This window comes from Quercus robur, chromosome 12, assembly GCF_932294415.1.
Source record: "Quercus robur chromosome 12, dhQueRobu3.1, whole genome shotgun sequence".
NCBI classification, from domain to species: Eukaryota; Viridiplantae; Streptophyta; class Magnoliopsida; order Fagales; family Fagaceae; genus Quercus; species Quercus robur.
In genome coordinates this window covers 27200816-27272904 of record NC_065545.1, presented here as the reverse complement: position 1 = coordinate 27272904, position 72089 = coordinate 27200816, and the positions used below count along the sequence as shown (strand labels likewise).

The window sequence follows — 72089 nt, the reverse complement described above, 5'->3', positions numbered from 1 at the left end:
TTGGCATGCCTGAAACAATTTGTTACGGACCGGACCAATCTTTGCATCATCTCTGACCGATATTCAGGGATAAAAGCCTGCTTTAATGACATAAGTATGACTTGGTTGTAGCCTCCCCAGGCCTATCACTAGTACTGCCTCTGCCATGTAGCTAGCAATGTTAACACAAAATGGAAAATTCTGGAGTTGAAGAACTTGGTATGGAGGGCAACAAGTGCGAATCAAGTCAGGAAGTTTGAAGCCACACTAGAATTAATTCGCAATGTCAAACCGGCTGCACACAGGTACCTCGAAGTTGAAAACAAAAAAAAATGGACACTTGCACACGACGGAGGACTTCGATACGAAGCAATGACAACTAACCTATCGGAGTGCCTTAATGGAGTACTAAAAGGTGCACGCAGCTTGCTAATAACGACAATGGTGAGGTTCACCTTTTTCAAGGTGAACTCATACTTTGACGCTCGTCATAATCTCACTCTAGATCAATTGGAAGTAGGTCAAGAATGATGCAAGTATGCCATGGACAAGTTCGAAAAAAATCAAGCGCAGGCAAAGGACCATATGGTGACACGGATGTGCGCACAAGCGCGGTTATATTAGGTTGACACACTGAGAAATCCTCTAAGTAATAGGGGCGGACAACACACGCATAAGGTTGATCTTCGGGGTATGACATGCACATGCGGGAAATGGGAAGCGTACAAGATCCCATGTTCACACGTAATAGTAATTTGTGCTAAGTATAAGCACGATGCGCAACAGTTTATTGATCCTTGGTATAGCGTGAGTCATAGGTACCACAGCTACGAACCAGTATTCCAACCGTTCAAAGACAGATTTGCATGGCCGGATCCGGAAGAAACTAGACTAGTGATGCGCAATCCGCGATTGATCCGGAACAAAGGTTGGCCAACGTCCACATGAATCCGCAATGAGATGGACGAGAATAATGATAGGGAGTTGCTGAGCTCCCTCTGGATCAAGAATGGACCCAAGTCAAGATGCGGGTTGTGTCGCCAAGAGGGGCACAACCATAGAACATGTCCTACTCGAAATGCGGAATCAACGAGCGGTAGAGATGCATCATAGGTAAAGCTTCCATTTCTCCTACAACTTTTTTCATATAAATCGTTACGTGACTGTTAACAACTCAATAGTAGTAAATTGTTCTCTATTACCATAGTAAGTATTTGGACTAGTCATGAAAGTAACATTTGTGTTCATACTTTTAATATAAATGAGTCCCTTGTTCGTATTTAAATATGATGCTCACTCTTCTATCGTGAAATGAGGTTGTTCAATTGTTTTGTTACGTGACTATTAACAACTCAATAGTAGTAAATTGTTCTCTATTGCCATAGTAAGTATTTGGACTAGTCATGAAAGCAACATTGGTGTTCATACTTTTAATATAAATGAGTCCCTTATTGGTATTTAAATATGATGCTCACTCTTCTATCGTGAAATGAGGTTGTTCAATTGTTTTGTCACATTATTCGTCGTAAGTCATGAATCTAAACGTTGTTGTGGCTATTTTTCTTATTAATAACTTATATAGGTCCAGTGTACATAACATATTTGAACTGTTTAGAGTAGGTATGGCAGCCAAGGTGGATGGGTGATAACAGACGTACGTTACGCAGCTAAGATGATCCCTATCGCCTGAGGAAGCACTCAAACGACACTAGTTGAACGGGCACATAACGAGAAGACGGTCTGGGATTGGTCATTTGTTGCTTGGAAGTTGATACTAAGTTCAGTACTTATGTGGTCATGCACTTTGTTAGTGGCATTAATGTTATGTACTAGATGGGGTTTCACTAAGCTGGTCAAGCGAACAATTAATTTACACTTCAATAAATTGTAGTTATTACAAGCAATGTGTTATGTTTAGTATGATTTTCTGTTTATTCAACTTGGTGGCATTCATATTTATAGCAAGGGCAATCTCAAAAGCAACAAGTGTATCGGGTATGACATGCACAACTGCTACATGAACATTGTAATAAACATAACATACCTAGTGTATTGATAAAACTGAGCTGCAGCTGACAACAAAAGAAACAAGCATAGATCATGTTCGATGTGGAAGGGTATTGCACATAACTCGATTTCACCGAAATCGAGTTACATTTCACATAACTCGATACCACTAATTTCGAGTAATATGCAGACGTTTCTCAAATACCACGACAAGACAGTACTCACTCTCCGAGGAAGCGAGTTACTCATATAAAAATCGACATCAGCAAAGTCAAGTATTAACAAAAAATGCATTAGTCCAGAGGAACTTATTTGTAAAAACCGATTGGTATTCGATTGGTGTTGGATTGGTCTCCTTTATAAAACTTGGTTTTATAGTTAGTGAGTATTATAATACTTGATTATCTTAAAATCGAGTAATGTGGATTCTTCTTATTGCAATTGGTCAGTGCTTTTTCTATTATTGGATTGTTGCACTCAACTCCCCATAGAAGCAGTAGTCGATTGCACTCAATTCCTCAGCCTCAAAAGCGACTTCCCGGGGTCCAGACATCAATCCTCAACTGTAGTAAGACTCTTTTACCCTTGCTTCCCATTCAAATTAACTGAAAATTCTGCATTAATCTCCCTCTAAAAGCTGAAATCTCGAACTATGCAAGTGTGGGGATTTTCATGATTTTGGGTGTTGTGATCTGAAATGGTTCATGGGTTTTTACGTATGCATGTTGTTCATACAATTTGTACCCTTTAATTACATAAACATAGTTGATTTGTAAAAGCCCATTGAATTTAGGGTTCATGTGTTCATATGGAATTTGGGGATTTTCATGGGTGTGGGTGTTGACGTGAAATATGTAATGGGTTTTTTTGTATGGATGTTGTACACACGTTTTCTACTGATATATTGCAAAGAACGCATAATTTGTGAAAAAGAACTCACATTAGGGTTCATGTCTTCATATTGGGAATTTGGGGATTTTGATGAATAGGAGTAGTTTTGATCTGAACTGGTTCATGGGTTGTTGTGTATGCATGTTGGCGACACGTTCTCTATCGTTTATATTCAAATTATACTAGCCTCTGGTTATGCATGTTAGTTCATTCACAAATCTTGTTCTTCATGGAATTTGGGGTTTTGTTGAATTGGGTATAATTGCCTGAAATTGACCACTGTGGTAAGTTGGATGGATTGGTAGTCACTGGTTTTACACCCGCTGCACAATGTGCACTATGGGTTCACATGTTTTTCAAATAACTTGACTGTATGGCTAAATGTTCATGTATATACAGAAAATTGATCATTTCAATGCATTAATTGATGCCCCAATTGTATCCATGCATCATATAGTCTTTTTGTCATGCATATGTACATTGTGTTTATGTGTCTCCAACGCAGTTCTTAATATTGGTTTTCTGTTGTGCTTTCGTTCCGTCTCTATAGATCCTACTTATGGCTCCTAAGAAGTCTAAAACCATTAAAACCAAAGCCAAAAGAGTGTCTACCTCCTCATCTAAGCCTGCAACTATGTTTGATCAAATAATGTTTCAAACGGTTACAAACGAGCAAAGGTTTCAAAACGTAATTCAGCATAGGAATATTTGGCCAAAATGACAAATCAATTTAGATGAATTACCTCTTTCTGTTTATCAGAATCTACAGTCTAGGAACTGGTTGTCTCTATGTAAAGATTTACAACCCCCTCCAACTGCCCTGATTAAAGAGTTCTATTCCAATCTCCATATTCGTTCTGATGATAAATTGGGTACTTGGATTCGAGGTCAAAGTTTTGTCATAACTAAGAATGATGTATCCAATGCTCTTAATGTACCTCGTGTCATTAGACCTACTTATCCATACTCGGAGCGTCCTCCTATATCTGATGTTATGACTCTTCTTTGTGGGAGATCAATGACATGAGGATTTGGCCGAAGAATTAACTCGAGTGAGTTAACCGAGCTTAATTATATCTTCTTTAGGATAGCTTGTCACAACATCTTCCCCATCTCCCATGTCCACACTATTCCTATAGAGAGGTGTTTCTTTTTGTACACCTTCGTCATTGATGCCTCCATGGTCTATTCTTCCCAGTTTTCATCTATAGGGTTCTGAACTTTTTAGGGTTAGAAAACTTTCCTTCCCTAGAGTTGATCCACATCATAGCCCCTATAGGAGCCACCTTTCTCAAACAGCGGAGTGCACAAAAGAAGAATGTTGGACCGAGTGTTGGTTCATCAAAAAGACCACGAGTACAGTCCACCGCTGGAGACGTTCATGCTGAGGAAAGTCATGTTGATCCTACAATTGTTGTTGCTGACGATGGTGATGATGGGGTACATGCTGACAGCGCAGCTGCAGAGCCCACCGTTCCTCCTCCTCTGTCTCTTCGTGCTATGATGGAGACATTTATGATGACTCAAGTGGCTCATGGACAGCTTTTAGATGGGCTTATTGCTGAGGTTGCTACATTGAGAGTGGATTTTTCAGAGTATAGGAGGGCTTTTCCACCTCCTCCACCCTTTGACTCTTGATGATTGCCTTTGGCAATACATAACAGATAGGGGAAGTAGGGATTGTAGCATAGGGGGGAGAGTAGTTTTTGTAGCTTTCATAGATTATATGAAAGTTTTTTAATGTGATTCTCAAGTATATGTATATTATTAGATGTACTCTTCAAGGTCCACAAACATGGTTTTAATTTTATGATAATATGAGCATATTCACAATGTGTGATGACTTTTATATTGAATGATCCTTTTCTTTCTTTTTTTCCTTCAACAAGAATGTTGATAAGGTAACCTCACTGATAACATATGCGTATTTGAAGAAAAACTACAGTCATTGAAATGATAACAGAAAGGAACCTACCTCATCAAATGCATTATCGATTAGTTCTGCAATGGCTATACCAAAAAAATAAAAAGAGATCATAAAAGTAGATTAAATAGATACTAACCTCTGAGCACGCGCGTACGCATAGGCTGTTCTATTTTGTGGGTAAGGATTAATTTAAAGCATTGATTATAATTTGGGATTACTACATTTTCCAATAAAAAAATTTTAAAAAAAAGTACAGCGTTGTCATGGACAATTATTTCACCGCAAATAATACTCATCATACCACTAGGTTATTTTTTTTGTGATTAGAAAATGTAGTAATCCCAAATTACAATAAATGCTCTAAATTAACCCTTACCCAAAAAATAGAAGAGCCTCTGAGCACGCGCGTGCTCAAAGGCTAGTTTATAGTTAAAATTAGATTAAATTTGCCGTACTCATACACGTTTATACTTTTGGATGAACATTATATAGATTTATTTTAATAATTAATACCTATGTTTCCTGTTTCCTGTCACTGATTATCCATTTGTTTTGTGTTTCCACTTCTCCATCCATATCCTTATATTTAGGCACTAACATATCTGATTGTCCAAGAAAATAAAAGGCTAAATTGTAGGGAAATTTAAAAAGGCTAAATTGTAGGGAAATTTAAAAAGATTAAGGTGGGGAATTGGTGTGACTCTTCCTTATTTAAAAGTTTATCAAAATAAGAAAATCTACACGTTCAAAAAAATTCCACTTACTACACATCCATAACAAAAGTGAAAAAGAGTTGAAATTTCAAATATAATTATTTCACGGTGAAGGAATCAATAATGGTTAGCCAGTTGCTACACATCCATAACAAAAGTTAAAAAGAGATTAAATTTCAAAGATATCAATTACCCTTATAACTGAGAAAATGTACGTAACATTGTTTATGGAGCAATAAAGTAATGCTCGATAAAAGAGAAAATGTAAATTGAATTTCACATAGAATTATACAAATGATAAATATAATTTATGTTACAAAAGAAGTATGTTTACATGGAAATACTTGTTTACAAAAGAAGCCTATTTAAAAAAAGAAGTTTGTTTAAAAAAGACCGTAAATTACATGGAAATACTTGTTTACATAATACCCTCTAAATAAGAGTAGTGCAAATTACATTAGGAAAAAAGTAGCGTAAATTACCACTTCAAGCAACCTAAGGGGCTGTTTGGATTGGCAATTTCCATAACTCAATTATCAATTTCCGTAACTCATAACTCAAAAATGGTGGGACCCATAGCAAAAAGGTTGTTTGGCAAACGATAACTCTGTTTCCATCACTCAATTCTCTGATTTTTGAGTTATGAGTTATGGAAACTGAAAACACATTTTGGCTGTTTTCAGTTTCCATGACTCATAACTCAATGGCAATATTGTAATTAAACACACATAGGGGACCCACAGCCGCAACTTTTGACCACCTTTTGACTTTTTTTTTTCTTTTCCTGGGTTGGCTGTTTGGTTCTTTTTTTTTTTTCTTTTCTTTTCTTTTCTTTTCCTGGGTTGGCTGTTCGGTCAGGGTTTCTTCTTCTTCTTTTTTTTTTCTTTTTTTTTCACTGGTTCGGTCTGTTTTGTTTTTTTTTTTTTTTTTTTTTTTCTCCTGGGTTGGCTGTTCGGTTTGGGTTTCTTCTTCTTTTTTTTTTCTTTTTCTTCACTGGTTTGGTCTGTTCTATTCTATTTTTGTTTTACTAGGTTCGGTGAGTCTGGGTACTGAAGAAAAAAAATAAAAAACTGTACTAGTGATAGGTATGGGACCCACAAATAGTGTGAAAAATATTGATTGATGGGAAGTGAGTGATGGTGCCAAACAGCCTTGGTATTTAGAGTGATGAGTTATGAGTGATGAGTGATGAGTGATGAGTGACAGAAATTGAGTGACCAAAAAATGGTGGCCAAACAGCCTCTAATTCCCTTAAAACCTAACACCAAATTGGCCAATCATGCACACATTCACTCCAGCCTGCAATGCCTCCATAAATTCCTTTAGATCTGGTCATAGAGTGTTTTCTTATTGTTTTTTGTTTTTTTAAATTAAATCAAGTTTTTGTTGGACCGTGTGCCTTACCGATCCATCCAATGACCAATTAGTGAAGGATGAGGGGACACAAATCTTTTATAGCATTTGATCGCAGACCAAGCCCATTGGTATTGGAGCGAATTGTGAAAATCCCTCATAATCTCTCCCTCACAATGCGGCTCTAACGACTCGAACCTATGACCAGGCTCTGATACCACTTGTCAGACTGTGTGCCTTACCGATCCATCCAATGACCAATTGGTGAAGGATAAGGGGGCACAAATCTTTTATAGCATTCGATCGCAGACCAAGCCCATTGGTATTGGAGCGAATTGTGAAAATCCCTCACAGTTTTGAAATAAATTATCTATAATGAAAAATTTTCTAGAAACTCTTTTATGGTAAAGGTTTTAGAATATATACTAATATTAACTCTTCTTAAGCAATTTGATACAAAAATAGATAGAGTTAAACAGAAAAAGTTTTGGTCCATGGAAAGACGAAAATCAAAATCTTTTTCTTTCATGGGACAAATAATTATTTTTGCAAATAATTGGAGAATAAGATTCTTAGATTCTTAAAAATAAAATAAAAAAGATTCCATTGTAAGGTACCCAAATAATTGAAGCTCTACTTAGATTCTTACTTAATTTAAGTATGTGATTGAAACAAATAAGAAACAGAAAGATAGACAAAAACAAAGTCGAAGAGGTATTGCCACAAGAATTAATTTTTTTAAGAAAGCCGGCTAATCAGAGGGCTGACCTGGTTTTGTTTGTGAAACCATGAATAGAAGTATGAAACTCATTTATCTTTGGTAAGGGAGAAGAAGATAAAAGTGTTATTAACAAAATTTGGGAACATTTATGAACAGGTAATTGGTACCTTACAATAGAGAGGGGTTAATGGACAGAGTCTTATTGGGGATTTTAATGCTAGCAGGCTAGAGAAAAAAAAACAGTCAACTATTTATTTATTTAAGCGACTTAGGTAGTTGGGTTTACTGATGGAGTAATGGAAAACAAACTGGATTTCGGGTGTTTTTTCAAACATTCATATGCATGCATTTTAATTTGGATGTTGATACATATAGTTTTAAAAGGCATGTGCACAAAAAAATAAAAAAATAAAAATAAAAAAAAAAAAAAAAAAAAATTTAAAGGAAAAAAATAAGTTCTATTCCATTCATTACCTATAGGGGCAGCAACTTCGGTGGGGCTTATCACATGGATCAACTGCTCATTGCGAAGATCATTTGCTGAATTTACCATTATTAGTAGTGCAAAGATAAATTCCAAACAGCCATTGCACATTATTAGTATAACAAAAGGCTAACCTGATATAGTATTGGATTCATGTGAAGTGCTCCCGAAGGTAGTATTCACACTATTTGGAATAAAATAAGATGCCACCTCTTCTACCATCACATCCACAGCAACATCTAATAAGCTGTCATCTATAACTTCTTTGTCACATCTTTGGAGGATTTCATCATTCAATTGAGACAGCACTAGCGTATTTTCCACATTACCAAGATGAAAATCACATCCAATAATAGGAGCCTTCACTAATTGTTTTTTGATAATTCCCACTGTTTTCCCCGATTTCAATCTCTTAGTAGCACCATTTTTATCATGACATTCAAAGATACAGATACCAGAACCAAACTTCTCTAGGTACCTCAAATAGATTTCCATTGATGGTTTTACGTTGAAGGGCAAAGGTACCAGGACCATACGAAATAGGAACATCAAATAGGTTGCTAGGATCCACTTCACTTCTACAACACATCCCTACTTGAATTCGGATAGCTCTTTTTTTTTATTTAAAATGAAATGCCTTTTTGACCATCTAGCTCGTGCTTCATCCATAACTATCTCAAATAATATACTTCTATATAATACTAAAAGCTGAAGCGTAGCAATTAATATTGCTACGCTCACATTGAGCCAGATCAACAGCCATGTCATTTCCATCATATTTTCTGAATTTATCCTACAATTTTAAAATAGTTTTTATCAACTTTAAAATACTAATAAATCTATAATTCCCAGCCCTATCTCTATCATAAAGATCCTAGTTACATATTTAATTCCACCATAAAGCACAAATCCAAAGCCATTTCAATCAAAACCTTTGTGAAACCTTTTGTTTTCTTCCGTTCCTTTTGTTGCAAGCACATCACCTTTTTTTTTTTTAAATCTTTTGTCAACTAAACATTTTTTCTTTTTCTTTTTTGATAAAGTTTGCTAAACGTTTGGCACAGGATATATATTAAAAAAAAACTGCCAGAGAAAGAGATAAACGAACATATATCTGCTAGAGAAAGAGATATAATCGAAAAATGTTTAAGTTTCACTGTCTGTTAAACGTTTTTATTTTTATTTTTATTTTTTTTAAGTCTGCTAAACATTTGGCACAAGATATATATTAAAAAAACTGCCAGATAAATAGAGAAATGAACATTTTTTTTTTTTGAGAAATAATTACAACTTTTTCAATCTCCAACCCAGGCTTGATAGCAAAACATTTTTCTCGATAATTTTCAACTAATCTCTCATCCTATTGTCTTCAAGTAATCGCTTATCCTATTGTCTTCATATAGGTTTGCTGGCAATTTAGGGATTAGTTGAAATCAGGGAAACAACCTAAATGATCAATTCTACCTGATTTTTTTTTTTTTTTTTAGTTTCTGGGTTTTGTTCCTTTGCTTTCATGAGTTTTAGTTTCAGTTTCATGTTCTTTTTCTTTTTCTTTTTCTTTTTTTTAAATTTTCTGGTTTACTATTTGGGTTATTAGAGAAGAAGAGAGAGAAGGCAGTGGAGCAAACATAGGCCAAGAAGGGATAAGATTTTTCAAATCCACACTGATTACAAGGTTGCCCATGACTCATTCCCCAACAGGTATTTCCCAAAAATAAAAAAAAAAATTTGCTTGTATTTTCACGCTATGAGAAGTCCTTGCTTTTACAAATACAGGTACATGATGTTTAGTGCTTCCTCTTAAGCTATCACCATTCACCATATATAAATCACATAGGATATCACCATTCACCAACTAAACACTTCTCTTAAGCTGTGTCAAATCCACATGTTAAGGGCTTGAGCGAGTTTGGTTGATAGTTGATACCATGATGTTATATTAATCTACAACAAATTTGAAACAATAACCTTGATTTTGACGCTGAGAAGAAATGCAAGCCTTTTGTTGTAAAATTAGCCTCTGTCACATTCTAGAGTTGGTAATGATAAATACCTATAAGCCATTACTTTTAGTTGCAGAGAAATTATGAATCTATCAACTATCAAACTATTTGACTAAGGCTAATAACATTTGATCTAATAATGGATTTTTCTTTGCATGTTTCCCTCATTAGGCACATCTCATAGGCCTGTTTAGTTGCCCATGAATCAAAACCATTCATATTTTGTATGATACTACATTCAAAAATTGTCACTATATTGGATAGAATGACTTATTTGTGCAAATTCATGAAATGCCACTCCAAATTTTTTCATTGAAATAAGTTATATGGTTTCAGGTTTGGGCTATATTTTATGCTGGATCATTTGTTGTTTGAAATAAGTTAACGGTTTTGTGTTTTACTATAATGTGGATTTTAGCAAAAGATGTTTATTTTATTTTTCAAAAAATTGGTTTGAATTCAAAATGGCTTGAGAGTGAGGTTATGATTAGTTCAAAAACCCTTTTATGATTGTCCTGCCCTGTATGCATATAAGAATGCAAGGTAGTGTGTGTATTTTTCTCATTGAGAATAATTAATTTCATTAAATGTCTTTCTTATATTTGGAGGGTATTTTTTTTATTTTATTTGTAGGTTTGGAGAATTGACGGGTTTTTACTTGAGTTCTTCTGTGATGTAGAAAGTACGTTTTTTGATGTGTCATAGTATGCATTCTTTGGCAAAGATGTTGTTGAGTTGGGGGCTTGCCATTCTTCATCGCTTGGAGTTTTTAAAATGGTTAGTGATGTTATTACTTTAATTTTAGGAGTTTCCCTCTTACCTATTTTCTTTATTTGGCCCTTTGTTTTACTAATCTACTTAAATTTTGTTCTTTTAATTCAAGGTTTTCTGAGCTAGGTTTGATCTTATTGAAATAAATATATATATATATATATATATATATATATATATTCTGAGCAAGGTATGCTTCTTTAGTTTTAGATATTAATTTTTGTGTGTCAATGTATTTTAATTACTGTTTTATTTGTATATTTAGCTACTATAGTTTCTTTTTTCTTTTTCTTTTTTTGGGTTTCTTCATTGCATGTTATATAATTTATTTGGAGTTTGATATTAGAATTCATGTTTATTTTATGAAATTTTAACTTTATGTTAGATTTTTTTTTTTTTTTTTTTTTGGAGCCTAATTAATTTAGTTTTGCATATAATTCTAAACATAAAAGCCAATTAGGACTAGATGTAGTGCATAATTGAACATAAGTGTAGAATTTAGAGGTTGGGCTTGGTGCAATGATAATTACCTTCCACAAAACAAGTCACTATGGTAGTTGGAAATACTATAGTATGGCCCATCTTTTTTTGGTTTCAAGCCGTCACAAATCACATAAACTTGCAAAATAATTTCGATTCCATTCTTTTTTGGCAAAATCTTTTTGTTGAGAACAATATACTCCTATGAAACTAAAGCTCCAATTGTTTCCAATTGATGATGGCACTCAGAAAAGGGCGAGATTAAAAAAAATTTATTTTTTTGATAAGTGAGATTTAAAATAAATAAAAACCTTATGAGGGTAGTATGAGATTTTAGTAGCATAATAGTTTTCAATACATAAAATTAAATTTATTTCTTTCCATATGTTCCACTTTTCACAGCATAATTAAGCATAATCCTTACATGAAGCTTTTTTTTTTTTTTTTTTTTTGGTGTATATTGTTAATTTTTAATTGTCTTGGTTATTTGTAGTTCTTTTGGGCACTAATATATATTTGTCTCAATTTTGTGATACTTTGACGAGCATTTTCTTTCGTTGTTGCTTTTAATTTTTTTTTATAGGTTTGGGAAGAATTTTAGACTTGCATTTTCTTTTTCTTTTACTTTTTTTTTTTTTTCTGATAGAAGCAATTGCCTCTTCGTAGTAAAAAAATTTCAGCTAAGGTTTTGGTTTTTCTTTCATCAAGTCAGAGCAACCATGGTAACTCTTGCTGCTACTATTGGCTTGCAAGAAGTAATGGGAGGACATGCACTATTATAGCAGTGATTTATTTAGAGAGTTTAGTTTGATTTGCATTTTGGTTATTAAAATGTTCCCTCAAACATCACTATGTTAGCTTTTGAAGTTACTATTGCTATATAATTTTTTTTTTTTCTTTCAATTGCCTATTGTAGTAATTGTGGAAATTCTTATTAGATGAATAAAAGTATTCGGGGTGCACAATGATTTGCTATACAAGATCTGATGATTAGTAAGTATTTGGTTCCAAGAATACTAAAGCCAAGAGTGTGAAGTAGTTGCAGATTTTTTTTGGGGCTGTTTGCTTTTGTGCCCAAATGTCAATTGGGCATGAGTTTTTTATGGGATGTTATGCATCTAAGTATGCATCAAAAATGTGTTTGGCGTGGTAGTAGTATGAAATTGAGACAACTGATAATGAAATTGAAAATTGGGAAATGATTTGATTGTGCTTTAGAAGCAAGTTAAATCTAGACTGGCTCTTCAATTAAAGGATCATATAGAATAATTGTTCAACTTTTTCTTTCAATTTTTATTTATTTATTTTTTTTTTTTTGTGTTGAAAAATGTGATACAAACGTCAACTGGTGTAAAATTTCATTTTGGTAAACTTTGTTGACCATAACCCCTCTCTAATTGGCCATTGAAACAAAAGTGCGTAAATATTAACCTTAAACACATTCAATCCAGAGAAACTCCACTCTTAAGAACTTTTCACGGTTGGTTTTACACATACTCTTTTAGACCCAAACACACTATACCATTAAAAAAAAGTTTAAAATGATATTGAACTATAGATTTACAACTCAAAATGATGTTATACGTCTTTTCTTCTTTTTAATTTTATTTTAATTTTAATTTTCAATAGAATGTAATCTGCTACACAATGATTACTCTTTATAGAATAAAAGAAATATTAAATCTATTTTTCAATAGCATTCCCGTGCATCGCACAGGTTAGCGACTAGTGTTCCATAATTATCGAACCACTAACACAACATTACTGCTAACCACTCACCATATTTGTTAATTACTTGAAAATTTATTAGCTGGGAAAATACAAAGTTCTGGTAGTTTGTGAATACCATAAAAACAAAAATGTTCAAAGCTCTAACGAAAAGCATATTAACAAGAAGTCATATAATTTAGCGGGTGTAATAACAACATTATCAGTAAAAAAGTAGCTAACCTTTTTCAAGAGAGTAACCTATTATTGTACTCGATTATCAAGGTTAAATACTAACCATACTTTTGTAATCACAACATAAATAGAAGAAAAAAACTGACATTTGTTAACAAAATAAGCAGGTACTATGGAAAACCACAACTAACTACTTGTCATATTTTTAAATGACTTGCAAATAGATTGACGGGATAATAGGGTGTTTTGGTACAATTGTGACTACCGAATAATTGACCAATAATAATAACAACATAAACAATAAAAAAGAGCTGACCTTTGGTAAGGAAATAAGTAGTTAAAAAGCCTCAGTTCGCTGGCAACAAAGTTTCCCAATTTTATGACAATCTCCCGTGGGGGAAAAAAGCACACCAAATAAGGACATAAACTGTAAAAACATAGATGAACTTTGTTAAGACAATAAGCTATTTACAGACCCTTTATCATATAAGTTACCGACAAATTTTTATGCTAAAACAAAATATACTATTACACAATCAGGGGAAGAAGAAGAAGTAGAACCAAATGTGTTTCGAAATTCGATTTTTAAAGCATGGGGAGACAGCCTTGTTTGTGCAATATAAATAAGTTTTTTGAAATATATCACGGAAATATTAATGCATTATCAGAACTCTCAAATTCAATCCAAACAATTCCCTAGTTTCCTTGCAACTTGTTCTAAAACAAAAAATCAATATGCAACATAAATCATAGGAAAGAAAAAAATATATATAATTAAAGAATAAAAATTCTTCACAAAAAGGAAGGAAAGCATAGGCAGATGAAAGAAAGAAGTAATCAACCCTTAGGAAGCATAAACCATCACCATTAAAAGTGTGAGTTTCCTTGTAACTTGTTATGAAACGGAAAATAAACATGCAACATCAATCATAGGAAAACAATAAAATTATATTATTAAACAATAAAAGTTTTTGACAAAAAGGATCAAAAGTATATGCAGATGAAAGAAAGGAGTAATCAAACCTTAGGAATGGTTGGAATTCGTTTTGCAGAGCATAAACCAGGACCATTAAACTTGTAAAGAAAAGTAAAATCGGAATAGATGGAGAACCTCTTCCTATATAAGATACATAAATTCCCAAAGACATGCATCATTAATACCGAGAGATTCTTTTGAAATTCCATAGCATTCATTGAAGAAGAGAGGAGTTGTATGTTAAGGTGCCTGAATCGGTGTGGTAACTAGGAACATGCACCGTTAGCTGAGTAGGAGAGAAACGATTTTGGGTTTTGATTATTGTAGAAGGGGATGTGAACTTGAAAATACACGGGTGTGGGAAAAAAAGAAAAAAGAAAAAGAAAAGAGGAGCACAGCTAACTTTCACCTAACTTCTATATGATAGTGAGCATAATTACAACTAATCCCAGTTAAATTTAGATAGATGGAGGAAAATTAGACACCAATTTCATATTTAAATTGGTGTGGTCCCCACATGAAGCTAGACACATGACCTTGGGAACATTTATGACCCTGTTCATGTAGTGTTTTTCCAGCCTGTATTGACATGACAAGCCCTAATAACTTTGGATTGTAATGCTTGGATCATGAAATGAGGTTATAAATGCACCACAATAATGATCTTCTTTCTACCCTACTAACTTCATAGATTGACTAAGCTATGAGTCGCAACGCCTCAACGTCAAATCGTAAAAAGAGAAACAAGTTTGGATCTACTTCAACATGTGGATCATCACAAGTTCTAGCAAATCAACAACTACAGACATACACAAACCACTATGGAGGGAAATGGGTTGGAAAGAAGAGAGATTTCATTAATATGCCAATATACATGTACAAGAGTCTTGGAAGCGTTGGGCACATCATGGTCGGCAAACCTATAAAACTAAGTACAAATACCACTGCAATAGAGTTCACCGTAGCAGAACCACCATGGTCAACCCTATACGAGAAGAGGTGCGAGATGGAGGTGTATTGTCGATGGCACAGGTTACAAGTTCCTAAGGCACACTCAGCCGAGTTACCTAAAGATGAACCTGCCAACATACTTGTTCATCTTGAACAAGAGAACAATCAAATGCAAAGGCGACTAGACCGTTTTCACACAATCGAAAAAGCTAGGAAGCATCTAAAGGGGAAGGCGCAAGAGCAAGCCATGAAATCTATTAATGAAATTATTGCGTTAAATGATGAAAGAGATATTTCAGACTTCTCAGATACAAGCAATGATGATTTCCAAAAATTTCTACCTACAAACATTAGACGTTGTTGTTAATGTCTACACATTCTGTGCAATACAAAATGTTGTTGTTAATGTCTGACAAATGATGATTATATACGTTCAACTTTTGCAAATCTAAAGATTAACTATTCATTAGTTTTGGCTAAGTTTATATGAAATCAGTTTCTCATTTTTTTCCCTGTTGTTCTTTGTTGCTACATATGAAAATTTAATATGAAAATTTCATAGATTCAATACACACAAACTCAATCAAACCACACACACCAACCGCCAGAGTAGAGTGGGCCCCAACTGAGACCATCATCGTCGAGGTGTAGACACTCACATTTGTTCAAGATAATACTCTCTTCCACCATGTGTGACATAAAACTGGTAATGTATTACATTGCTATGTCAGTATGTTGCAATGTTTTCAACGAATTGGCTAAGTGTATATGAAATCACTTGCTCATTCTTTCCCTGTTGTTCTTTGTTGCTACATAAGATTCTTTTTTTTCTGTTTCTGACAATGTCCTTTGCTTTGTAATGTAGGAAAAGTCTTACATATGTTGATGTTTCCAATATTCTGTCTGTGTAATTTGAAATGTTACCCACATAACTCTCATCACCCAACTTAGATTTATTGCACATTACTTATAGGAAAATTTAATAAATTCAATACATACAGACTCATCCAAACCACACATACCAACCACACATATGATTCAATAATACAAATAATTCATATATATGATACTGTGAGTCGCTGTATCATATACTCGTATCCATGTATCTTAGTTCTGCTAGTGTAATACTTTATATAGATACATTACATACAAACGCATCCAAACCAGACTAACCACTCATTCTTTCTTCCTCTGTATGTACAAGAAATTTTTTTCGTAACAAACTAGTCTCTAACTTCATGTTTTGTAGGCAAATCATCTGAGGGATATGTTTATCTCATCTTTATCTAAATCTATTATTTCTACCTGATGATCTTCCAATTTACAGTTCTTCTAGGTGGATATTGAATCTTAGTGGTAGTCTTATCAAGTATAAGAACATGGAAGCTTGAATTTCCTTCATATCTGAAGACTCAAAAATAACCATAACAGATATAATGGTATTCAATGAAATTCTGCCAACCATTACAAAACCAAATGTTGTTATCAGCTTTCTTCAATCCCACTTGCCAAATACCACCATAGGGAGCAGTGAGTGTAGTTACAGTGGATAGCTCAGATATGCACAGATATGCATCCTTTTGCAATGCACCGTTTTCAAGGATGCAGAGCATTCCTGAAAAGTGTATGATACATTTAACCAGCTCGACATTGTCTCGTCAAGTCATGTCAGATGAAGCACAAGAGTGCTAAATAGTCTTCACGTGAACCCTATCCAGTCATATCACTTACACGCACGTCAATACACAGATATGCATCCTTTTGCAATGCACCGTTTTCAAGGATGCAGACCATCCCTAAAAATTTTATGATAAATTTAACACAGCTCGGCACTGTCTCGTCAAGTTATGTCAGATGAAGCACAGGAATGCTGAATAGTCTTCATGTGAATAAATGGGCTACCTCAGCACTGTTGAACCCTAACCACAAGTACCCATCCACACTCATGTGAAAACATAGAGCATCCCTTCAAAGTTTATGCATCAATTTTGGGGGTGAGCTGTCCATTATTGCTACATTGATGTTTGCAGTGCTGTATATGCTGCTCAACAGCTTCGCACTATTGAATCCTGTCCAGTCATATCACCCACACGTCAATACACAAATATGCATCTTTTTGCAATGCACTGTTTTCAAGGATGCAAAGCATCCCTGAAAATTTTATGGTATATTTAACACAGCTCAACACTATCTCGTCAAGTCATGTCAGATGAAGCACAAGAATGCTGAATAGTCTTCACGTGAATAAATACACAACCTCCTTTATAGTACACATCACCAGCTCGCTGCTATAGCATAAGCTATAGCCATATCAAATAGCTGTCTCAGTGAACCACATGCACCAACAGGCGCCACTGTACAAGCAAGTCATGTTCGCAGTTTTGCATGTGCTTCTCAACACCTCACTGAACAATACACTGTCAAGTCATATCATCTTTATTCACGTAAATACTTACCCTTACATATGGTCACATCCACATGAATACTTGCCCTTACAAAACTCCTATATAAAGTCTCATTTACATTTACCCTTGTAAAACATCTACACATACCGAAGTCCCATTTACATTTACATCTACCCTTGCAAAACATCTACACATACTGATCTGAAGTCACATCTTCCAATGTCAATGCGCAATTGGATGCTACCCTGTTTTCCAGATAACTATAGGAGGGAGAGAGATTCCGATGAGAGGGAATACTATGCTGGACTTCAGCGGGAGTGGGACTTTCGCGTAAATGAGTCCAACGCTCTACATGATGATCTCATGCGACTCAGAGCGCCTCTTGTCGACCATAGCTCGCTCACACTGCCACGGCGAAACTTGCACCAATATGAGCGTGCTGTGACAAAAAAAAAAAAAAAAAAAAAAAAAAAAAAAAAAAAAAAGAACAATCTAATGATACTCCATAAGTCTAGGTATCACATGCTACAACTGGTGAAAGAGCTGGCCGCTGCAACGAACAGGCAACTCACTCCGATGGAACGTAACAATGTCCTTAACTACGAGGACTACCTGTCAGAGTGAATGCCTATGTGGTATGTGTGTTATGTTTAGGGTTAAGTTAATAAAGTTAGTAGCGTTAGTGTTCAATATGCAATGCATGCATATGGGTACCATCGTGTAAGTTATTTTAAGTTTTCTATGTTATGTTGTAGGTGCTTATTGAAAAACATCATGTGTGGGAATATTTAACTTTTATGGGTTATGTGGGAATAATCTAGATTACGAATAACGTGCATGCTCCTCACAATCAATAATAAAGTTTACATAGTACAAATGCAATAACAGTGATACACATACATTTAAAACATAGTTAAGCAAAATAGTTCTCCAACAAAGTCTAATTACACCACGACATGATTACTCTTCATCTGACATCTCCATATCTAACTGATAAATGGGATCAGTAAGAAGTGATTGCATGAATTGTGCGTGCTCATACCACCCTCCCTCCACTGACTCTCGAATCTCGACTTAGGTCCAATATCGATTAAGACGTATTTTCATTCGATTATTTTCTTCTCTTATGTAGTTCAATACTTTACGAAGTTCGTCGATCGTGTTTCTGGGCATCTGCGATGCGAGTTGCCAATACACTAACAACTTAAAACCAACCAACTCATCATAAAACATTTGTTGTTCACGAAATAACCAAGCCCACTTCTGTCTCATGGTATTGTGAACATAAGCACTATTTCGCAGATTCGAATTGATTGGATAACTGAACTCATCTTCCAATACCCAGCAACGACCCATAGCAGTGAACACATCATGAGGCCTATAGAGTTGTAGGTTGCCAATGAAAGCTCAAAATGTGTGAAAATACAAGAGCTTGTTTAGACCCCCAATTCAAATTACAGCTTGATTGATTTTACACTAACTTAATACTAAGTGCGGAATAGTGTAAACGCAAGCAAGAGAGCTACTCTAATTCATATTTAACGCAACACAGCAGTAAAATGAAATGAACAAGAGTATGGAAGAGAGATGCAAACACAGATAACACCGAGATGTGTTATCGAAGAGGAAACCGAAGAACTTGACGAAAATCCTCTCCGTCGCCCTCCAAGCAGTAATTGATCCACTAGACAATCATTTGGGATACATGGGTAAGCAAGAGACCCTCCAAGCCTAATCTACCCTCTGTACCTAAGCCCTCCAAGCTCCTACTCCAACAAGACTTCTCGGAACCGTGTTTTGTCTAGCTCTCCTGATCCCGCAATCAACCCGATTGCATCCGCTAAGCCTCACCGGCTTCTTTTGGCAATTCCCCAAAGCTTCCTAAACTCCAAAACGCTTTCTATACTCTGAATAGGTGTGGGTTGTGTTTGGGTACAAATCTCCTCTCAAGGTATGATAATGGGAGAGGGATGGAGAAGAGGCTACAATGATTTCTCACTAAGGATAAGAAGCTTTCTCTCAAAAAGATGGGTGTGTGTGTTGTAGAAAACCTATCTAGGGTTTTTCTCTCTGAATAACCTCATTTACATTTGTGGGTTATGAGGGTATATATAGTATGGGTGAAGGGTAAGGAAGTCACATATAAAAATCCTCCAAGTAGAATGTTTCGCGACTGTCTTGCGGGAAGGCCTTACTCGCGAGAAAACGACAGCCTAGAACGACTCTTCAGCTTCCAATCATGTGCTCCTCACATGCTTTTTCGCGACTTAGCTTCTCGCGAGTTTCTCGCGAAATTCACTGATTCTTCATTTAAGCTAGAGTCTTCACCAACTTAATACTAAACCCAATACAATAAAATCCCACAAAATACAATGAACAAAATTAGAGCAATTACAACACTTTTTGTCATGGAATAAAGCCAACATAAAACATAGTTGTAAATCACAACTTTACAGCCAGAACCAGACATTGACGCTGAATACAATAACATCAAATTATCAAGTTAACAGTGTGCATCAACTGTTGGTAAGTAATGTAATGCTGCATAAGATGGTACACGACAAAGATATTCATAAATTTGTGTACTATGACGTGCTAAAAATGAAATACTAACACTCACATTTGACCATAAACATTAGACGTTGTTGTTAATGTCTACACGTTGTGTGTAATACAAAATGTTGTTTTTAATTTCTGACCAGTGATGAGCATGTACATTCAAGTTTTGCAAATCTAAAAATTAACTGTAAATTAGTTTTAGCAAATCTAAATATTTTCATTTTCTGTTAATGAAATTTACACCAGCAAAGACCCAATATAACTCAATATATACACATAACACTCATCACCGTTTCTATAGATTATTGTACATTTCTTGTGGCACCAAACAACACCAAACAACTAATATAACCCTAATCTACTCACATAACACTCATTCAAGAAAATACCAAAGCACAAGTAATACAACCTATTAAATGAAAATTCTTCTCTAACAAAAACATACATTATAGTTGATAAACTTTTATAATATCTACAACTACTTTTACCTACACAATAAAATTCTCTATGTATTTCAAAAAAGAAAATGAGTTTCTCACCTGATAATGCTAGAGAGCTAACACCAACTTCTGATAGAAAATTCTAAAAATGAGGAGAAGCTGATCTGAAAATGATGAGGAGAATTGCATTAGAAGCTGATCTGTGGAGGGGGGGGGGGGGAGTAAATAGTAGAACAACTCGACTATACCAGAGCCAAGTAAACTTAATAACTCGATTTCACGTTCAACGGGTTTGGCTTCACATGCAAATAAGTGATTTGAAATCCCGTCAGAGCATAGCAGCGCAACTCGATTATGCCAGAGCCGAGTAACATTAATAACTCGATTTTCTATCCATCGGGTTTAGCTTCACATGATAATAAGAGATTTGAAATCCCATCAGTAACTCGGTTTCCCCATTGCCAAGTTACAAATAGTAACGCGCGAATATTTTATTGCCCAAAAGCCAAGCTGTATTGCTAGTGTGGCAGGAACCTGCATATAACTTGGCATTAGCATAACCGAGTACTTTAAGTAACTCGATTTTAGTGTCATCGAGTATCGAAATAGGGGCACGCACCTATATAATTTGCAAATAGGGGCATATTGCCAAATAGGGGCAAAAGGCTAGATTCTCCAAGCCTAAGAATCTCTTTTTGTCTAATCTAAATTTTATTTAGAATTAAAATATTTTTATATGAGTATTTTGGCCAGTGGTGAGACTATTTAAAAAATCCATTGAATATGATGATGGAAACGAAGAAGGAATTAGATCTATTTCCCTATGCTGGTGTTGCGTTAATTGTAAGTGCTGCACTGGTTTACCAAATTGAGTTTTGGTGAATAGCAAAAAAAATTATGGTGTAAGCCGGTAGTGTGATAAATTACAGAGGTAAGAGCATCACCAGTGGGAATGCCAAATGGGAAATGTAAGGATTATTTAGTATTAGGAGCCACAAATCACCCAGCATTTGGACTTGTAAACGTTCGGAATTTTTTTTTACAATTGTGCTACAATAGCATCTTATTAATAAGATGCTACTATAGCACAATTGTATTTCTACAAATTATTTTTTAATTGTCTCTCTCATACTTTTTATAAAAATCTCTGACCAACTTTCTCTCTCCTCTCTCTCTCATTATTTCTTTTCTTTTCTCTATCTTCCTTCTCTCTCTCATTCTACTCTCCTCTCATCAAACTCAAAACCCCATAGCCATCACACCATGGCCTGACCCACTGTCACCGGCCATGGCAAGCCACCACCCAATCATTATTTCTCTTCTCTCTCTCATTACAGATCAGTGTGATGGCATGGAGATCGGCGTTTAGGGTTTGGCACAGAGATCGGTGTTTAGGTGTGGGGTGGAGATTGGCATTGGGTGTGGTGATCGACGTTGGGTGTGATGATCGGCATTGGGCGTGGGATGTGGAGATCGCCATTGAGCATGGAGATCGGCATTGGGCGTTGGATGTGGAGATCGCCGTTGGGCATGGGTTTCTGGTGTTTGGGTCGGATTTGGGTGGTGACGGTGGCATGGGTTTGGACGACGGTGGCGATGGTCGAATTCGGATTTGGGCATAGGTTTCTGGCGTTTAGGTGGGATTTGGGCGTGGGTTTCCAGCATTTGGTTAAGTTTCTGTTGATTTGGGTGATTTTTTGTTATGATTTACTTCTTGTGATTTTGCTGAGTATGGGTTTGCTAGAGGTTGAGGCCGGTGATAGAGGCTGAGGGAGAAAGAGAGGCCGATGCTAGTGGTTGATGGAGAAAGAGAGGAAAAGGAAGAGAAAAAGAGAAATAGTATAAAAAAAAAAAAAAAAAGATTAAAAAAGAATATTTAAATCAAATGGGAAAAAATAGAGTTTTGGGATGTTGGGTGTATTGTAAAATGGTATGGTATAATTAATAAAGTAACTTTTTGGGATGGTAAAATGGGATAGGATGGCATTTCAGGTTGTGGATGCTCTAAAATATATGTGTCAAATAGTTTTTTTTGTAAAAGCATGTCAGGAGCTTGATTCTGGTTTGATATAGTGTTTTTCTTAGTTTTGTCCTCATGCCAAAAGAGAACTAGGGTCGGCGGCACTGGCAGGAAAGAAAAAATATATATATACATTTATATATATATGTGTATATAATAAATGGAATTACTACCTTGAGAAAGCAACGCCAGCTCATTTTCTCTATTGTTGTTATTATTATTATTATTATTATTATATTTGTTTATTTAGTTGGTTGAGGCGTAAAGGGGAAGTTAGTAGCTCTGGCATAAGTGATTAAATATATATATATATATATATCAACTCACGAATGTAATAATGGGTGATGTACTTTTGGCCCTTTATGCCTATAGGTATGGTGTAACTATAGACTTGATTCCTAGGAACTATTAGTGGCAGAAAATAAAGAGAGCAAAAATATTGTAAATTACGTGGGATTTTGGTGTGAGTGGATAGTGGGCAATTATTGGTTATTTTAAATAGTCTATTTTCTGGCCGAATATCGTTATAAGTTTTTTTGAATTATTTGATTATTGAATATAGTGCTTGAAAATTATCTAGGTAATATCTAAGGATTTAGAGGAAGTGTTAGGGAAAAGTTTCTTTTGGAATAGCTTTTGGAGGTAAGTAACTTTATCCTAATTGGTTTTATTGTGCGTATTTTAACTACTGAAAATTGTTTACAGGTGTTACAATTTTATTTCTATTGTACTACTGATTTCAAGTAAAGAATTATCACAAATATATCTTATTACTGAATATATGATGTATCTTATTTAATTGTTTTTAGCTATACTAATTCAAAGTAAAGAATAAGGAATTTTCACAAATACATATGAGCATTGAATATAAGAATTATTTTATTTAATCGTTTTTTTTTTTTTTTAGCTATATTGATTTAAAGTAAAGAATATAGAAATATATATGTATGTATGTATGTATTTGAGTAAGATATATTTTTGGTAGAAACTATGATTTCTTATGTATGATTATGAATAATCTGACTATGAATTTACTTTGATACCCAGCCAATGGGGGTTATTCATTGGTATTCTGATACCTAGTCAATGGGGGTTATTCATTGGTACTCTGATATCCAGTCAATGGGGGTTATTCATTAGTACTCTGATACCCAGCCAATGGGGATTATTCATTAGTATTTTGATACCCAAACCAATGAGGGTTATTCACTGGTACTCTGATACCCAAGCCAATGGGGGTTATTCATTGGTACTCTGATACCCAGTCACGGGGATATAGTTTGACCATAGTCATAAGCTTATTAAGAATATGAATCACGTTTGAACCTTGAACTATTTTGAGTCCTTAAAACTACATAGGTGATTTTGAAAATGCTTGAGTATTTGAACTATTTTGAGTCATTAAAACTACTTATGTATTTTTAGAACCCATTGTAAGTTATAGTTTTTGATATATGAAAAACTGACTACTTTCTAAACCATCTATGATATATTTGTAAGATTCAAGTATGTGATCTATTTGCAACTTATTATTTTAAGACTATGAAACTTCTTTAGTAATTTTTGAAAACCCATAGCATATTATAACTTCTGAAGGCTCATATTACATCTTATTACTTTACAGATCTATTGCTTGATAGAACTTATTAGGATTTTGGTTACTTATTAAGTTGTTAACTCACCCATTTTTCCCCTCCAATTTCAGATTATGAAGAATAACAAGTTTTAGGAGTTTTGATGTTGTGTTGTGAATGGGAAAAGAAGCTTAGTAATTTTGGGATTGAATGGTCTTCAAATAGTTTTATATTTATTGGCCAATTGGCATTATGTACATAAGGTTTGGATTTTTGTTCCTATTAAATTATTGGAGATCTATTTATAAGGAAATTGTTTAGGTATTTTGGATTTAATTAATTTAATTTTGAGAATAAATTTTAGTTGCTAAGAAGGCCTTGCACACTTGTAAGGGGCTTACTTTAAAAGCGTGCGGTGGTTGTCATGTGCCTATCTTTATAGTTGAGTTCGGGACGTGACAGGTATGTTCTACTAAAATTTCACATTGGGTTGTGATGGAAGTGGGAAAGCTCAAAATTTCACATTGGGTTGTGATGGAAGTGGGAAAGCTCTCGCCGTAGGAGGACTAGGAAATCTGACTTGGTTTTTTGTTAGTGTAAACTGTAAAGTTCACCAAACTCTAGGTGTTTATCCTTTTCTTTTTTTTTGGTACAAATGCTTTTTTTGGGGTACAAATGCTAGTAGCTAATTAAGTTAACTTAAAGTAGTGTTTTTGTTTTCCGTAAAAACTGAATTTGAAGCCTACTTATGAGTTACTGTTGCGTTGCCCCGGGCAAAACCTTTCTTTAATTAATCAATCAATATTAATATTACATTTAGAATCTCACTTGAGCTTGATAGTAAGTAAACAAAGTAGTTTACCACATTGCTCAATTATCCATCCTACATTTAACTCTCTTTTTCTTTTATTTTGTTCAGTGTTGGTGTATTCTAATATTAAAAATGATAAATAAATTGTAAGATTTCTTTTAACCATGCCATTTATTTGGATATTATTAGGGTTTGTCAAATAAATACTTGAGTTTCAATTTGTTAAATAGAGAGTGAGGGGCTTGTATTTTAACTCCCAATCTTTAATTTTACAAACTCATTATGGGGAGGGGTGGGGTTTCGCCCGGCCCAAGGAGTGGGGATGGGACAAGAAAATTTTTTCCGTTATGCAGGACAGGAATGGGGTAAGACAAAACTATACGAAGTGGGACGAAAACTCCATCCTTCGATCTTGCCTTATTGCCATCCCTACCTCTGACTGGTTGTGCAAGCACTTGATTTGTCCTTTAGAATTGAGAGAACGAAGAGATAAAGATTTGGTTATATTATTTACGCTTTTATATGCTAACCTGCCTTACCGGTGGCTAGTATCTTACCAAAATTGAATAAACAGTCAGATTAAAAACCATTAGATTTGATGGTCAGGATTTGTGTGGATACCGAAGAAAAAAAAGAAAAAAAAACTTATAACTTTTACTCAACTTTGCCACTCCTAACTCTCATCTTTTCCTTCATAGCTCCACTTCATTGCCACCGAGTAACAACCTACGCCGTTGAACGCTCCACACGGTAGTTAGTATCACCAGCAGCTTGGGTCTGCTACCATTGGTGTATCCACGCGTCCCTAGCTCCCATCCATTATTCACACACACACGAATCCCAGTCAACAGAGGAATGGTCTCATGGATCCCTCTCTTCTTTGATCTTATCCCTCTCTTCTCTGATATGATATCTCTCCTCACTGTCTTCGATGTGAAGCTGGGTTGATGTCTGACATTTTTAATTTTTAAAACCCATATCTGCCCACAACTCTCGTGTGATTGTGTCTGAATTGTGAAGTGGTCTTATTTCTTTTTCTTTTTCTTTTATTCCTTGTTTCATTTGTTTTTGTCATTCACTTTTGTTAGATGGGAAACAAATCTGAGTTCATTCATTATTGAAGCTAGCGATTTTAGTTTCTATAAAGTTCTATTGTTTTCATTTAAACAAAAGAATTGATAAGCACTTAAAAAATAAAAATAAAAACCTATATCTGTGGCTCTTTCTAAATGGATGGGAAAAACTTTATTTGTGAGACTTCTTAAGTTGATGGAAAAAAAACTATTTGTGAGACTTCTTATTTAGTCAAACTTTACGTCTATTATTATTCGTAAGTTGTCATCTTTATTAATATTTTTTCAAATTGCAATTTTTGAAAAGAAAAGATCTCACATCTTATGCTATCTAATTAATTTTTGGATATTAGAAACATAAGCAAGTGTCAACGAAGATACAAAATTCTTGGCTATAAATCCATATTATTAATACTCCTATAACTATGCGAAGTTATATTATTTGTATTATATAGCTATAATTGGTTTGTGTAATACTAAACATTTATATATTATTTCATGAATTTTCTTAACATGTAAAATGACGTTTCGTTATGGTTATTTTACTTTCTAAAATGATTTTTGACAGACTGTTTTCAATAGTCTTACAATGAATAAATCTTGAAAGGCCATATGAAATTAATATATATCAGACGAAGAATTAGTGCAAAATTCTGGTCCTTAACATGATTTTTATACTTATATGCTGACGGCAATATCGTTAATAATGGTTCTTATTATCTGTTAATTGCTTCACTGTTATGAACTGTTGGTTTTTTCTTTTTCTTTAATTATTCTTCTTTTTTCTTTTTTCTTTTTTTTTTTCTTTTTTTTTTTTTTCAGTTTTATTTAATAACCAACTGTTGTTGTTCATTACATTGGTGATATAGGTATCATTTGTTAATATCACCGCACCCCTTTGGTGTAATGGTTATTCCACAAGTATAAGTAAGATAAGGGCTGGAGTTCAAGTCTCCAGGAGGGAACTTCGCACACATATACACTTAGATTATACTAAAGTAGAATTTCTGTCTTGTATATATATATATATATATATAAAGTATATGTACACACAAAATTCGTAAAGATAAATCACACGATCATGAAATAGTGTAACAAATTATCAACTTGTATTGATTTGTATATATGTGAGTACAATCCTCTGTATGAATCTTCACAATGAAAGAATACAATAAATACCTCTAATTCGATCTCCAAGAAAACTTTACGATCCAAATGAGCTATGAAACTTGATCTTGAATCGTGTTTTGATGTCTCCAAGTTGAATATACTTGATTTGATGTGAGGGCCGTTAACTTGACCTTGAACTAGATTAAAGGCGAATCCCCACTTTGATTTGAAGAAGTGGGAATAGACCTTGATGAATAATGAAATTCTTGTGAACTTTAGAGATGACTCTCTATTTTAGCAGAGTGTCAGTAGGATTCTCTCTAAGCATCTGTCCCCTTTCTCATATGAGAAACCTTTATTTATAGGCAACTCAATAGTATTTAATTTGGGAATTTTCTCTTAACATTTATTGAGAATTAATTATGAATTAATTTGGTCTTTCATTTAATAAGAACTTTCCATATAGGTCTTTTCTTCTGACGTTGCCATATAGCTTTCTTCATTTGATGTTGTCACGTGGCTTGATTTCATTCACCAACATCCACATCATCAATTTGAGATTAATTTTTTGTTTTAATTTAAAATTAATTTGATCACAAATATTTTATCATGAACAATCAGACGGTTATAAATACATCATAAAATTTTGATATCTACAGCATCATTTGTCAATAGGAAATGTCAATATCAGTCATCCAAAAACTCAATTACAAAACAACCCTTACATGAATATCTAATTCTATATAAATGATTTGTATTAATGTACCACATTAATCCATGCACGTTCAAAAGAGCCAAGATTAGCAAATCATCTACTCAACGCTGCGAGAGTATCTAATAATTCCTAATTGATTAACCGCATAATCCACAAGTCTCAAACTCTTACCTATGAATACTGATGATTGGCATATGACCAAGATATAGTAACTAACTTAATTAAGTTCCATATAAATAGAGGAAGGTTGTTACATTTTATCCTTAATTCTATCTAGACAATGTCTGAAGGACCTGGTCAGACTATTTTACATCTCCTATTGTATTAGAGCACTAAAATCTGTATGCTCCAAAAGGAATGGACCTGTTATCACCTGTACTCCATATGGAACCTTTGCCGCACATTGTTCCATTTCATTTTGGACCTTTGATATCTACCTTTGACATTCGCAAGAAAAGGTCGTTAGCGATGATCTGGATGTGCGAATTCGTTTCAATCTCAAAAACTGAATTGAGATTAGAACTCCTATGATTTCTTGCTGAATGGCCATCTTTGCAAATATTTATTTAACATAAACAGATCAAAGTTCTGTTGTTAGTTTTGTATACTGCACAACAAAAAAGATGGCATTCAGTGGGACTCTGCAGAAATGCAAGGCTTGCGACAAGACTGTTCATGTCATAGAATTGTTTACAGCTGATGGTGTTCCTTATCATAAGACCTGCTTTAAATGCAGTCACTGTAATGGAATTCTAGCGGTATGCTACATTTTTTTTTTCTCAATTTTGTTTTTCCTTTTCATTTTTGTTACATGGAAATTAGGGAAAAGAAGATTTAATTTCTTTTTTTTTTTTTTGGGGGGGGGGGGTGACCAAAGCTTAAATGGTTAACAAAGATTTGAGAATGAGAACTTGGCTAGATTTTGAGGCATTCGTGTTCGGTGACATTTGTCTTAATTACAGATGAGCAGATACTCCTCCATGGATGGAGTCTTATACTGCAAGCCTCATTTCGAGCAACTCTTCAAGGAGACTGGTAGTTTCACTAAAAAATTCCAGACATGTAAGATCAATTTCGCCTTTAATTCTTATACCATTGGCATTATATATAGTCCTTTTATTTTCCAGTTTGAGGCTAACAATGTGTTATTTTCCATCATGGATAATCAGCTGGAAGGCCACAAAATGATCTGGTAAGTACAACTTCTATCTATTTCATTTAGTCTCAGTTCTCTGAAATATGTTTAATTAGTATGTTTCTTCATAACTTATGAACATTCTTTTCTTATTTTCTACAGAATCGTACGCCTAGCAAGCTCTCCTCCATGTTTTCTGGGACACAAGAGAAATGTGCAGTTTGCAAAAAAACAGTATACCCGCTGGAGAAAGTAATCCTGTCCTTGTCTTTTACTATTCCTGGTTCACAGCCATACCTTTTATTTTATCCATCTACAAAGGCATCATATGCACTCAGTCTCACACTCACACACACACGCATATATTGCACCATTGCACACACATGTATATATTAGAACATTTGATTTTGTACACATAGCACCAAGTGATTTGAAATTCAATTGTAATTTTATTTTTATTGCTTTGTAACAACTAAAAGAACCTTTTTTGTAATAGCTTACAGAAAGCTTCAAATTGCAGGTTTAATATAGATTTTATAAATGACATGGTGGGCTGAAAGACTAATCAAGTTGAACAAAATTTGTAATAGGTGACTATTGAGGGAGATTTTTATCACAAGTCATGCTTCAGGTGTGCTCATGGTCGCTGTTTCCTTACACAATCATCCTATGCTTCTTTGGATGGATTTCTGTACTGCAAGCACCACTTTTCTCAATTGTTCAAGGAGAAGGGAAGCTACAATCATCTAACCAAAACTGCTTCACTGAAAAAAAATGGAGCAGTGTTACCTGAAGTGAAACATGAGGAAAAAACAAAACTATCAACAGTACCAGAAGCAGAACCTCGACAGGACCAGCAATAGTAAAAATGTGCACCATTAGTGTCATCAACTTCCTTCTTGTTCTCATTTCTCCAGGGACACTACGCCATGTGATTTGGGTTTGGCACTGCCCATTTAGCACAGTGCGTCATGAAGAAGTTCTTGTGTGATTGGCTCATCTGTGTTTGTAACTAAGTTTTGTTTTGTTTGTTTTGCTTTTTTCTTTTTGCCCCCTTGACGGGGCATTTAAATGGTTTGTGGAAAGGACTCAAAGATCTTGTAATGAATTAAATTAATTTATTGCTTCATAAGTCATTCATATCTCCGAGATCTTGTAATAACATTGTGTATTCTGTAAGGTTGAATTTATTCAACTATCTAATTGGCTTTATTCCGTGCCAAATTTGCTTGTATTTCAGCATTTAGTAACCCTGTATTTAGGTGGGTTTGTTGTAAGGGTAGTGAGTGAGATAGAGTGAAGTTTGCTCAAGAGTGTGCAAGAAAACAAAGACTCGCGGCTTGGCCTCGCGGGTGACTCGCGGCTGCAAGCCGCCAGACGCAGCACACGTGCCAAGCATGCCGGAAGGTGAACAGTCATGCTAACTGGAGCACTACAGGACAAAACAGGACAACTGACCATACGGTTATCTCGTGACTGGATCTCACGACTTAGTCAAGCCGCGAGCCACCCCTGTTTTGTAAAACCTGACGTTTTACATTTCTCTCACACTCCAGTATAAATACCCCTTTTACCCACAAATGTAAGAGAGCTTCAAGAGAGAATTTTGAGAGAGAAACCCTAAAGAAAAACAAGATTGATTCACCCACAATCTATACATTAGAGTCTCTTCAAATTTCTCAACTCTCTTCCTCTCCATTGTCAAATCCTTGAGAGGCATTTTACCAAACCTTGATCTCACCATAATCATCACTGTGAGAGAGATGTTTGGATTTCTGGGAAGCAGTTAGGAAGGAACTAATCTTCATTGGTTGATGCTACGGTCTAGTAGCGGAATCCGGGAAGTTAGAAAAGAAAAAGGTTCAGCGCAACCTCGTTGGAGCAAGAAGCTTGGAGGGCTTAGGTGCACTAGGTAGATTAGGCTTGGAGAGTCTATTGCTGTCCATGTATCCCGACTATATTTTCTAGTGGATTGTTTACCGCTTGGAGGGCGGCGAAGAGGTTTTACGCCGAGGGCTTCGGTTTCCTCTTCGATAACACATCGCGTGTTGTCTTTGTGTTTGCATATTCCTTCCTCTTTATCTTTGCATTTTTATTAACTGCTGTGGGTTGTGTTTTTAATTTGGCATAGATAGTTTATCCAATTCCATATATTAGCTTATGTTAAGTTTCTGCACACTTGTTGTTTTGACATAATGCTTGAATTGGTTAAGTTGTAATTTGGGGGTCTAAACGTTCAAGAGTGTATATACACATATTTGAACTTTCATATTCTACTTTAGTGAACAAAGATTTAAATCCCTTTTCTTCTATTAGTTAATCCAATTATATATCTATACACGCATATAAGGTTGAGTTTGAGTTACACCTGATATAACTAAGCAATATTACACCACCTAATAACTTGTTATTAAATTCATATTTTGAAAATCTCATTGTTGAATTGCATGTTTTATATGCTCTTAACATGCATGTCAATTTCATTTAATTAAAAAATATTGGATGGCGTAATATTACTTAAAGTTACACCAGGTGTAACATGACACAATTTTGGAACTTTATGTATTGAGTACAACTTTTATTCGACAATAGTTTTTTTCTTCTTGACATAAATTAATCTCTCTCTCTCTCTCTCTCTCTCTCATGATAAAGATATAGGTTATTATGTGTTTGTGTAAGAGCCCTAGAGACCCATGTATATTGTAGGCTTATATTAGGCTAACCCTTAATTACCATAAATACGCTACTTAGGGTTCATCATTGCAGCACAATTTTTTTTTTTTTGAAGGAATTATTGTAACACACTTGATCACATACTAAAAATGTAGTTGTGGATGTAGATCATTAGGTTGAAGTACATAATCCTCGTGTTCTCCCTTTTCTCCTACTTTTGTTCTTTGCATCTTAACATCAATTTCATAATATTTTCTTCAATTTTAACAAATCATATAATTAATTATCAAGTAACTAATGGGGAAAGAAAAGGCACATCAGAGCAGCTATAAAAGCTTGATTGGTCTAACACATTTTTTATGTTTCTAATAAAGAAATCTGGAGTTCCATTGTAACTAGTATTAAATTATTGAAAAAAAAAAAAAAGTATAAATAGCATGTTCATGTTTTTTGCTAAACTAAATAGCATTTTCATGTATCTGTGAAAGATGTTGAGATCATATGTTGTACACTCGAGCTTGAGTGAAACTTTTGCAGGGAAAAAGAAGAAGAACTACTTTATTTCTATATTTCTTTGTTATTTATTTATTTATTTATAATTATTATATATTTATATATTATTATGTAAAAATCGTAAGGGCAAAGCCCGTCATTCCACACTAGTAGGAAGTGCAGTTTGCCCAAAACTCTCATTGCGCATCACCTTATCTCATCGGTTTTGAGGTAGTTTTAGACCGTGCAATGCTTTAAGGTTTGGTCCCCAAAAAAAAGAAAAAAAACTCTAGTAGTATTCTACGGATCTACGGAGTTTAACAACTCTAATCGAATGATATAATGCCACGTGGCTTTCCCCCAAATAGAAATAGAGTGCCCCAATTCTCTTTCCCCCTCCCTACTCCTCCCTAGTCGTTCTATTTCTATCTATCCGTATCCGTATCCGTATCCGAATCCGAATCCGAATCCCATTCCCCTTCTCACCCAATCCACAACTCCCAAGCTCCTCCTTAAACACTCACACTCACAGACTGACACAGCTATGCATTTCATTTTGGACGCAACCACCGTCTGATGAACACCACACTCAGAAAGAATGGACGGTCTAATTGGTCTCACCAACAACACCTTCTTTACCCGTATTATCCATTCATTTTCATCCACAGCCACAGCCACAGCCAGAACCAGAACCATCTCTTTAACTCGAAAATCCCAGAATGGAAAATTCATAGTTTCAGCTTCTAAAGAAGGAGACACTCCCAAAAATCCTAAACTCGATCGCCTGGACCAAATGGAGCTCAATTTCGGTCAGTTGCTTGGCGAGGACCCCAAACTCACTCTTGCTAAGGTTTCCCTCTTTCTCTATTATTTACATACACATACACATACACATGCACAATGACAATGACAAAGTTGGTGCTTCAGATAATGGTGTAGAAAAGCAAACCCACATGTATTTTGTTCACTACATAGCCGTAGTTCACTGCAAAGTTGTTGTATTTTGTTCTTTTTGGATTATGTATTGTTTATTCTAATTATTTGTGTGTAGCGTTTGCTTGTAGTTTTAGTCATTTTATATTGAAAATTGTATGTTTTGGTGATTCAGATAATGGGTAGGAAAGCAAACCCAGATGCTTCGTATCTTGAAATTGAGAAAAAATTTTATAAGAAAAAGGGTAAGTTAGTGGAAATTAAGGAGGTTCCGTTTGACGGGTCGAAGGAAGTGCAGACTTCCAGTTCTTTGGATGGTTTGGATTTGGTTCGACCTGTGCCAAAGAAAGGATTCGCATTTAAAGCTGATGATAAGCCGATGGAGATGAAAAAACCAAGTAAACCAGTTGGGAAGGCAGTGGGTAGTAAAAAAAGTAGTATTCCTAATGTTATCTTGAGAAAACCAACCGTGTTTAATGAGGATGATGTTGGAGAAAAGCCATCAAGGTTGAGGATTAAACCGAATTTGTCATTGAAAATGGGGAATGGACAAGTGAAAGATAGATTTAGTGACATGACGCTATTGAGGAAGCCAGAGCCAGTAACTGTCAATCAATCTATTGAGAAGAAACAAGAGCCCTGTGGTAATGTGGATGACAAAGTAGTTGATGATCTTGAATCAAAGATGAGGAGAGAAGAAGCAAATGACAAAGTTAGTGATTTTGCACTGTTAAAAAAGCCTGAACCTATGAGTGTCAACACAAATCTTGAGAATAATAGAGAGCAATTTAGGAGTGTAGAAGTTACAGTCCAGGATGATATTGAAGAGAATGCTTTGTCAGGCTTATCAGAATTTACTGCAACTGCCAACACAACAAAGAACAATTATGAGGAGATCATGGATGGCTTAATTTCAAATGGAAGCAAACAAGACAATGACTTTGTTGTAGGTATTGCTCTATATTGCATTTTACAATTTTAATTAGTTGAAATTGTCAACATTAACATTTTGCTTGGCCTTTTAGGGATTACAGTCACTCAAGCTGAGTGATATGGGGTCCAGTCAGGAGATTACTGCTTTGAGTGATACCTATGCAGTTGATTCCAGAGTCAAGTTGTCCACGGAAGCTGCACTACAAGGAAAACCAAAAAGGTAGTTGAAGTCATTCTTTTGATTTGTTGATTTCTTTTGTTGCTAGTTTTCTTTTCATAAGCAGGTTGCTTTATTATAGATTAAACCAGTCTGTGAAAAGAACACAAAAGTCTAATAGAGAAGAGACAGTTTTTGTGAATTCTAAAGGTGATGGTGATGCTGTTGAGTTAAACAATCTTGTTGCTACATCACCTTTGGAGGTTAGATTAATTTCATTGTATAGTTTTGTTTTATTTGAGCAATGGTGTGAGATGGTCCTTGGTGTTCATTGTATGTGTTTCATTTGTAGGAAAGTGGAGAAACTGATTGGACTAAGGCAGAAGATCTGGTTAAGACAGGAAATAGGGGAGAAGTGGAATTAATAAGCTGTAGCACCAGAGGTTTTGTTGTAAGTGTACTTTAGCCAGCAATCAAAAATAAGTTTTAGTATAAGCTGCTTGCTTCTCCTTTGCAATACTCATTTACAAGTTAATAATTTCCATTTTGTATTACCTTTTTGAATCTGATTGGACCATTTTGCAGGTATCTTTTGGTTCATTGGTAGGGTTTTTGCCATACCGAAATCTTGCCGCCAAGTGGAAGTTCTTAGCTTTTGAGTCATGGTTGAGACAGAAGGGCGTAGACCCATCAATGTATAGACAAAATTTAGGAATTATTGGAAGTTATGATGTAGCAAACAAGACACTTAACTTGAGCTTAGATCAAGAAGTTGATCTAAAAATCGGGGGAGAAATATCAGCAGATATGAAGTTGGAAGATCTTCTTAGAGTTTATGATCAAGAGAAAATCAAATTCTTGTCGTCATTTGTGGGCCAGGTTTGGAAAAATTGATTTGATGTTGAAACTTGACTATTTTATTGTGGATATTGATCAACTTTGTACTTGCAGAGACTCAAAGTAAATGTGATGTTGGCAGAAAGAAGATCTAGAAAGCTTATATTTTCAGCAAGGCCAAAAGAGAAAGAAGAGCTGGTTGAGAAAAAGAAAATTCTCATGGTTAGGGGATATCTCCAGCAGTGACATTTCTTGTATTCTTTTGTTTGTCCTTGTTGTGTTTGTACACTTGCTCTTTAAGTTACCTATCAAAAAAGAAAATACTCACTCTTTTTTAGTGCTTTTAAAAAACTATCACATTGTGGCAGCAATAACTATATCCATCATATGAAATTTAAGGTTTATTAAACTTTAGTTTTTCATGTTTTTTCTTTTCATATTTTAGCATGCAAAGGGTGCTGGTAAAATATAGTATTTTATGAACATATAAATATATGCTTAGACTTTTTAGGATTTAATTTTGTTTGCATTTATTTTCATATTTAATGTAGATGATTACGAGTCATTTCCTTTCATTATTAGGTTACAGTTATTTCCTTTCCCTCCAAGATGTAATTTAGGTATCCTATTTAAAGACCCCAAAATTAACTGTTGTAAATGGCTGATCATTGATTAATAAAATTGGGTTGGAAGTTTCTTTTAGTGCTCGGTGTTGACTTCCAACAAACCTAGGTGTCAGTATCTAGGTTCCTATCATTCTTCCAATGCTTGGTGCTAAAGCCAAGGTTTTATTTTTCTTTCCCACTTGGTGCTAATTCCAAGCAACCCTAGGTACTGCTTCCAAACAACCTTAGGCGCTGACTCCTTGGTTCTTATTATTCTCTCTACGTTTGGAGTTGACTCCAAGCAACCCCAAGTGTTGATTCCTAGGTTTAGATCCTTATTTTTTTCCTTTTGGTTTCCAAACCCTAAGCCCCTTTGAGAGTTTATTGTTCTGCACCCCTGTTGTTGGTAGGAAGTGTGATAGTATCTTTTAGTACCTAAAAGCATACTAAAGGGGTTTACTTTTCTGGCTAGAAGCTTGATGGAAAATTGAACCTTTCAAGCTCAACATGACATATCCTTCGCATTTTTTTTTTCTAAATGGACATCTGTGTTACTCTGCTGTATTTTAAGAAGCTAGTTTATTATTATAACTTCTTATGAATTTGAGTTATCACAATCTTGTGCCATTTCTTGTAACAGGCTAAACTTCAAGTGGGGGACGTTGTGAAATGTTGCATCAAGAAGATTACTTATTTTGGTATTTTTGTGGAGGTAATTAGTCAAAGGTTTGCTGCTCCTGTTTCTTCAAATCATTAATATTGCAGTTTGTAATGAGCTTTTAAACACAGAAGGGATGTTGGTTAACATGTTGAAATACCATGTTGTGTGGTTTTGAGCTACCTGCTTTGTCATACTTTTTAAATGGGTTACAACCCCTACTTCTAAACATAGAACTATGACTTTGAGGTATGGAGTTCTTGGCAGATTCTCTTTTATCAAATTTTTTACTTAACTTTACTAGTGCAGGTTGAAGAAGTGCCTGCATTAATTCATCAGACAGAAGTATCATGGGATGCCACTCTGGACCCTGTATCATATTTCAAAATTGGTCAGGTATAGTACTTTACTGAAGGATCAAGCTATAACAAATGAAGTGTTTTCATTTCACTCTATGTTACTGAGACGAATTCTGGTATTTTGGTTTCATTTGATGAATCTTGACTGGGTATAATGTTGTATATCTTCCTGTCAATCGTTATGTGTCTTTCTTATTTGTCATCTCGTTTCAGTGCTTTACATAAGGCAAAGATCACTTTATATATTCTCCGTAGTTCTGGCTACGTCTTCTCTAATTTGTTTGGATTTGAAAGAAAATCTTTCTGGTCTCAGGTCGTGGAGGCAAAAGTTCACCAATTGGATTTTACACTTGAACGCATTTTTTTGTCATTGAAGGAGATTACGGTAACTAATAATTTTTTTTTGTCTTCTCTATGTTTGAATTGCTATTTCAGTTTATGAAAATGTATAAATTATATACCAAAACAAATTCTTTTCTGTTGCAGCCAGATCCATTGATTGAGACCTTGGAGTCTGTGGTTGGTGGTCGTGATCCCTTGGATGGGAGATTACAAGCAGCCCAAGCAGAAACTGAGGTTATTGTTTTCACCCTTAGTAGGATTCTTTTTCAAGTGCCCTATGAGTAGGAGCATTGATGCAAAGACAATTTTATTTAATTTTAGAAGTTGATTGTCTATACTATTAGTCCATTGGATTTTATTTTAGGTCTTCTAAACTAATTAGGTTATTATTATTTTATTTTATCTTCTAGAGCCAAGGTTATTTTTGTAGTTTAATAATTAGTTTTTGGCCCAAGTCAATCAGGACTAAGGTTTAGTCCTAGTAGTAATGCAACCAAATTTATGATGAGTTAAATTTTTATAGGAACTTTTCTGTGGCTTGCTGCTAAGACAATTTTTAAATTTACCATCTTACTTGGTGCTGTTGCAAGCAATTTTGATGTCATTTCATTGGTTTAACATATAAATAATGAAAGAGTTAACTGAAAAGTTTTTTCAAAATTCACTTTATATTACATTACTCATGAAAAGTGCATAACAATCAAAATAGTTTCTCTAACAAAATTACTTAAGTGATTTAGGAAAAAAAAAATGAAAAGTTTTTTTCAAAATTCACTTTATATTACATTACTTAGGAAAAGTGCATAACAATCAAAATAGTTTCTCTAACAAAATTACTTTAGTGATTTAGGAAAAAAAAAAACGAGAACATTTTATTTTTATATAGCACTATTGTATAATTGGAATATTCTGTACTTGGTTTTACCATGTCTTATCCTTACCATGTGATTTATATTTGGTATTTTGAGCAGTGGGCTGATGTGGATACTCTTATCAAAGAATTGCAACAGATTGAAGGGATCCAGTCTGCATCAAAAGGCCGTTTTTTCTTGAGCCCAGGTTTAGCTCCAACATTTCAGGTACAAAGATCTAGATTCCAAGATACAATGCGATGGGGAAAATATTTAATAAGTGATAAATTTTTTAAAAAGAAGATATTTGCTTCAAGAAGTGCCAGTTCACAATTTGTTGTCACTGATTACATTTTTGGCTAATGAATCTTTTGCAATATGTTTAGTAAATTTGAGTTTGTGCCACTATTTATTGGGATTAAGTGAAGGTTTAAAATCCTACATATGGATGCGAAAGAGGTCGTTGGAATGCTCACTGTGTGAATAAGTCAATAAGATAATCATAGGTGCATTCTCCTACTTGTTACATGTTCTGGTTCTTTTGACTATACTGGCAATACCAAGGATAGCCTGTCTTGTCACATAACCTACATAACATACTCCGATGGGTCTTGAACTCACGACCTCATCCTCACACTTATAAGGATAGGAAGTGCCAGTTGGCTAGAACTCATTGGCACCTTCACTACTGAACATCTAAACAAACTACTTCTGGTTTGGTCCAAGCCATCGGTTATATCTTCTTAATGATATATGAAGGAAACTGTAAACAACACTTTACCATCCCCATCCAGCTTATACTAACCTAAAATTTCTGTTTATTATTTCGCCGAATATTTTTGGCCTTTTTGTGTTAGACTCGATTCATAAAATGTCTCATTTATCGTCTGGTGCAGGTGTATATGGCATCCATGTTTGAGAATCAGTACAAGCTACTTGCTAGATCTGGAAACAAAGTACGAGAGGTAAATATTTCAGAATTTTTCTTGTTTGGCTGCTGTCCAACAGAACTAGATTACTCAAGCTCCCATCTCTTTCCTCCATTATCCAGAAATTTGATCTTGCAAAACTTAAATATTCTCATCCTTCTGTGCTCTATTTTGAGCAGGTGATAGTTCAAACATCACTGGGTAAGGAAGAGATGAAATCTGCAATCCTAACGTGTACCAACAAGGTGGAATAGTTGTTTGTCACTCTCTGGTGATTGTAAATTTCATTGGGGAATGCACATATGACTCTGGGAGTCATCTTGGGAAATCCAGAGGAAAAATATTACGGGGAAATCATTTACAACGCAAAAAAGGGTCAGAATTTTCTTTTTCATTTATAGAGGCAAATTTCTGTAAATTCTTTCAAGTTTTAATGTAAAATTATAAATATATAATCGTTCTTATTTTGATCCAGTATGTCAGTTATACCATTACTTCTTTATTGATATGTGAATTCGAAATAATTAGGTGTGAGATATCATTTCAAATCTATAACAAGTGTTCCTAATTCTATTTAAGCAAAATTGCAAGAACTCCAAAGCTCACATGATCAAGTGTTATTAAATTTATATCAAGCAATTTACATTAGTAATTGTCTTCAAATCTCTTAATTTTAAATCTTTGAACCCTTACACAAACTCATAGCAATCCGTACTTAATGAATATATCTAGCAGTGATATGGAACCTTTGTTTATTTAAGAAGATGGGAATGGGAATGTCCTTATTAAGAAGATAGAAATGGGAATGTCCTTATACAAATTTGTTGCTATAATAATGCTCTCTCTCTCTCTCTCTCTCTCTCTCTCTCTCTCTCTCTCTCTTAATGTTACTAAGCTATAAGATTCTTGGCCTTAATGTTCTCTCTGTACATAAGAGCATTAGCATCTGAAATGTCAAAATAATTCTATTTTACACCCTAAAAACTTTATCTCTCTGTACATAAGAGCATTAGCATCTGAAATGTCAAAAGAATTCTATTTTACACCCTAAAAACTTTATTTATTTTACTATATAATTTTACAACTCTACCAACATTTCAATTTCTATTTTTATATACAATTTAATAAAATAATATAAACTATGCCAACAAATAATATAATCAAATCAATTCTAAATTCTCACTTCTCTTTTATCTATTTTTTTACTCTATTCCTTTCTCTCCATTTTTTTCATTTTTCCATTATGCTACTACTACTGCCTACGAGAGTCTTCCTCTCAGTCTTGCTTTCCTCTCCGCTCCCAGCAACAAACCCATCCATACCAAAATCAACAAGCCCAGAAACCAAACCAGAAACCAAATCCATCCATACCCAACCTCAACAATGCATCCAAACCCAAAATAAGCACAGACACATTCCAAAATCACCCAAAACCAACAAATAAACTCAAATCAGATGAACCAAAAACTAACGATTCAAACCCAGCCCACACCGATTTAACAACCTATAGCCACCACCGATTCAACAACCCAGCCAACACCCAAACAACCACCACCGATTCAAACCCAGCCACCACCGAAGGAACCCACATCGATTCAATATCGAAACTGAAATCTAGCCAACACCAAACCCGGCAACCACCAAGTCTCCACGATTCAACACCCACGGCCATCCACCACACCAACCCCAACTACACAAACCACCTGCACAACCCCAGTCCACCACTACAAAAACCCACCACCACACAAACCCACTGCACAAACCCAATGCCGATCCGAAGAAAAGAGAAAAGGAAGAAGAGAGAATGAGAGAAAGAAAGAAGAGAAAAGGAAGCAGAGAGATAATTTGAAAGTGAGGATGAGATAAGAGGTTTAGGTGTGTATGATTGAAGGGAGAGACAAGGATAGATATTTTGAATAAAATAATAATTTTTTGTTTCCATCTGGAGATACTGTTGGTTCTAAATTTGAGAACCAACTGTTCATAGTTGTTAAAAAAATACAGGTACCCAAACTCGGATGTTGCTCATTTTTAGTTGGTTGGTTGCTAAAATAGCAATGGATGTTTATACACCCCAATGCTAATGCTCTATTATTTGTGGCAGCTCCAAACTCTCTCTCTCTCTCTTAATGTTAGTTATAAGACTCTTGGCTTTAATGTTCTCTCTATGCATAATATTTGTGGCAACTCCAAACTCCAACCTAAAGGCCACAATCTTCAATTAGCCACCACCATCACAAATTTATCCAAGAAGTAATATTGGTCTCGTGCATGGATTTCACGGTGTTCGATCATATTCGTAGTGGATTCCAAATAGTTATTGGGGCAACATAAACATTCATTTAGATATTTGCCCAATTCTAAACTAATATTTTAATTGGATTGGCCAACAACCCTTGTAGTCTAGTGGCTTTTTGGGGGAGATATCTAGGGTTTGATCCTCTAATATATAGTGTGTGTTGGGGACAAGTTGAAAGTTTGAACTTATTTGCAATTTCAGCTTGTTTTTGCTACTATTCATGAGTCTTATTACATTTTTTGATACTATTCATGAGTCTCACTGTACTATTCAACTAACTTTTACCTTTATCTACAGTACTTTCAGCAAAAAGTTTTTAATTTCAGCTAAATAAACTAGGCAAAAACACTATTTTGGTCTCTACATTTTGGTGTCACAGTCAATTTGGTCCCTATATTTTGGTAGCAGTCAATTTGGTTCTTGTTATTTTTAACTTGCAATTAATTTGATCCTTGTCGTTAATTCACTAACGGAAAATGTTGACGTGACTAACAAATTGCATAATTGGCACCCTTGATGCTAATGTCCTTTGCCTTGAAAATTTGACACCTACGGTCGTAAAGACTTAAACTCTATACTCTCTTCCCACTGACCAAATGCCATGGCTCTATCTCTCGCTCCTTATGAGTTATGACTTCTAAATCCAATCTCTCTCTAGCCATTTCTTCCATGAAGGTCCGTTTGGAAGTGGGTTTGGTGAGTATTTGTTCTATGTGATTTCATGATGTCCAAATCTGTTTTGCGTTTCTAGCTTAGACTCAGTGGCCAGAGCAATCTAAATAGCCATGGCACTGCAACCCCTCGTTCGTTGTAGCCACTCGTCACCATCACCACTCCAGGCAGTGGTTCTTGTTTCTCACGGCCAAACCCCAATCTCTCTAAACCCAATCTATAACCCTTTTCTCTCTCTTTGATTTAAAGAAAGCAAAGCCTCCTTGCTCTGTCATGACCCTCGGACGTCCATAAATCTCCGCCAAGTCTTTCCGCCGTCAAACCTTTGCCACTAATTCAATGCTAGAGAGAGATCAAAGAGTCAAAACCGAGCCATATTTAAAAATGGGTTTCTTGTTGGATTTGTTGCCTTTTCATGGGTTACGGGTATATGGTAGATTTGAAATGAATTAGCTTTTTGTTATGTAAAGATTCTCTGGAATGATAATGAAATATTGGTTTTTCTTTTGTGGATGGTCATCTGGGCTAACAATTCAAAACAATCTCATAAAATTTAGCAACTGATTTAATTTTTTTGATCTCTTTGATTTCGCATTTTTGCTTTGATTTTTTTAGTTAGATCCACATTTGTTTAGTTCACCTGCTCCTGTTTGGTTCGTGAGAAAACATAGTGAAAATAATGGAGCATAAAATTTTGAATTCTCTATTTTTTTTTTTTGGTTGGTGTTTGTGTTTGATTGCTAAGAAAATGCAAGAAAAACTAAGAATGCTCTAACATTTTTTTTTCTTTCTTTAAAATTGAGAAATTGATTTTATTTTTGAATTTAAGTGCTAACCTGGTTTTTTAAATATCTATTAAATATTTTTTATTATATTTTATTTGCCACATGAGCGTCAAGTGTGTTAATTGTGCAATCCGTTAGCTATGTAAGCATTTTTTGTTAGTGAATTAACGGTAGGGACCAAATTGATTGCAAATTGAAAATAATAAGGACCAAATTGATTGTGACACCAAAATGTAGGGACCAAAATGGTGTTTTCGCCAATAAACTGTTCTCAAACGGACACTATAGTGTTGTAAATAATAATAGTAGTAGATAGGGCAAAATATGATCTTATTTGGGTGTGTGCAAATTGATTACCAAAGAAGGCTAAAAAGCCTGAGATTAACTTTAGATATCATGAGAGAGAGATACTATCTTTTGGGCAAAACTTAGGTACAGTACTTAGGTGCAATTTCTTATGTTCCCCTTTTAAGATTCTGTCATGTGGATTTTCCTTCATGAGATAGAAGTGTATTTTTTAATCAAGTAGCCACATGGTTGAATCTTAAGAGAAGAATTTATGGAACAATACCTAAGATACTGTACCTAAGTTTTGTCCTTATCTTTTAAGTGTAGTATATAGATTTTGGGTCCGATTAATGTATACCTTTATTTATTTTTATTTTTTTAGAAACAAGACTTCTATTATTATTTAAACCAAGTTAACCTTATCAGCCTAAAGTACAGGATAAATAGGTAGTGTAACATCCTTCATTCACATGACACAATTTGGAAAATTAATTGACAATCTAATCATATACCTTATTACCATCTCTTTTTGTATAAGAGTAGAGCAATTTTGAGAAAAAGTTAATGTACTCTTAGGGCATACATTGATAATTTATTTTAGCAAAATTTACATGAAAAATTGAAAATGCTGTTAAAAAAGTTAGTCACTTTTTTATTTTTCTATAAAAATTTCCTAAAATAGTTTATTAATGTATAACCTAATCCTTAATAAAATCCTTAGATTTTTTACATTTTTCAATTAAATTTAAACACATAACTACATTAAATTTAATTTAATATTCATTAAAAATGATAATACTTTTTTGGGTTTTTTGGTCAATGTAACCATACATTTGAATTTCATATATATATATATATATATATTTGAATTTCATTTGATAACTTGTACTACAACTAATTACCTATAACTATGTTTTGCAATTACAAATATTACTCAACTCCAGCACTTCATCCAATTTGGTATGTGTATGATAATGAATTAAACTATGATGCAGTAGTTATTACTAATAATTTAATCAGTAAAATATATGTTTTATTATACAAATACAACATAATGTAGCTCTCAAAAAAAAAAAAAAAAAAACATAATGTTGTGGTACTTTTATGATTTTTTTATTATATATATTTAGTTATCAATTGAACCCCAATTACTAAGTAATTTAATATAACTATTTTTGCTAATTAATTGTTCTCTCTTTAACAAAACAAAGTACACATGTTATGATAATTAAGAATTGTAAGTTCATTGTTTGACATGGTATTTAGACTTCAGAGCAAGTCAATAAAATGGCATTTTATTTAACATGCTAAATTCATAATAATTTGCATAGCCTTATTCATTATTATTTGATCATATCACCAAAATATTCCCATATATTATCTAATGTATAATGTTGCCTTTATTTATTTATTTATTTTTTAAAAGTGAGAGAGAATGTATTTGTTGGGTGACTCATTAAAAAAAAAAAAAAACCGACATAGATACACTACACTCCTACACCCTTGTCCTACGGGGAACAAAAGTCTTTTTCTTTTCCCAACCGTCAACGTTTTTAACGTCTACCTTTGACTTCGAAGTTAGATTTCTGTTAAACGGTGTCGTGTCGTGTATGGTAGCAATCTACGAGGAACATGAACCATGTGCATGTCTTTCACGTAGTGACGAAAGTGCCCTTCCTAATTTAACATTGGCCCCAGACAAGAAAACCCCTTCAGCTTATCCTACTTGCCCTTTCCCTTTTCTTCAAGTACGAGTGCTACTTTCTTCTCAAGAGCTCAGCTCAGAAGCGAGACTCTTTCTTTTAATATTTCATTATTTGTAAACACACAGAATTTCTGCCTTCTCTCTCTTCTTTGTTGCTTTGTGGGGAAGAGAAGACCGGAAGGTTAGAGACAAAAAGGGATATGGGCTTAGGAACAAGCACCTTTGTAATCAGATGGATCAACTTTCTCACCATGGTATGCTTCGTGCTTTTTCATGTCACCTTCTTGTTCTTTATATTTCAGTTTTGATTCTTTTTGTACATTTTGAAAAAAAAAAAAAAAAAAGTTTCTTTCTTTTTGTGTGCTCCTATTCTTGGTTTTCTTTTGTGGTATTGTTACTTGTTAATCAGCTCATGTATGGGTTTGTTTCATTTGGGATATTTGATTTTTATCTGTTATTTACTATAGATTTGGGTTCTTGTTGTTCAATTTACCCCGACATTGGTTTTGTAGTTGATTTCGCAAGTGCTTCTAGATGGTTTTTGCATTATAATGTAGTGGTTGTTAGTTCGTTACCTGTTGTGATTTGGTAATGTGAGTTATCAAAAAATATGTGGGCAACTCTAGCTAGTTGATGTGTAATTGAAATGGAAAACATGTAAAATGGAAGCAAAGAAGTAAATCTTGTGCCTTTAGTCTTCTCAATAAAGGGTTTATGCTTCTTACCCTCACTGTGCAGCTTTTAGCTATAGCTGTCATAATTTTTGGAGTATGGATGAGCTCTCATCACGATGGCTGTCGAAGGTCCCTTGCGCTTCCAGTTTTAGGCCTTGGTGCCTTTATTTTTGTAATGTAAGTTTTACTTTCCGTTTTAGCCGATATTGACGCCTTATTTTACTGCTAATCTTTTCCCCTCCCCTTTTATTCCCTAAACTTCACATATAAGTTTTTTTTTTTCCTTTGACCTTTAGATCTATAATCGGGTTCTTGGGCGCACTCAAAAACAGCTCCATTCTCTTGTGGATTGTATCCTTTCCATAATTGAATATATTTGTGATATCTACATTGTTGCCTCTCTTTTGGGTGCTCCTTGACATTTCACTTGCAGTATCTGATCATGTTATGCTTCATTTTGGTGGGAATTCTGGTATTCACAGTATTGGCGTAAGTATATGTGATGAAGAATGTGAAATTGATTTGTCATCTAAACTGAAGCTTACAATAGGATTTAGATAATTTTTTGCCCTGGAATTTTTTCATTGAAATTTCTAAGCTTTTCTGCTAATGCTATGAAGTTAAGCATGTTATGATTCTAAATAACTGTTGTTACTAACTTATAAATTTCTATTTTAATGTTTCAGATTAAATATAAAATGCCCGTATGTCTACTAAGGTGGCATTTTTTTAAGAGATCTATTCATGTGAAAATTCTCACAGGGAGTATTCAAAAGCAAAAATATATATATATATATATATATTTAATTGGTGTTACTGTTATATGTCTAAAAAAGAATGGAGAATGAGTGGATAATCTCTTGTGACATTGTTTGAGTGCTAAAGTGCTTGGGGATTTAGTTTGTTATTTGGGTGCTTTCTAATTCTGTCAGTGAAATTATTAGGGAGTGGGTATGGGAGTTTGGTGACAATGACATAAGATTGCCTTGAAAATTTATGCTATTATGCTTGAGGTGGAATTTGGATTTCTAAAGCTTTTAAAGGGTTGAATGACCATTACAATACATTAAGATCACCTTTCTCAGAAGCACCTATATCCCTTTGGAAGTGGATCTTTCCACTACTTTCTTTCATGGTTTCTCTTTTTAGCAAGCATTGATACTATCTTCTTTCTAGCTCTTTAAGGGCTTGAGTCATTGAATATTTTGCCACATATATGGGAGCTTGACCTTTGGTGCATTATAAAAAAATTATTAACTCTTAAAAAAAAAAAGGATGTTTATTGAATCAGTTATATGGCTTCAGAACATAACATGGCAACCTCAAAACATGGTGAAAGATGTGGGAGAGGAAAAGTGGAATACTATTGTGTGGCTAATTTTATGACAAATGGGACAATACACAGGCACCAGATATCCCCTTCCAGATTCTTTTGACTTGAATAAAGAAATGGTTATTGACACTGAATGTTATATGTTGAGGAGTATATGAAGTTAGTTCTGTAGTATCTATTGCAGAGACCCTTATACTTATTTATATATTTATTTTGATTATTTATTCTTAATAATAATTTTTTATTACTATAAAATTATTAATATAAGAAATATATAATAAAATAAAAGATTAGATTATAGAAATAATTATTTCTAAAAAATTAGAAAGTTATTTAAAGGAATTTCTTTATACCTGCTGAAACCTCTTAGTGACATATGGTGAACAGTATTCAGGAGTACTAATATATATTAGTATTTCAAAGGAGAGTAGTGCTGAACCATCTCTCTAATTTTCTTTTTAGAAGGAATAATTGGAAGTCACTTATGTGATTACCAAAAGAGAAATCATTGATGAAATTGACTGGAAGCATGGTTGATAGGAAGCATCATATGGTACTGGAAGCCTCTATGTTGTGTAAAATTGTGTTCTGATGAGTTTTCTGGTTTTCATTGGAATGCATTGCCTTTCCTTAATTGCCAGCTGATGCAGGGATTCAAGTTGTGGTATTAATATGTTTGATGTCTGTATGCAACTTCTGTGGAAGTGATTTCTTTGAAGATAATGTTGATTAAATACGTAGTTGTAATCTTTCTTAATAATCTGGAGCTGCTCTTATCATTTTCTTCACTTTTACATTGTTTTTTAGTATATAAAAATTCCAATTTGTTATGTTTTGACTTAAGGAATGCTTATATAGAATAACAGTGGTTTTAGTATGAAGGACATGTTAAAAGGTAAAAAAAGTTTGCTTAAAATAGGACTGATCTGCAGAAAAGAATACTTGTGGTTGATACCAATTAGTATGCTTTAAAATAGGACAGATCTGCAGAAAAGAATACTTGTGGTTGATACCAATTAGTCTATTGGGGATACATATCTGACTCCTAAGTTTTGGGATTGAGGTGGCAGTGGTGTTACACAAAAGCATTAAATTTATCTGGTTAGGGTGACTCCTATTTTTGTTTCTGATCTAAATTTTTTTGTACCATTTGTTTTAGGTAGGAGAAATGTAGTACGTCTGACACAGGACGACCAGAACAAAACAAAACAACAATAAAATAAAGGGATATGACCTAAGAATCAGCACCTAGGCCTTGCTTGGAGACAGCACCAAGCGGGGAAACTACTAGGAGTTAGTACCTAGGGTGGACCCTGGAGTTAGCACCAAACCAAGGAAAAACCAAACAGCCATTGTTTTCATTCATCAAAATATCAACTATCTTCTCAAGGAGTACAATAGCTTGCTCATAAAAGATTACTAAACCCTAGGTCTAATTGGCTATGAAACTCTAATTGCCTTATTACAAAAATAACCTTGCTTCTAAATTAAAATATTAATAGCTTAATAAACTACTAGGACCTAAAACATAAATAATATTAAATAAAAAATCTTTTTGCATCTCCTGCATCATTCTCCTTTGGTTGGAGAAAACTCGACCTTGAGTTTTAAAGCATTGAAGGATTAGGATGCTGACAAATAACATTTACTTCAAGTTTGAAATTACCTTAGGGAGCACAGGGAAAAGAAAAACCTAGAATTCCACCACATCAAACTCATTTGGACTAACAAAATCAATGTGTGGAATTAGTATAATCTCTTCTTGAACCTTATAAACCATAGGAAGCACTGTGGTTTTGACCTCTTCGACTTCACCAAGATGTAGATCTTCAAGGACTGTGGAGGGTTGATCAGAAGCACGTTCAACAACTTCAACTTTCACATCATGTGCACCCTCAAGCTTGCTAGGTAGTTTTTGAGCGGGTTTCATTATCTTTTCTAGTTGGGCATTAATCCTAGTGATTATTTGCTCTCCCAATGTCCACGAAATAGGTGAAACATTCTGATTTGCCTTTCTTACAATAGAAAAAGTGAACTAAGAAGATCCAAGGAATGTCTTCACTTTCATTTATGACCAGACTCATAATTGTGTCCATGGCTGAAAGTACAACAGGTGGATGGTTGGACCTAATCATCTTCAAGAAACTTTGAAACATATCAACAACCAATGCATCACACTCAAGATCCAACATCACCAAGCATAACTTGACATTTGCAATGGTATCAAGAATTGAAGTCACCTTCTTATAAGAGCAAGTAGACACATGAGACATATTTTCACATGTTGCCACAATCAATTGAAATATTGCTTTCATTTGCTCATCCTTATATGGGGCATTTGGTGCTGTTATTCTTGTAATCTCAATAATGCAAGATACAACTGAAACCTTCACATCCATTTCAGCATGTCTCAAAAGTTTATTATTGATTAGAGCCTTTACTGAGGGAAAAAGTGCATCTCGCATTGATTTGGATGGTACTTGCTCCACGTATGCTAACAAATTTTCAACTTCATCAAGAAGAGTAAGGAGGTCATCAATGGAGAAAGGAGGGTTAAGGAGTCTATTCCTAGCCTCCTTAAGCTGCTTTTCAAGTTCACTATGAAAGGAAGTCATTTTTATTTTTATTTTTAGCTCAAACTTAGGGGCACAAAACACAGAGATTGAAAGTTGAAATTGATGTTCTTATTTTTTTTATCTTTGTGTGTGTGTGTTAGGTGGTTGGGGGGGTGGGGGGGCTAGGTCTACTACTTTTAAAGGAAAACTAGTGTTGTATAAGTTGGGCTTAGGGCTTGTTAAATGGATCGGGCTGTGGGTTTTGCAATAGTATGACTTTTATTATTTATTTTTTTTATTGGGTGCTGGCCTATTGGATTGAGCTAATTTTATAATGGGTTGTGTTGGGTTCTTTATTTGGGCCGGGTAAAATTGTGTTTGAGTGGCTAATGGGTTAGGTACAATTTTGAAAGGCAAATGCGTTGTTTTTTTTTTTTTTTTTTTTTTTTTTTTTTTTTTTTTTTTTTTAACAAAAAGCTTGGTTACGGAAATGGCTAAAGAAGGGAAATAGGGGAATTCAGACAGGCCAGTGGGTTACGTCATGAGATTGGATAGATGCAGGTTTGGCGTTGCAGTAGAACCAGCGGCGTGCGAGGCTGAGGCTTCCGATGGTGTTGTGGTTGTGGTGGTTGGCCCCTCCGGCAGCTTGTGATGGCTGTGGGCAGCGGCTTTGGAACGACGGGGTGAGATTGGTATTAATGAATTCTTGCGGTACTGTTCTAGTGGAGTGGGTTATGGGTTTTTTGGATCTGGTTTCCTTTATGGTGGTTGGCTTTTGTGTGGGTATTGTGGTTTGATGGGATGAGAAACTTGACAATGAATTTTTTTTTTTTTGGTGATATTTTCTGGATCTTTCCTGTGGTGATGCTTCAAACAGATTGGTGTTTGCTCTAATACCAAATATAACGCAGGACAACTAGAACAAAACTGAAACAACAATAAAATAAAGGGATATGACCTAGGAGTCAGCACCTAGGCCTTGCTTGGAGACAGCACCAAGCGGGGAAACCACTAGGAGTTAGCACCTAGGGTGGACCTGGAGTCAACACCAGACCAAGGAAAGACCAAACGTCCATTGTTTTCATTCATCAAAATATCAACTATCTCCTCAAGGAGTACAATAGGTTGCTAATAAAAGATTACTAAACCCTAGTTTTAATTAGTTAGGAAACCCTAATTGCCTTATTACGAAAATAACCTTGCTTCCAAATTAAAATATTAATAGCCTAATAAACTACTAGGACCTAAAACATAAAAAATACAATTGACTTGCAAACATAAATAATACTAGATAAAAATCTTCTTGCATCTCTCGCATCAACGTCTTTTGGATCTATTATGGTCTTTCTTCATTTGATATTAACGATATTGATATTCAAATATTTTAAGGTGAATGCTATGAGAAAAACAGGACTTTGATTCCAAACAATGACATTATATGACTTATTTTTTGATAAGTAACATTATATGACCTATATTCTCTTGGTTATCGGTTTAATCTTCATTTTTCCTTCTCCATAAGTATTGTTAGAAGTATTCTAAACAAGTAACAAACTCACTTCAATTAGTGCTTGTTTAAATTTTATCTTTCTCTCTGCCTGTACTTGTAGGTTTATTGTAACGAATAATGGAACAGGTCATAGCGCTCCTGGTTTGAGGTGAGAATACATGTAATTCACTGATAAAAACGTTTTTTCTCCTCAGTTTGATTTTGGGGTAGTAAAATGCTATTATGCTATTATTGCAGAAATTCCTTTGCAAATGATAAAACATTCATTACTTCTTTGTTGTTTTGATTCTCTTTTTCATGGGTCAACTAGGGTTGGTTTGACATCTGCAATTAATCTCATCTTTTCTATGGTTAGGTACAAAGAGTATCAACTTCAAGACTACCATTCATGGTTTCTAAAACAGGTGAGAATCTTTGGTCATAAGCAATGTGAATAATAGTTTCAAGCAAATTTAGAAAGAAGAAAAATGCAATGTGAAAAATATTAGTGTGAACTTTGTTATGTATTTATGCTTGATGTTGGACTTTGTTTAGCTGAACAATACCCATAACTGGGAGCACTTGAAGAACTGTCTTGTCAAATCTGAAGACTGCAATGACCTATCGAAAAGATACAAGGTTTTACTTTTGAATTTTTGTATTAAATATGCTCATCTGTCTCCAGCGACATTCCTTCCATTTGGTTTTAAATTTTTTTACTTGTTGATTGCAGACTCTTAAACAATATAAATTGGCAAAACTGAGCCCCATTGAGGCTGGATGCTGTCGACCACCATCTGAGTAACTGTCTGACTGTTCTTTGTCAAAATTTCATCCTCCCCTCGTAAATGGTTTTTTGTTTCCTCTTTTTCAAATGAATATGATTCCTCTACTGTATACATTTTAATAGTCACTCTCCATGTTCAATTTGTCTGTGTTATGTCATTCATTTATGCGTAGAATATAAATAATCCTCTTCATGTAAAAATGTAACATTCCAACAGTACTTTTCATATATATGTGTGTGTGTGTGTGTGTGTGATTACAGTTTAAATTGTGCATTTGCCATTTATTCAGACAATAATTCAGAATAGTGATGATGTTACTGACTTTATTATTTGTTCGAATTCAACTTAATCATAGATGTGGTTATCCTGCTGTCAATGCTTCATACTATGACTTGAGCTTTCATCCAATTAGTTCCAACAAAGACTGCAAACTTTATAAAAATTCGCGGGCCATCAAGTGCTATAATTGTGATTCCTGCAAGTAAGCATCATGAGTTCCTCATGGTCTTTTCCTATGTTTCTTACCCATTTAAATGTTTCTACATTTGCTTTTCCTTGATCATGTTTCCAGGGCTGGTGTTGCGCAATACATGAAAGTTGAGTGGAGAGTGGTAGCAATCTTCAATGTTATTTTATTTCTTCTCTTGGTGAGACTCTTCCTTTGACCAATTTGTTCTGATCATGAAAGTATCTTTCCATATTGTCCTTTTAGTCAGTACTTAATGCCCTGATCTCTGTATTTCATTATGTTGTGCAATGCAGGCAATGATATACTTTGTGGGATGCTGTGCAAGACGCAATGCTGCCAGGGGCCATCCTAAAGTTTAAAGAGGACCCATTAATATTCAGGAACATTCATTTGAAGCGGAAAAACACAATGGCCGTGAAGTTCAACCCATTCACTATTTGACTAGATTTTTCTGGTAGTTATTTTACCTGAAATGAAGCGTTAAAGTAAACTTATTGTCTCATGCAATGGGTTGGAAGTTTGGTAGGTCGTTTCACCAGAAGCAATGAATGCAATTGTGTTCAAATGTTAGCTTCTGATGTTATGTAAACAAAATGTATAATTTATGTAACCATCTGAGATTTGAGTATGAAATATAATTTCTCTCTCCCTCTCTCTCTCTCTCTCTCTCTCTGTGTGATAAGTAGTTTCTTTCATGTCCTCTTAACATAAATAGAATAAACACTAAAAGGTTAGCCCACTAGCTTTAACTCAAAAGACCCATTTTTTATTTTTAAATTGAGTCATTAATGTTATTCCAAAGTTACAGCTTCTTTCAAAGGATAACAAGGTTATGTAATCAATCCAAGATTGATACTTCTGGGTTGTCTTACATCAAAAGCTAGATACCTCAATCTCGTCAGAGAATAAGCCTGTAGGACCAGTTTCAGGCAGCAAAGAAAACATCACAGGACCTCTTGCACCTTCATGAGGACTCAATTTTACAATGTCACATGTCATCTCTGTTTTGACCCTTCCTGTATGGATAGAATTTATATGGTGTTGAGGGATCCTTTTTGCAATGAGTTTTGTATAGGCATTTACAGCAGCTTTGGATACCTTATAGGCTGATACAGTTTTCGGCCAACCATTGGCCTCCAACTTTTGCTCATTGAAATCCCTTAAAAACCATCACAAAACCTCGTCTATTTTCTCTTCTATTAGATCATTAACATTCTCTAGCACTGCTTTAGCCCTCTCATTGTTGATAAACAGGGATAGCAAGATGAAACTATGATGGGTTACATGTTTCCAGTACTTTTATGTATTGCAAATCAAGGATGAATACCTTATTGTGCTTTATTACCTTTAGCTGTCCATGGAAGGAGGAGATATTCGCTATTCTTGCTGATTGGGAGAGTTGCAGAAGGGGAAGAAATGCTTCAGTTACTCCTTTGGTTCCATAGTAATTCGTTTTCACCCATTCTTCTGCCTCCTCATAAGTCTGCTTGAGAATATCCTTCAGCAAGTGGGCATTTTCATCAATCACCTTCTAGAATTTAAAATTTTTTAGTCTTGCTTGCCAATCAATTGAGAAGTTAAGCAATGCTTGCTGCAAAAACATAGCGGGTATTGTGGCTACATTACTTCAGTCTAGTTTTAGCTAAAGACTTGCTTCTATACTCTGGTTTACATTTGGTACAGGTCATGACTGAAGCTAAATAAGCAGTCTGGCAGTCTAGTAATAAACAAAATTCCCATCTGATCAGTTCTAAATTTTAGAGCCAAAACATTTTGACATTATAATTTTTTCAAATCAAGATTGTTGCCAAAATTGTATGAAAGTGCATATGTATCCAGCAAACAGTGTTACATATATTAATTTGTTAGGAAATAATATTAATGATTATTTATTAGTTGTTTCATGTTTGTAGAGAATTACCATGTTTATTAGTAATTTAGTATTAGTTAAGATAGGGCTTAGTGTGAGTAGGAAGTTGTTGGTATTTGAGTTATGTTTGGATTGTATTATTAGTGTTAGTGGTGTCCTAGTTTTGGGAGCATGGCTATTGAGGCCATAAATAGCTGGAGTTATTTTCAATAAATGATATTAAGATCAAATTGGATCCTAATTAGTTCCCAAATGTTATGATTTCCTTGTGGGTTCTAGTTAGCTCAAATGTTAAAGTCTCTGATGATTGTATAAGAGATCGGGTTCAATCTTTGCTAATACCAAAAACTGATTGGTGGTTTGGTCTGATGATAAAGAGCTATCATCAGGAATAGAAGCCATAGGTTGAAATTCTCTATAAAAAAAAAAAAAAAAAAGTTAGGATTTCCTCAACCAAATTTAAACTTTATCCCATTGTTATCTTTTGTTTTTATTACGTACCAAGTGCTTCATTAGAATCCTCCTAAAAAAGTGTAACCAAAATTCTACATATTCATCTCTAAAAATTTCTATTTTCCCTCCCCAAAAAATGTGTACGTATCAAACAGATTGTTGACATTTTTATCCTTCTATATCAGTATATTCCCTAAATTCTGTTCATTTGAAGGGGAATACATTCTCTATAAGCGGAATTATAAAGAATGTTAACAATATATTATTGAAAACATCTTGGTTTATGCATGAATACCGATAGAAGAATTTAGAGACTTACTACATTGCCAGCAAGTACAAAGGCCGTTTAGGCTTCACAGTTTATGACTAGTCCACCATCTCCTGCGTTGTTTACCTACATAGATGCAACCTTATTAATACTCTAGAGACTAGAGGAATAATTACATCTCTGCTAATACTTTTTAAGGTCAATTCTTCTACTAAACTATAAAATCTAATCATCTGATTGATTATAGGCAAAATGCCCCCCTGCCATTAATAATTTCTGTTAACCTAATAATTCTAATGTAAAAATTCACAAACTACGAATGGGAGAGATTCACGACAGTTCTCAATTTATAATTTTCCACTGATATTTTGAAATTTATGAAAATTGTATCAGCAAGGGGTATTTTGTCTATCACAAATCAATTAGGGGACACATTGATCAATTTTATAATTTATTTTACAAGATTGAATTTGGTCCTATAGTTCAGAAGAAAATCACAATTAACCTTATTTTATAAGTAAATTATCATGCAGAATTCCAAAACTAATTAAAGCAAGTTTTTTCTTTATTTTTCCTGTAAGTAAATCTATTTATATGATTCCTAATATCTTGCAAAATGCAATGATGAATTTATAATATTAATGTCCAGAATTTAAGTGAATCAAAATTTAGAAATTCATGGTAGAGATGCCACCTAAGAAGCACTAATACAGGTAAATGCTAAAAACCATAAATTATAGTATATAAATAATAAAACTACTACTATATAGAAACATGTAATTTGATAGCGAGAAAATGAGTGAAAGAGAGAATGAAATATATGTAAATCAAGTTTTCCGAAATGTGACTAACAAGTATATCAAGTTTTCCGAAATGGGCTTCAATAAATTTTGCATATGAAGCTATGCTGGCCTGTTCTTTCACATCAAGTCGATGAAAATCCACATGAGACAACCCAGAAGCTTTGAGATTTTCCACAGCTTCTACGCCTCTCTTCTCATCTCTAGAATCTAGCAGTTAATATGACCACAAATCCAGCAGATGCTAACTGACTACATATCTCCAGCCCAATGCCTTTGTTGGCCCCTGTAACCAAAGTACACCTGACATGAATGACAACTCAAAGTTAGGACAATTTCTTGCTGATCTCCAACAGCGTTTAAAAAAAACCTTTTCACTGTTGAACTAGTGTCGGTGCTCTGATACAAAACCAAAACAAAGCAGTCAACTGATGCTAATGGAAGATTAAATTTAAAGATAATGATAATAGTAGGAGTAATATATTATTGTCCGAGCAGCCTTCCCATAAGGTCTATTTATTTTGGTCCAGCCATGGGGAGCCCAATTAGATAAGTTTCAAATTAAAGCGAGCCTATAAAGGGTCTTAACTCTCAAGGGGCTTGCTTTGTGATGCAAAACCCAAGCCGAATAGTATAATAACTCATAGGAATAATGCCTCGAAAGCAATTAGACCCATTACTTGGACCAATTGTAGGTTTGTACCTTCTGGCGACTCGTAAAGAGTGGCAAAGAGTAAGAAACGTTGCATGAGAAAATATCCTACGTGCCGTCCGCAACCTTAATCTTTTCGAATCCGCATTCCGCACGGACTCCTACTCCTTTGGAAGCTCCATTTGCTTCCTGCTATATAAATTCAATTTACAATTACAGTACAATTAATAGTCTCTCAAACTGTGTAAAACCTTGTGAGTCTGCTTTAATTTGTCAAGCAATTAATATGGCTGATTGGTCTGGGCTTTATCATGATCTTTTAGTTCTTATTGCTAGAAGCATAGCTTCGTACGAGGATTTTATTGCTTTCGGTGGAGTGTGTAAATCATGGCGATTTGCATTCAAACAATCTATTACACGCAAATGGGCATCACAGATTCCATATCTTATGCTTGCAGAAAAAGAAGGCAGTGACTTGCGGGGCTTCTGAAAGTTCAATAAGTGTATAAAACACCTTGCCCGTTTAGACCCTCAATTTACAAATTACCAATTTAAGCTTAATATCAAACAATTAATGTGCGGAATATGAACATAAGCTTAATACAAAATTGATAAACAATCTAAACCAAATAAAATCACATCCACAACAGAAATTAAATGGAAAAGATTAAGGGAAGAGAGATGCAAACACAAAGACAATACTCGATGTGTTATCGAAGAGGAAACCGAAGCCCTCGGCGTAAAACCTTTCCGCCGCTCTCCAAGCGGTAAACAATCCACTAAAGAATGTAGTTGTGATACATGAACAGCAGAAGACCCTTCAAGCCTAAACTACCCAATGTACCTAAACCCTCCAAACTCCTACTCCAACGAGGTTACGCCGAACCTATTTCTTCTTTAGCTTGCCGGATTCCACTACTTGACCATAGCATCAACCAATATGAAATTGGTCCCTTCTTAACTGCTTCCCAAACACCAAATGACCTTCTCACAAATATGGGTATAGTGAGAAAAAGTTTTGGTAATGTACCTCTCAAGGATTTGACAATGGAGAGGAAGAGAGTAGAGGAATTTGAAGAGTCTCTATGTGAAGATTGTGGATGAATTAATCTTGTTTTTATCTAGGGTTTCTCTTTCAAAATTCTCTTTGGAAGCTCTCTGAATATCGTGGGTATAAGGGTATATATATAGTAAGGTGAGAAGGAATGTGAAAAGTCAGTTTTTCCCAAACAGGGTGGTCTGGCGACTTAACCTCGCGACTAGGCTGAGTCGCGAGTTCAAGCCACGAGTTAATGGCTTGGCCAGCCTGAGACTTTTGTCCTGTAGTGCAACAACTGGCATGACTCTTCAGCTCCCCTGCATGCTCCACATGTGTGCCAACTTTGACGGCTTGCTAGTCATAAGTCACCCGTGAGTCAGCCGTGAGTCTCTGCATCCTTGCACAATCTTGAGCATTTCTTCATACTCTCTCACTCACTACCCTTACATGATTCCCACCTAAATACGGGGTTACTAATTGCTAAAATACAAGCAAATTTGGCATGGAATAAAACCAACAAGATGGTTGATAAAATTCAACCTTACAACTTCTTCAGCCTCTCCAAAGGCATGACTCGCCAAGTCTCTTTACCACAAGCTAATGGGAAGAAGTGCTTTTCATCACAAGTATGGCTTATTACCATCGAAAAAAACCTCAAGATTAATCTTCTGCATCCCTTTTTGCAGATTCAAAAAGAGTTTTCGGACATGAAAACTCTCTTATATGGAGACCTTTGGTTTAGTGAACATGATCCATTCTTGTTTGCTAAAATTTTCGACAAGTTTGAATTATCAGCGAGCCCTTCTCAAACATCAGACTATATTGTTATGGCCATTTATGACAGTTTGTCAAAGTTGGCCTTTTGCCAGCCGCGTGATAAGTCGTGGACTATAATTACAACAAATTTTATACCGTTGATGTTTGGGGAAAAGTTTTTGCTTGCGACATTGGAGGCCCAAATCCTAGGTTAAGAGATCCTGTGACAGCCCTTCCTAGGGAACTTGCGCCCCGTGTTATTGAGCAGTTATACCTGGTGGAATCCTCTGGTGCTTTGTTGCTAGTTTCACAAGAAGGTGTACAACTACGGCCTACGAAGGAAGGAATTGACAAGTGGATTTTCAGTAATCTATTTCCAGAGTCTGAGGAACCTTGTCTTAGAGCATCCACATCCGGATCTTATATCTCATCTTATTTTACCATCCCAAAAACCTACTTTATCAATTATACCATACCATTTTACAATACACCCAACATCTCAACTTTTATTTTCCTATACTACTCATTAAAATAATATTTCTACACAATAAAATAATATATCCCACAATTACCATCATTTACAATAAAACACATTATTTATTCTTTCTCTCTCTCTTTATTTTTGTTAAACAAGCACAATCACCACCACCATCGCACTATACACACTTGACACCACCACCGCCACCATTAGCAGCAACCCATAATCTACCATCAACACCAAAAATTAAAATAAAATAAAATAAAATAAAATAAAAACCCAGGCAGCAAACCCACGCTGCCACCCACTGACCCAAAACCCACTCTGACGGAGCCACAGACACCCACCCCACTGTCGGCCCACCAGCCACAACCACAAACCCCAGTAGCTGAACCAAAAAAAAAAAAAAAAAAAACACAATCCAACGGCAGCATAGCACAGCCAAATCCAGCCAAATCAAAATCAAAATCAAAATCAAAATCCAAAATCAAACCCATCTGTTCTCACCAAACCCAAACCCATCTGTTCTTACCGGCAACAATGGCGAGAGAGAGAGGGTCGCTCATCGCCGTCTGAATTCATCCCAAACCCGTCATCATCATCATCTTCGACCTAAATGCCAAACGCCAAACACCACCCAAACGCCAACCCAAACACCACCCAAACGCCACCCAAATTCAACCCAAACGCCGGAAACCCACAACCTCCACGCCTCCACCACAGCTTTTCTGATCGAGCCTCCACGTCGTTGCCTCCATTTCGTTGAAGAAGAGAGAGCAGGAAGAAGAGAAAGCAGAAAGAAAGAGAGAGAAGGAAGAGAGAAAAGAAAGAGAAAAAATGAGAGAGGAGAGAGAAATTACCCGGTTAAAATGAGAGAGGAGAGAGAAATCAGAGTATTAAAAAATTATTTTTTTTATACCATTCAGCTACAGTACCATCTTACATTTGAGATGATACTGTAGCTAAATCTCAAATTTTTTTTGGCATATGCGATATGACCTTCCCATTGTTGAGCAGTTTTGGGGCTTAAATGCCAAATGTTCCTAACATTTGTCATATACAAGCCCCACTGCTGATGCTCTTAAGAATTCATCCTATGGGACCACAGCTTTCAAAGTTTTTGAGGTGAACTTAGGGGGTGAGGAGTGGAAGGAGTTGAAGAACTTGGACAATAGAGCCCTCTTCTTGGGACGTAATTCTTCCATATCTGTTAAGGCATCTGATTTCTCGGGATGTAAAGCTAATTGCATTTACTTTACCGATAATTTTGAAAAACATTGGTCAATACCTGGTGGAGGAGGCAGGGATACAGGCATCTACAACATGCTAGATGGAAGCATCGAACCACACTACCCAGGCGACTCTCTTTCTTGCATTACACCACCTATGTGGGTTGTCCCTAGTTTTTGAATGATCTTTTGCAAAGAAGAGTAGAGTATTAGATCGAGTTTACACTTATATCTATTCTGTTTTTCCTGTAGTTTTTTACTCGTATTGTTCTTCCATATTTGGATGGTTTATATGAATTTCAATCATTTTATTTTGTTTGCTAATTCAATATTTTCATTAATCTACTTTTCTTCTCTTGTCTTCGAACATTGATGCATCTTAAATAAACTTGCCTTGCTCCATATTGATATCAATCTATTTTGCATTTTACGTATCTAAAACAATTTATAATTAATGATATATATGGATGAAATGCTAACCAAGTCCATGATGGACCCAAGATTTCTATTAGGGGGTGGGGCCGGGGGGAAGCATGAACCATTGTTTTTTTTTTTTTTTTTAACGACTATTAATTAAATTAGCACCCTTTTTTTTTTTTGAGAAGATTTTTTTTTTTTTTTAGAAGCAATTAAATTAGCACCTAATTAATATTTAACAAAATATCAACAAATGAAAAACCACAAAAGGGTAAACTACATATTTGATCTTCAACCTTTACACCATATGTCAATTTGGTCCTTAACCTTTCAAATATGTCAATTTGGTCCCTGACTTTTTAATCTTGTATCAAAATAGTCACTGCCGTTAAGTGATAGATGGAAAATGCTGATGTAGCTAACAACCAAACTAAAGTATAATTTTTTATGCCACATAGACTACCATGTGTACTGCCACATCAGCATAAATTAAAAAATATGTTGATCAAACAAAATCCCTAAACCTCAAACAAATATCTTTGATTCTGCCTCACTAAAACTTGATGAAAAATTCAAAGAACATTAATAGTAAAACAAAATCTAACACAAAAATTCCAACTGGAGCATAAATGTGTAATAACAATCGTCCATGAATGTTTTTAAATCAAATGGGTAATTGTTAAAAAAATTCCAATATTTCCATCAAAGTCTCTGAGAAAAAAGAAAAAGAAAAGAAGTAATACCCAAATCAATGAAGACATGGATGAAGAACAACATTGGAGTTTTTTTTCTTAACAAAAAAAGGGATTTCTTTTCCAATATTTTCTTTGGAACCAAATGCAGCAAAATTGGTACCTAAAAAACTTGAAAAGGCTGATATGGAAGGTGAAAACGTAGGGGTGACAGAGGTAGAGAGATTATTCACTAAGAAAGGAGAAAGGGGAGACCATCAAATAGCCTAAGCCTCTAGTTCAATCCTCATTGTGACAGATCCAACAAGTAGTCTCACCTCTATGTACTCACGGCACAACTTTACAACAAAACCCAACAGAGAAATTGGGTTATTCAACTCACAACCATAAACAAAATGACTCAATTGCACACCTCTTATATTAGGTAGTCCCCACCAAATGATGAACAATAAATTTTGGGACAGTGATTGTGGGTTTTAGGCAAGAGACTCGATACCGTACCAGAGAATGTTTCGATTTGAGCTAGAAAATGAAATATTTCGGTACTGGTCTATACCGGTGTACCATTTCATGACTAATTTAATAATATATATATTATTTACATTTTTTTTAGAAACATATTATTTTCATGTTTATATTATATAAATTTAATTGTTTGAGAAAAGCCAATATAATATGTTATTAATCTTTATAGGTGAGTTTGTACCTAAACCAAAACCCAACTGGCTTTAGTTTATCTATCAAAAAAAGAAAGAAAAAACAACCAAAAGATAAGACAAAAATTTCAATTAAGAGATAGTAATGAGATATGAGATACTTTTAAAAAAACTATTCAATGGGTGGAATTTGTTAGTACAAAAATATTATAATATTAGAAAAGCTTGTGGGTGGTAATGGTAAACTCAAAAAAATAAAGGTCCCATTTAATATATGTTTTCAATAATAGTTTTCAGTTTTTTTGAAAATGATACATGTGTTTAAATAACAATTTTCAGTTTTTTTGAAAATAAATGTAAATAAAAAAGTGTGTAAAAATACATATAATTTAAAAATTGAAAACATGAGTTTAAATTTATGTACCAAATGAACGGCCCCAAAAAATTTAAAACCTATTCTGCTGTTGGAACTCACAAAAACTGAGGGAAAAAAAAAGGCCAACCTGTCATCACAGCTTCCAAAGTTTATCAAATTTTTCTATGTTCACACCTTATTGCTTGTATACTTCCCACTTCACATTTTCAGATCTCAAAACACACTCTCTTTTTCTGTGTTCAAGTTCAAGCTTTTAGTTTCAGCCTCTCTTTCTTTATCTATTACTCTAAGCTTTAAGCCCCACTTCGCAACGTCAATGAATTGATGGTACCACCATTCACCTCCAGTTAGCAATATCGTCCCAGTGTTAGGCTAAAAAAATCAATGGCGTAAGGGGCAAAGAGTTGGCGAGAGCCCATCCGGCATGAGGTGGAGAAAACCAGTAGATCAGATGGCGTTTTTGGGTCAAGTTCCTTACCAATCGGAATCCGATATGTACCCCGGTATGGCCGAAACGATCCTAGTATGATCAGTATTTAATCCAGAATGAAATCACTACGTTTTTGTATCGGCTGACCTACCGGAGCGGAAAATATCAACAGTACCAGCCGGTACGGTATGAAATCGTCTTCCTTGGGATGCCATTGCAAAAATAGGCCGACAGAGAGAAAGATAGAGTAATCCCTGGGTTGTTATTTGATAGATTCTCAGATATCTTTATTAGGGATGGCCATACCCATTGGGTAATGGATATCCAACCTACCCGATCCAAATGTTTCGGGTAATACCCGGTTCTTCATGGGTATAGTTTAACCGGGTAGGGTATGGATATTATCTGAATTTTTCGGGTAGGATATGGATATTATCCAATCCCAACTCGTAAAAAAAAAAAAAAAAAAAAAAAAAAAAAAAAAAAAAAAAAAAAAAAAAAAAAAAAAATCTCAAAACCTCTCACCGTCACTGACTCACTCACACTCTCTCTGCCTCTCCAGACTAGAGCTACTTTCTTCTTTTCCCAACCCATCCAAGCACATCTCTTGGTCAGTCATAGCAGCATTGATCCGCCACGTCTGTGAATCGCTGATCTTGGCCGCCACCGACAACTCGTCATTCTCGTTGTTACGGAGTGCCGAATCGGCTTCTTCTACTTCAATTTCTAGACAACACTTGTTGTCTTTTCTCGATCTTTTCAAATCTGATCCGGACCCGTCTCGATCGGTAATCTCGTTCTCGTCTGCCTCCACGACCATCGGGTCCTAGTCTGGGTTAGGATCTGGATCCGTCGTTTCGAATAGCAATCCCTTCGCCGTCGAGTGGTTGACCCCACAGAGAGTCAAGAATGTTGTTTTCGACACGCGGTTGACTTCCACGGCGGTCTTGTAGGTTTCCGGTGAAATACTGAACGCCGAAGCCAGCTCTGGCAGTATCAACAATTGCGATAACGGCATCAAATCGTTGATGCTCAGTAGCCCAACCTCCCACTCTGTCACTCTGTCCTCATCGCCACCATTTTCGCCGCCCACGAATTCGTACTCGCTCATATACCCAAAAATTTGTGAATACTCTCTGAATTTGTGAATTCCATATTTGGATCTAAAAGAAAGAGAAAGAGAAATATTTTCCGTGATATTCAGAGCTTTGTTTTTTCTTTTTTAAGATTGGTTAGTTTTTTCTTTTTTAAAGATCGGTTAGTTTTTAGTTTTTACGTTAAAATATTTTGGATTAAAAAAAAATTAAATGGGTTTCGGGTAGGGTATGGATATCCGTGGATAATATATTCGGGTAAAATTCGGGTATGGATACTAATGGGTATTGATAATTGGGTATCCATGGGCAAAATTTTTGGATAGGGTATGGGTATACCTGATCCATACCCTACCCATAGCCATCCCTAATCTTTATTTTTGTTTGAAGTATTTTGCTAATGGTGACGGTAGATTGAGAGGTTCTGATCTTTGGCAAGGCGAGGAGATGGGGATTGATTAAGGATGGGAACAGAGAGAGATTTTTATTTTGTATTACTTTAATCTTTAATGGTGTGGGGAGTGTCAATTTAATGACGTGGTTTTTTTTTTAAGGTTTTGCTGATGTGGTAGTCCATATAGTAGTTATGTGGCAAAAAAAAAAAAAAAAAAAAAAAAACTTTATTTTAATTGTTAACCAGGTCAGCATTTTTCATCTATCACTTAACAATAAGGATCATTTTAACCCAATATAAAAAAGTTAGGGACCAAATTGACACATTTGAAAGGTTAAAGACCAAATTGAAATATGGCCTATAGGTTAGGGACAAATATGTAGTTTACTCAACACAAAATAATTATTTCTTCTTTTGAATCTCAAGAATACTAAGGGCTTGTATGGTTAGTTTTTTTTCATCACTTAGTTTTCGTCACTCATCACTCATCACTTAAGATACCCCAACTCCCACACCTCACCCGTTTGGCACCATCACTCAACTTGTCATCACTCAAAATTTTCAATTGTTTGTGCGCCCTATGCCTGTAACTTGGTGCAGCTTTTACTTTTCTTTTCTTTTTTTTCAACCCCCAATACCCAAACTCACCGAACCCAGAAAAAAAAAAAAAAAAAAAAACCCATACTCACCAAACCCAGTGAAAGAAGAAGAAGAAGAAGAAGAAAAAAAAGCCAAAAACCCGAACCCAGTGAAAGAAGAAGCCACCTAGTGTGAAAGGAAAAAAAAAAAAAAAAAAAAGATGAAGAAACCAAACTCACCGAACCTAGTGAAGAAAAAAAAAGGACCCAGTATGTAGTTTTAATTACAGAAATGCCATTGAAAACAGAGTTATGGAAATTGAAAACACATTCCTTAAATGTGTTTTCAGTTTCCATAACTCATCACTCAAAAATCAGAGAATTGAGTGATAGAAACAATCATCCAAAACCAAGCCAAACAATCATCCATCTGTGGGACCCACTTGTTTTGGATGATGAAAATAGAAAATTGAGTGATATCACTCAAAACTCATCTCATCCAACTAATCTCTAAATGTCATAGCAATTTCATTTTCAATGCATAAAATCAATAAATGTGTTGGTGGCTCAACTGTTCTTTAGATAAATAAAATAAAATTTATATAAAAAGTAATTATGTTGGACTAGTAAAGAAAATTTAAATTTAGTAAAATAATAATATTTTAAAATACAAAAGTTTAGAAATCTCCACACAACACATCTATTGGTAATCCTAACAATTATTTATTTTATATTTCAAGTAAAATTCATACGAAGGATAATCTTATTTGGATGATTTAGCAATAAGAACATAAGAACTAGTTTTCTAAAAGTAGTCTTATGAATTTAGTTGATTTTAGGCAAAACAAAATTTGTGTTTGATTTGTAGGGAATCCTAAGTCTTTAAAGTGCATGGAGTTTACTTTAAATCCAAGAATTATACAAAATGAAATTTTTTTCTAGATAATTAAATAAATAAAAAATACAAGGACTTGAACTTTAAAATCATAAAAGTTATCCCTTATCTCAGCATTGGCTTCTAGCAAGCTATTACACCAAAGAGAACTTTAAAATTTGAAAAAAAAATCTAAGAAAAACATAATTTTGATTTAAGGCAGCCACCCTTTGAGTTTTGACCTAAAAAGATTTTAAATAAGTTTGGAAATCCTATTAAAGATAAAATTCATGTTTGGAGAAAATTCCTAGGTTTCAGGCTTTAGTAGACTGAATCTTTTGGCTCATTAAACATCAAAATTTGGACTTTTCATAAACTACAAAGTTGTAGCACTTTGAGTTAAATTTCAGACCCAACTTGAATCATCACAATCCAATATCAGAATCATAATTTATGTACAAAATAGTAAACAAGTTTGGTCCAATTGGGCTGAAATTCAATTTGACTTAGTTTTGGTCAAATCAAGACCGAGAAAGAAACATGCTGGATTAAAATGGAATTTCATTGGCCAACCATTTAATTACACATTAAATGGTGTGCAATACTGATAGGCCACAAACTGAATGACCCTTTGTGATAGAAATTAATTAATTAATTAGCCAAGTTATTAATTAATCAATTTATCATGCAAACGTGTGATAGCACAAACAAATCATCAATAAACTAAATATGCAGTGGAAAATAAAAGACATGGTGATTTGTTTACGAATGGGGAAAACCTAATGGCAAAAACCCCACCGGGTGATTTTCAGGTCACCACTCCCGAAACTCCACTATTATCACAACAAGCGGTTACAAGTAAAGGAATCCAAGTACCTTACCAATCTACAGTTGAACCCTTACCCCAATACCCAATTGGACTTATTCTGTAGTGACAGTTCCCCCTTTTGATGCATGACTCCCAGTACGTGACTAACCAATTGCGCGGATCCCAGTACGCGACTTCAATCACCAACTAAGAAGGTTGTTGGTTGCAAAGTTCTTTAGTTCATCCACACGATGAAGATTAAGAAGATGCTTGATCACAAAACCCTACGATGCACATACACAGCAACTTCTTCAAGAGAAAGAGATGAACTAGGGCAAGAACTTTGTCTCCGGTCATAATTTGCTTGAACAGAGTTTGGTCAAAGCTTGTGCAACTTGTGAACACTTTGACGGCCCTTAAATTGATCCTTTTTTATGTTTAGGGTTAGAAGAAAAGAAATCCCAAAGACACATTTACGGATCCCAAGAAAATCAGATTGAAATTCTGAAAATCTTAAACCTCGACAGATAGCAGGTGTCGAGCAGGTGTCAAGCACACTGAATGTAGAACAGCTTCCTGAAGCTTGATAGATGCAGCTGTCGAGCTTTAATGATTTTGCACTCTGAACTTGTTTTATTGAACAGACTTGAAGACTTCAATACTTGATCTTGAAACAAGGTTTCTTGAAGTATTTAAAGACATCTTAAATCTATCCAAATCCAAGTAAAGTGCGTTTTGTCAAAGGATAAGCCAATTACATAAAATCATGACATATGTTCTTAACATGTGAAACACATATGTCCTAACAAATACAAAACAAATAAAAAATTTTGAGTTTTATTTATTTATTTATTTATTTTTAATGATATTACTGAAAATCAAAAAGCACACATTATGCTAAATGAACAAAATGCAAATGCAATGCGTGAATAATGCTCAACTAAGCTATAGAGGATACACAAACAAGAAATATCAATTTCTTAATTAAGCCATGAGTACATGTACAAACTAGTACATACTCAACCTCATCCACCTCGGGCCTGGACATAATGGGCGGCTGAGAAAGGTACTCTTTCAACTGTTGGAAAGCCAAGGCACACTCCTCGGTCCATTCAAACCCCTTCCATTTGTTCAACAGTTGAAAGAAAGGCCTGCACCTGTTTGCTGACCGAGAGATGAACCTGTTTAGAGCAACAGTCATCCCAGTTAGCCTCTGGACCTCTTTGGGATTCCGAGGTGGTTGTAGATTGTTGATTACCTTGATTTGATCAGGGTTGACCTCAATCCCACGGTGTGTGACCATGTAGCCCAAGAACTTCCCTAATCCAACTCTAAAAGAACACTTGGAAGCATTAAGTCATAGCTTATATTTCCTCAAGATAGCAAAGATATTATTGAGGTTATTAACATGCTCGGACTCTACCTTGCTTTTTACCACCATATCGTCGATATAAATTTCAATGTTTTTTCCTAACTGTGGCTCAAACATCCTAATTATCATCCTTTGGTAGGTAGCCCTTGCATTCTTCAAACCAAAGGACATCACCTTGTAATGGTAATTTCCAATAGGTGTAACAAAAGCTGTCCTCTCTTGGTCGTCCAAAGCCAAAGGTATCTGATGGTACCTTTGAAAGGCATCCAAAAAACTCATCCGAAGATGGCCCACCGTTGCATCCACTAGTTGGTCAATCCGAGGCATGGGGAAAGGGTCATTTGTGCAGGCTTTGTTCAAGTTTGTGAAATCTACACATACGCGCCACTTCCTAATCTTCTTCTTTACCACTACAGTATTAGCTAGCTATTCAGGATAAAAAAAAACCTCTTTAATAGCCCTAGCCTGCTTAAGTTTCATCACCTCGTCTTTTACAGCATCTGAGTGTTCCTTGGACGAATGACGAGGTGGTTGCTTCTTGGGGGTGACTGATGGATTGACATTCAGATGATGGCAGATGAAGCTCGGATCCACCCCCGGAGCTTTGTAAGCATTGCAAGCAAATACATCAACGTTTTTCTTGAGAAATATCACCAACTCCTTCTTCTCCTAAAGTGGTAGTTAAGCTTCAACCTGAAAAAACTTTTCCGGATCATCACCTATGGCGAATTTCTCTAAATCTTCACATTTGGCCTTCTTGGCTGGCCCTTTTATTGGTAATTCCGGAGACTTTGACTGCTATAAACCTTCCTTAATAGAGGCCAAGAAATTAGTTGCTGGTTAATGCAAAATTACATACACGAGGCACTACCTAGCCATGGATTGGTTCCCTACCAGCTCTTTAATCCGGTCTCCGGACGGATACTTCACCTTCTGATGTAGAGTTGAAGAAACAACACCCAAGGTATAAAGCTAGGGTCTGGCCACAATGGCCGTGTAAGGGGAGTATGCATCCACCACTTTAATGTCCACTTCCACTACCTTAGAGTCGGCCTATACGGGCAACTGAATCTAGCCCTTTGGAGTAACAAGCTTCCCATCAAAACTTACCAGAGGCGAATCGTAGGTTGTCAGGTCTTCAGGTTTCAAGTTTAGTCCTCTATACAAGTCAGGATACATGACTTCTACACAACTGCCCTGATCCACCATTACCATATTCACATCATGTCCCTATTCTGAAGGTGACCACCAAAGCGTCATTATGTGGTTGGATGGTTCCAATCTTGTCTTTGTCCAAGAAACTCAGTGAAAGTCGGATTTCCAATCTAGCCCTCTTCGGCTTGGAGTTGGAGTCCTCAGCTAGTAATCTAGCTACGGACATCACCCTGATAGGGTAAGAACCAGTTCTCCTAGGTGCAGCAAAAATGACATTGATTGTACCTAACGGGGGCCTTGGAGGAGCATTCCCCTGAGCCCCTGTCCTTGACTGGTCTCCTTGTCCATTAGGTCAATATAGAAATTGTTGTAATCTCCTCTATTTCACCAGTTGCTCCAGATGGTTCCACAATGTTTAGCAGTCCTCAGTGGTATGTCCCCGCTCTTGGTGATACAGGCAATGAAGGCTTTGGTTGCACCTCGAAGAGTCTCCACTCATCTTGTTCGGCCATCTGAAGTATGGCTCGTTCTTGATCTTCTCCAAAACTTGATGTACTGGTTCTTTGAATACAGTGCTCACCACTTGAGGAGTTGCAGGCTCAAACTGCCCGGCAAAATCCCTTCGAATTCTGTTATTATGGTAACTATATAACCTGAAATCCCTCCTCTCTTGAGGGATAACCTTGCCCTTCCCCTTATCTTGCTGCTGGTCTTCTTCAATCCTCTTATACTTGTCAATCCGATCCATGAGCTGGTGTATACTGGTAACAGGCTTCCCCGTCAGAGACTTTCTTAAACCATGCTCGGCAGGTAGGCCGAGCTTGAAAGTACTGATGGCTACATCGTCAAAATCACCATCTATCTTGTTGAAGATCTCCCAATATCTATCCAAATATGTTTTCAGGGTTTCTCCTTCTCTCATGGACAAAGATAACAAGGAAGCCAAAGGCCAAGGAACCCTGCTGCATGTAATAAAGCAGGACTCGAACGCTTTGATGAGTTTCGTAAAGGAATCAATAGAACCTGCCCTCAGACCATCAAACCACCTCATCACAACAGGCCCTATGCTGGACGGGAATACCTTGCACATCAAGGCTTCGTTCTTGGAATGTATAGTCATCCTTTAATTGAAGTGGCTAATATGCTCCACAGGGTCTGTTCTGCCATTATACATGGTGAACGTGGGCTGTGCAAACCGCCAGGGGAGTCTCCCTCCCTCAATCTAGTGCGTGAAAGGTGACTTAGAAGTTTGGTTGAGTGCTTTACTCATAGCGTCGTTTCCCATGCCTCCCGAAGATGAATTTCTGTTTCTGCGTTCATGGCGGTAGTCTTCATCATATAAGAAAGACTCGCTGGGGGGAGTCCTTGACCTCTATTTATAGTCTGCGTCCTTCTCATCATCGGCAGAGTAATCAGAGTTGGAAGGAGCTCGCCTTCTGCGTTCATGGCGTAAGCTTCTCTTTAGGTGATCAATCTCCTTCTGCATGTTTCTGGCATTCTCCTTATGAGAGACGTGGCTTTTGCCCTGAGATTGACTGTTATTGGTATTGGTAGTATGTACACTTCCCTCCCAGTCTCTCCTTGGCTCAAGTTCACGGAAATGATCTTGACGTTGAGACCCCATGGATTCTGCTTGGTTTGGACCTAAACCTACCATCGTTGAACGTTAAACTCATTATCGCTCTAGTAATCCCCACAGACGGCGCCAATTGTAAGAACCAGATTTGAAATCCCAGCCCAAGGTATGAATGGACTTAGGCCCAAAAAGCCCAAAACAATGAATTTGTAGAAAATGGGTTAGAAAATTGGGCTTTAGTTAACCAAACAACAAGTTAGGTAGGTTTGATGACATAAGAATGAAAATACACAAGTGTAAACTGAAGAAAAAACATCCTCGGCAAAGTCCGAGTACATTGGTTCTTATATAATGTTCTTAGGTAGTGTTACAAGTTTGGTTTTAGATCGCTACAGTGTTTCTTTCTTGATTTTTCCGATTCCCCAGTCTCACTGCCCCCTCCTTCTTTTATACTGTCTTTCATTTTCATCTCCACCTTCCACGTGCATGCCAGACGGTCGATGTGGATACTTGTCCTATCAGCACTCCCCATAAGTCCTTATGTAGTAGCTGTAAGGCTGAAATCCATTGTTCAGGCATCATCTCCACATTAATGCGGCCAGAGAGTTGGCTGTAGTGCATTTAATACGGTGACAGTAGCTTTCTCCTTAGATATTTTAGGACTTCGCCCTATCTGATGTCTCTACAATGCTTATCAACTCCAATTGAATTTCTGGGATCGTTATCTTTGTTAAGAGACCATCTTTTAGGACCTCGACTTCGTCTAGCCGAGGGTGCATTCATCGTCGGCCCACTCTTATGAGCTATTATGACCAAAACTAACCTCTTTATTCATTAACACAACCTCTTTTGATAAAGACTCCTCCTTAGACAGATTCTTGTCCTAGGCTTGGGCCATAGGCCCAATATACAGGTAGATAATGAATTTTTGGGCCCAAGAGCCCTACAACTTTTATTATCACACTCTTACGACACATTATTAAGCTCTAGAGCTCTTAATTAGGGACATTTCTAAGAAAAGGTGCCACGTAAATATTTGGATCAAGAAATTCTATAGGACTATAAGGCATAATAAATTAGAAGTACTGAAAAATAAAATCAAGAAACTAATTGCAAAACTAATTTTCATAAATTAATTACCCAAGCAAATAAGAATCAACAATAGATTTGGTTTTGGTTGCCAATAAAAAAAATAGATTTGGTTGCAAAGAAACTGAGAGAGAGATATCTCAAAATCCTACATTTTTTCATCAAGTACAAACTGGTATTTCAACAGTATTTAGGTGTTGTTCTTTAAGTTCCACTTTTAAGATTTTGCCATGTGGATTTTTTCTCATGAGATGGAAGTGTATTTTTTAGTTAAGTAGACACATAGCTAAATCTTAAGATGGGAATTTAAGGAACAGCACCTAGGGTACTGTACCTAAGTATTGGGGTTAATTATTCAATTGGTTACAAGTATACATTAGGAAAGTATTACTTTTATTATCACACTCTTACGACACATTATTAAGCTCTAGAGAGCTTAATTAGGGATATTTCTAAGAAAAGGTGCCACGTAAATATTTGGATTAAGAAATTCTAAAGGACTATAAGGCATAATAAATTAGAAGTACTGAAAAATAAAATCAAGAAACTAATTGCACAACTAATTTTCATAAATTAATTACCCAAGCAAATATAAATCAACAATAGATTTGGTTTTGGTTGCCAATCAAAAAAAAAAAAAAAACAATAGATTTGGTTGCAAAGAAACTGAGAGAGAGATATCTCAAAATCCTACATTTTTTCATCAAGTACAAACTGGTATTTCAAAACTGGTATTTCAACAGTACTTAGGTGTTGTTTTTTAAGTTCCACTTTTAAGATTTTGCCATGTGGATTTTTTCTCATGAGATGGAAGTGTATTTTTTAGTTAAGTAGACACATGGCTGAATTTTAAGAGGAGAACCTAAGGAACAACACCTAAGGTACTGTACCTAAGTTTTGTCATTTCAAGAAAACCACAAACTCTACTCTACTTAGTCTACAACACAAATATTTTGCTTCCTTGAGGTGAATTTAATAAATCAAAAGCTCAATTTTCTCTCACTCAGTTTTATCAAGAACCAAACACACTCAAGAGAGAGAGAGAGATATCTCAAAATTCTTCATTTTTTTCATCAATTTTAATAAACATCAATATTAAATAATAGAGGTTTTAATGAGTAAATTGAGTTATATTACTCTTGATTTCAAATAACAAATTTATATACATATGATTATTTTACCTTTCCATTTTAAATTGCTTCTTACT

General features: G+C 35.2%; 3 protein-coding genes and 1 long non-coding RNA gene across 7 annotated transcripts; 3 read left to right on the top strand and 1 right to left on the bottom strand.

The window, feature by feature from the left end:
• Window positions 1–28396: 28396 nt before the first annotated feature.
• LOC126709133 (LIM domain-containing protein WLIM2b-like) lies at window positions 28397–30072 on the top strand. The gene is made up of 5 exons (XM_050409239.1): window positions 28397–28623; window positions 28828–28927; window positions 29035–29057; window positions 29163–29252; window positions 29591–30072. The coding sequence occupies exons 1-5, from the start codon at window positions 28489–28491 to the stop codon at window positions 29861–29863; spliced, it is 621 nt and encodes a 206-aa protein (XP_050265196.1). The 5' UTR covers window positions 28397–28488; the 3' UTR covers window positions 29864–30072.
• A 2259-nt stretch (window positions 30073–32331) lies between these two features.
• Window positions 32332–39303, top strand: LOC126708591 (uncharacterized). Of its 2 annotated transcripts, none has more exons than XM_050408389.1 (15): window positions 32332–32489; window positions 32661–33015; window positions 33274–34044; window positions 34133–34251; window positions 34331–34451; window positions 34541–34639; window positions 34774–35067; window positions 35140–35247; window positions 36271–36342; window positions 36598–36684; window positions 36961–37032; window positions 37134–37223; window positions 37961–38068; window positions 38737–38805; window positions 38949–39303. In XM_050408389.1, the coding sequence occupies exons 2-15, from the start codon at window positions 32764–32766 to the stop codon at window positions 39021–39023; spliced, it is 2337 nt and encodes a 778-aa protein (XP_050264346.1). In that variant the 5' UTR covers window positions 32332–32489; window positions 32661–32763; the 3' UTR covers window positions 39024–39303. The 2 variants fall into 2 exon arrangements, with proteins under 2 accessions (XP_050264346.1, XP_050264345.1); XM_050408388.1 differs by having other exon boundaries at window positions 34124–34251.
• A 5233-nt stretch (window positions 39304–44536) lies between these two features.
• Window positions 44537–52482, top strand: LOC126708013 (tetraspanin-10). The gene is made up of 11 exons (XM_050407809.1): window positions 44537–44772; window positions 45257–45369; window positions 45489–45543; window positions 45626–45681; window positions 50691–50738; window positions 50946–50994; window positions 51125–51208; window positions 51303–51370; window positions 51713–51838; window positions 51929–52004; window positions 52120–52482. The coding sequence occupies exons 1-11, from the start codon at window positions 44719–44721 to the stop codon at window positions 52183–52185; spliced, it is 795 nt and encodes a 264-aa protein (XP_050263766.1). The 5' UTR covers window positions 44537–44718; the 3' UTR covers window positions 52186–52482.
• On the bottom strand, window positions 52119–55722 carry LOC126708014 (uncharacterized). 3 transcript variants are annotated; one of them, XR_007649172.1, is made up of 4 exons: window positions 55588–55722; window positions 55270–55503; window positions 54469–54543; window positions 52119–53357 (listed from the first exon to the last, which is right to left on the bottom strand). It is a non-coding gene; the product is annotated as an uncharacterized LOC126708014 (long non-coding RNA). The 3 variants fall into 3 exon arrangements; XR_007649171.1 differs by having other exon boundaries at window positions 52119–53417; window positions 55270–55693; XR_007649170.1 differs by having other exon boundaries at window positions 55270–55689.
• Window positions 55723–72089: the final 16367 nt, after the last annotated feature.

What these genes read in the sequence shown, in the direction of transcription:
- LOC126709133 (XM_050409239.1), top strand. Translation starts at nt 28,489, where the DNA reads ATGGCATTCAGTGGGACTCTGCAGAAATGCAAGGCTTGCGACAAGACT. An exon ending in ACTGTAATGGAATTCTAGCG is followed by an intron (nt 28,624 to 28,827) that starts GTATGCTACATT and finishes TCTTAATTACAG; the next exon opens with ATGAGCAGATACTCCTCCAT. An exon ending in CAGTATACCCGCTGGAGAAA is followed by an intron (nt 29,253 to 29,590) that starts GTAATCCTGTCC and finishes AATTTGTAATAG; the next exon opens with GTGACTATTGAGGGAGATTT.
- LOC126708013 (XM_050407809.1), top strand. Translation starts at nt 44,719, where the DNA reads ATGGGCTTAGGAACAAGCACCTTTGTAATCAGATGGATCAACTTTCTC. An exon ending in GCTCCATTCTCTTGTGGATT is followed by an intron (nt 45,544 to 45,625) that starts GTATCCTTTCCA and finishes TTTCACTTGCAG; the next exon opens with TATCTGATCATGTTATGCTT. An exon ending in TATAATTGTGATTCCTGCAA is followed by an intron (nt 51,839 to 51,928) that starts GTAAGCATCATG and finishes TCATGTTTCCAG; the next exon opens with GGCTGGTGTTGCGCAATACA.
- LOC126708591 (XM_050408388.1), top strand. Translation starts at nt 32,764, where the DNA reads ATGGACGGTCTAATTGGTCTCACCAACAACACCTTCTTTACCCGTATT. An exon ending in ATTTTGGTATTTTTGTGGAG is followed by an intron (nt 36,343 to 36,597) that starts GTAATTAGTCAA and finishes TTACTAGTGCAG; the next exon opens with GTTGAAGAAGTGCCTGCATT. An exon ending in CTGGAAACAAAGTACGAGAG is followed by an intron (nt 38,806 to 38,948) that starts GTAAATATTTCA and finishes TATTTTGAGCAG; the next exon opens with GTGATAGTTCAAACATCACT.